At 43.5% G+C, this 72,089-nt stretch overlaps 2 protein-coding genes and 1 pseudogene across 2 annotated transcripts; 2 read left to right on the top strand and 1 right to left on the bottom strand.

Moving 5' to 3' along the window:
* Positions 1–32,404: 32,404 nt before the first annotated feature.
* Positions 32,405–33,397, bottom strand: LOC121147216 (dnaJ homolog subfamily C member 17-like). The gene has a single exon (XM_040967016.1). The coding sequence runs from the start codon at positions 33,389–33,391 to the stop codon at positions 32,480–32,482; it is 912 nt and encodes a 303-aa protein (XP_040822950.1). The 5' UTR covers positions 33,392–33,397; the 3' UTR covers positions 32,405–32,479.
* Positions 33,398–42,264: 8,867 nt separating this feature from the next.
* LOC121147325 (pre-mRNA-splicing factor SYF1-like) lies at positions 42,265–57,939 on the top strand. Its single transcript, XM_040967146.1, is given in 5 exon segments — positions 42,265–42,592; positions 42,595–42,813; positions 42,816–43,712; positions 53,765–54,864; positions 57,733–57,939. Coding segments are annotated over 5 exon segments (2,751 nt in total).
* Positions 57,940–71,973: 14,034 nt separating this feature from the next.
* The window catches only part of LOC121147324, a 13,165-nt pseudogene continuing 13,049 nt past the window's right edge, over positions 71,974–72,089 (top strand).

The raw sequence follows: 72,089 nt of genomic DNA, 5'->3' as shown, positions 1-72,089 counted from the left end.
AAGAAGGTTCTTGATTTTCACTTCTTCAGCTACACGTTATACATTTAATAGCATGTTGTTTAACTTCTTGGTGTTTTTTCTCCCGGAAGTTGATTTTGTTGCTCTTCATTTAAGGGAAGGTATAGTAGTTGTGTAATGGAGACTGTCATATCTAGTAATATGTCATTTAACTTCATGACATTGTAAATTTCTATTCTTTCTATTGTTGATTTTGTATCATGAATTTTCATTTAAGGGAATATACAGTAGTTATGTAATGGAGACTAACAACCAGATGTGAGGATGCAGTGAGGTATGCATCTGTTTCCAGACAAAGATGGACTTACAGTGAAACTTTATATTATATTTTGACAATAGGATTCTGGACTCTCTGCCATTGTCCATTCCCGCAATGATGAACATATGACTGAGTATGAAGATCTATGTTAGTAATGATATAAAGGAACTGGAGGGGTTAGGGAATTGGGGAGGGGACAAGGGAATATGGAACTGTATTGTAAAATCATAGCAATAAAAATAAAATGTGAAAAAAAAACTGTACCTTGGGCACTGTAGCACTGCAGCACTTAGCTAAGAGGAACTGACACTGATGGAGGAATCTTGAGAGAATGCACTGTCTACCAAGCAGCCACTTAAAATCTCCTTTCAACCTACATAAAATGAGTAGGCATCACATTTCTCATGATGCAGACTGAGAGACATGGGCTTCCCAGTTTTCCGTGTTTCTTCCTCTATCTTTTCCCTAAGTTATAAGTGGAGAGACTATGGGGAGCTTGTGTGACGATGGACCTAATGCCTCAATACAGAGCTGGGAGCAGTCGGGGGCAGAGCAGCTGTAAAAACTGGGGTCACAACTCTGGTGTCTCAATGCCTGCTTGCCTGGCCATTTGAAGCAGTAGAAGATGGCAGAGAAGACACAAGCAGTGCTCTGAACTCATGTGGGGAATCAGGGGAAGTCTCTCCAAAGACCATGCGAGTCACTCCCAAAAAGATACTCCAGGTTAAATGTGGAGACTTGACCATTCCTTTTTGAGGAATGTTGTCAGGTGACAATGACAGTATCAATGACCTAATAGGTGGTTTGTGGCTAAGTTAGCTTAGACTGAGGTACTTGCCAAGGAATAGCCTCATTCTGGGCTCCTCTAGTTGTCTCCAGACTTGCCCCATCCAGAGCTTTGTCCCAAAGGGAAACTAAATCACAGAAAACAATGATACCTTCTCACCACTAGCTGCTGGTGTGCTGGAGGGGAGCTAATTGCAACACACCTAGACGTGGCAGCACACGTGAACCTGTAGTGCTTGCCTGTGTCAGCAGCCTGAGGCCAACAAATGAAGCAGACTTGAAGTTTTAATCAGTGGATGAAGATGAACTCGTTCAGCCAGGAAAGGAAAGTGTTTACTTTTGCTCTTCCATGAAGGCATTGGCTTGATGGCCAGGTCCATGGTCCTTCCCCAAGATCAGCGAATATCCTCATGAGGGGTGACTTCGTGTTGCATGTGAAATGGATTCCAATGAAATGGCTGGAGCTGTCAATTCAAGTACTCCACACTAGATCTGGTCTGAGCAGCATGGCTTCAAGGCCTACATAACCTTGCAGGCGAGGGGTACTCTGGATTTCGGACTAGTACCTTCAGCTGGCATTTGGGATGTAACTGGGACTCCTTAACTCAGGGCAGCACTAACAATGCCAGACTACTCAAAGATGTGGGAGGCTTGTGTTGTAGGAATGTTGGCCCTTCTAGAATTACCTATTTGGAATGATTTTGGCAACTTTAAAATGCATCCTTGAATCCTGACAGCGTTCTCCACTTCTCCAGGTTGAACTTGTTCTCTCAGGTATGACAGGCCGTAAATGCTCATGCCTAGGTCTGCTGGTGACCTCTGTTCTGTGAGGGTCAGGAATGACTGAGGAATGACAGCTGCAAGTTCCCGCGTAGGAGGTAGTGTTTGAGATGGATGTGGCTGACTTGGAGGTGGCGTCCCCAGGTTGCCTTTAGACAATGTGATGAAAGTGACTTTGCACTGCGTGATGGAATAAATGTATAGTGCAACAATCTTCAAGGCTTAATGGCCTTCTGTGTTTGACAAGGTAAAGGTCAAGGTTTAAGCACCTGGGAAGCCTGTATAAATGTTCACCAAACTGAACTCCTTTTCAACATCCTGATCCATATTCCAGCCCAAAGAATTTGTCTCTGAACCAACATTTAAAAGCAGGTGATTCTTAGTGTTGGAAGAGCTACCCAGCTCAAGTTAATATTTGAATGTTCATGTGGCAAGTCCACACGCACAGCAGTCGAGCTATGGTGGGGATCAAGTTAATCATGCAGGATGTGTGGGTCATGGATCCTTAGCAGAAACAGCAGTGTGTTCCCTGTGGGATAGGGAGAGTCCATCTGCATTGAGCTCTGCAGCATACTGCCCAATGTTTCAGGAGCATGAGAAGGTCTGCCTTGCAAGTGTTGTGGCTTAGCATGTACATACTGTAGCTGAATGGAAAGAATCTCAGCCTGGAATGAGCTGAGCATGGACTGTCCTACACAGACTTCTGTAGAAACTAGTGACCAGATACTCAAAAGAGCAGATTAGATCACTAGCTGTTCTTCAGGGTTGGTTTCAGATGCTAAGGCATCCGGTAACTGTAGGAGATCAGTAACGTCCCTGTGTCCTACCAGGAGTCCATTGGTCTGAGTGTCACATCTTCCTGTATGAACGGAGGAATGTATATATGAGGGTGGGTTGGTCAGGGCAGACAGAAGTGAACTGCAAGGGGAGAAATGGCTGGAATTTTCTACGAGAGAACAGCAATGAACTGAGTAAGTTCTTTTTCTGAGGAAGCATGGGCAGCTTTATCTCTGGAGCATCTGTGTAAATTGCTTTTGTGGAGACCTTTAGGGAACTGGAGTATAGAGCCCTGGATGGAGGTAGATTGCTGTGGAGAGGAAATGTCCAAGTGGTCCTTAATGAGGACCAAAAGCTAGAGTAATCCAGAGTGCTCTATGACCTAGAACTCCTGTGAAAGTAGGAGCTATAGTTCTTTCGGTGCGTTGACTGTCACAACACATGTATTTTTCTAATCCCAACATCATTGTCACCTGTCAAACAGGAAATCTACAAGGAATTAAAATGCATGTATCTGAAGCATCAGTTTGTTTCATGTACAGTTTTCAAACATGAGGGCTGTTGTTGGCCTTAGGGCTCATAGTCTTTTAGGCAAGATCATGTAAGCATGAAAGCCTGGGAGATAGAACAAGTTGAAGCTCACAATACTCCTGCACTCCAGCGTGGCCGAATTTGCTGGTAGAAGTCAAGCTTTGTTCTAGTAACAGTTCTACTGGGACTGTGATACTAGGGTAAAACCTAATGCCAATCCTCATGGTTGTCAGATGAATTCAGACAGAGGACAACCATACTAGAACTTCCTGGTTTATGACATTTTGGGGCTTTCCAGAAGCTGAAAAGTTAGACCATGAATTCACCATGTTCAGTTCTAGTCAAAATTGTTAGCTTCATTTTTCTCCTTTCTTGAGGCTCCAAGCTTGTGTTATCACATCGGCAGTGTAAAAGCCAACAACTTCTGAAAGGTGACATACAGCCAAGGTGCTAACTGGATTCAATTTAGTGACGTCTACTTACCATTCATGGAGGTCTATGTAGGGACTGTGTACTTTGAGGTTTTGTGGAAGGTTAATAATGGAAGTATAAGCTTTCTGGTAAAATAGATGGCTTTGTGTGCGTTGTCCTCCACAAGTTTAGTACTGCCAGGTTGGGCATTGCTAACATCTCAGTCAAAAGCACATTCTTGATCTCTTCCTGGACCATCGAATAAGCCATAGTGGGAAGTATCTTGCCATAATTCTAGTGATAGGACTAACTTTGGCCTCTTCAGTTGTATTTGTGGTGCTTACTTGAATTCTCTAAAGAAAATGGAGGACCTCAATAAGATTTGAAGTAGGAGACTTGCGGTGGGGTGGGGAAAGGAACTCGAGTAGAAGTTACGACTTGGACTTGGCAAAGTAGCTGTAATGTTGGCATCCATTTTTTAGCAGAGCAGGGACCCTGAGTGCTCAAGTGGAATCTGATAGCCCAAGATTCATGAGACTCGATGGAAAATTTAAATTCTGCTTTCATACTAGCCCTGTTAGATTGCAATCAACCCAGCTAGAATGGATTTTTTGTGACTTTTTTGCAGTTCAGTGGCTGTGAGTACAACCTAATCTGCACGGGTTGTAAGATCAGTGAGCTAGTTTTCACCTGTTGATAACCCCAATTTGGGGTAGTGTGCATCTTGTATTTCTCAAGTTTCTGTTAAAATTGGTTGACAGTGTGGAAGGGCAACATCAGAGGAGATCACATGTAATACTTAAAATCGATACTCCTGGGTTCTATGGGTTTTGTGGCATGTGTACAGATTTCCCGTCAAGCCAACAAGAAGTGGCTGGGAAGTGTCCTGGCTATGTTAAGGATGGGACTTTGAGATGACTACATTAATGGCAATGTGATTTTGGTAACACTCCTTGTCCACAGATGAGAGCAGGTGACTGTCAAATACACCAAGTGAGAATGCCTTGGTTTGATCCAGTATTCTGAATACTTGAAGGGTCACATTCCTCGAAGATGCACTGGCCTAGTGCTACAAGCTGTTTGCAAGCATTGGAATGCACTTTGTATGCAGAACATTGGCTAGAAATGTAGAAACCCTAAGGGAAGGGTTAGTGATTGGGAGTCAGATAAGTGTCAACTAAGTGCAGACACTGCAATGGTTTGGCAAAGGCTTGCATGTAGCAATGTAGTTCCTTGGTATTCTGAAACTGTATTCCTGTACAAGCAGAGGGAAGCTGATGTAATGGCATGTTATGGCTGGCAGGAATCCTCATGAAGAGCTTCAACAGTTGGTAGTGCTCCTTTGATCTGAAATGGGACTCTTGGAGCCCCATTTCCCCCGTCTTACCTGATCTGGACTTGATTCTTGCTTAGTCATTGGCTGCCATGCAGTTATATTTAAATAGGAAATTCCAGTTGAGGATTACTGCTGTTCATATTTTCCATGGCTCAATTAGATATTGAACAAGTTATACAAGCCAGAGGGCAACCAGTTTGCACCATAAGTCAGGTGTGAAGCTTTCAAAAGGCTGCTACACTAATTTCCACATTGGTACTAAAATGAACAACCAAGGTCCTTGAATTGAAATGACTGCACAATGGGAGTGGTCTATAATCTTGCTACATTCTGTATACCAAATAGGTAATAGTCTTGCATGCTGCTGATCACATCCCAAGTGGTTTTGGGCCACGAAGAAACGTTTTGGTCTTAGTCAAATATAAGTACACTTCCTTTTGGTATCACTATTGCCTTCAATATAATCCTCTGTCCTATTGTGGTGAACATCTACCCAGGAAAGCACAAACCCAGGCCCGTAACAGCTATTCTAGGCTCCTTACATGAAGGGGTTTCTCTGGGTAGGAGAGGTTCTCTGCTTTCTTTTGGCATGTGGAAGGGAGAGTCCATTCTGGTTCTACTCAAAAGCAAGTCTTCAACCACTTGTTTGCTTCAAAATGATAAACTCTGAAACTTGGAGCATGGGCCTTCAGCTGAGCAGGAAGGAGAAGGTACAAGGCATCCTACCCAGAACAGGCAGTAGTAGTACACGGATGCTGGCTGGAAGTGTCTGTAAGAGCTTTATAACTAAATAGAATGGCCTAAGCTTTCCTGGAAAGATCCAGATACACTTAGCATATTAAAATTCCAGATGATGAAATCCATTGCTCAGAGTGAGTATAAAGGGCTCCAGACGCTATATGCCAATACACCGTTAAGAAAACTGCTTATACCCTCCATTGTGTCTTGATCCTCCAGAGACATGGTCCCTGTGTAATGGTCTATATAAAGGACCTGTTATCCTTGCTCCTGGTATTAACCCCTGTTGGAAAGCACCTTCTTCTGTTGGGAGTGACTTAGTTCTTGATGAATAGCTGGGGTAGAAGTAGAAGCTGTCTACTATTGTCTTTCCTTTTTTCTCTGATCCAACATCTTCAAGACAAAGAATATAAACTACTCTGGTCCTGATTAGAATGGAAACTTCATGAGCAGAAGTGGATGTTCTTGGGTGACAGCTGCCATGTCTATAAACATGAATGATCCCTCTCCCAGAAAATGGAGTTGGAAAGCACTACTTCCTGGTCTGATCTGTCTGCAAGTTTGAGTCGGCATGGAGCTAAGCTGTGGCTGTGTCCCTAAGCTGTAGAATGTAAGATGGATGTCAGTTGTCCTGTGGTTTGGGAAAGAACTTGGTAATAAACATCTGTATGGTATGGTGTGCAGCTGCTACTTCTAAGCCTGTAATTGCTGGGAGAACAATTTGTGCCAATCAATAGCTTCTTTAAAACCTGAGTGTGAATTTCTGTGTAAAATTAGTGGAGATCAATTAACAGTGGTCTTCAGAAACTCGTTAAATTTTTGACTAAATAACTTGGTTCTCACCGCTTACCTTAAGTGAAAACCAAGGCTCTAAACTCGATTGCTAAGGGTGCTTAAAGACATGGTGGACATTTCATTACTCAGCTAACTTGTAAAAAAAAAACCTAAGAGCTTGACAGGTTAAGGGTTTCTGAATCCAACTGACCAGTAGCATCAACTTAGGAATAATTGCCTTAAGATCTACTGACTGCATCATCATTATCTTCTGAAATCCTGCCGTATGACTTCTAGGGCTGGGCCAACAGGTTAGGACAGCAGAAAAGGAACACCTGTACCTGAGCCCATCTTCCATAACACCTCACAAATCACCCTCTTCATTTGCTCATCCTCCTGCTCCCAACCAGGAATTAACCAGTTTTGAGGCGCTGCCATCTACTTTGTGCCTGGGTGACAACCTCCTGCCTCTTGAGTGAAATTCTTTCTACAGCAAATTGATCTGATCAATTATGTATACTATATTGTCCAGCTGTAAGAGAACTTTAGTGTTCTGAAAGAGTTGAATTTTGAGGTCACTGATCTGTTCAGTGGATTTGACACTGGGTGCAGAGAGATGTTACACAGGCTGAGGGTGGACGACAGTTAATGGGAGAGTCTACAGACAGCACATTCCTGATGGGTTAGATAACTTGACAGCATCAGAACATGGCCACAGCTAGAACTGACAGTCACTTAGATCTCTAGAACCCTACATGGAGAACACCTGGACACCTCTCCACAAAAGATGGTAAAGCTGGCCAGTCAGTATGAGGCTCAAGATGTTCACAGGGTGTAAGCATCACTTGAACAGGGTGGGTCTGCAGCACAGGTTTCCAGGAAGTCTTCATCTTTGTTGCCTGAATTCTTCAGAGTTGGCCTCGTGGTTTTTTCAAACAATAAAAGGGATAAACCTCACAATAACTTAAAATCATAATGAAGCTTCATCCTACCACCTCATGGCTGCATTCCCCACCCATCCACCCTGGTTCCCCTTCTTCCCTCTAGTTCTTACAATAGCATCCTTTTTCACTTGACAGTAATGGATTATTAACATAAGGAAACTTGTTTCTTAGGTCATATTGGTGTACGATCTAAGTGAATCACTTGCATAGCTTACAGTAGGTTGAGTAGAAGCCCACCTTTCATGTGCTATATCCCACTGTTTGCTGGTCAGGAATTGAGCAAGTGTAATGTGACATGGTGAGACTCCATTAGTACAAACTCATGGTTTTGATGATGAAACACGCTTTTGAGATTAATTAATAGATGCAAAGTTTCCCCTTGATTTTAAAAGGCAGTGAGTCTATGTAACAACAGTTTCAGATAGTTTGGTATCCAAAATGTGGGAACAGGAGCCTAGAAGTACTTCTAACTGTAGTACTTGCAGTAATACTGTTGCTTAGGAAGCTTTAGAATTCTGTGAACCATATGTCCTGCCTGGACCACAGTGTCATTTGTCGGGACAAAAACGACATCCTGGGATGGGAGGGCAGCTTGAGTGGGAATCCTTTCTCCTTGATCATATTGCTCCCTTTCTCGCATTCTCTCAGGCAGTGCTTGAAGTGAGTATTTTAGATACATGTTCAACTACTTCTGCATTTGTCTTGGAAGTACAGAAAGAACAGTGGGCTATGCAACACTACCTACTCCAATGCAAGGTATTTACTTAGACTTTTAAATTTTGAAGTCAGATATACAGAGGAGGAGAGTCCAGGGAAGATCTATAAGGTATTTTTGTTGATGCTTTTCTAGCCCCTGCCACCCATGCTTCTTGGGAGTTACTACGTTCACTCCTGTTACACTTGCCATCTTCCTGTTGGCCAGGCTGGGCGTTTGTAGGTAGGATAACAAATGGGGGAGACATATTGGCCTTGAGTTTGGGGTGTACTCTCCTACAAACCTAAGCTGAGTTGTGGCTGGGTAAGCTATAGTGTCTGGACTTCATTCCTTTTGTATGAGCAATTGCAGTGGATAAGGTGATCATATTTTGACTTGAGCAGGTCTCTTGGTCATGTTTGCAGACTTTATTAAAAGGCAACAATCTGGTGCTAAGAATTTTAGACAGCATCTTGCACCTAGGCCAAGGTATTAGTTGGAGTTGTATTGGTAAGTGATGTATGCAACCTAATAGTTTTCCTGGCTCTGGGAGTTACATGTCCTCTGTTGGAGACATGAGGACACATGAGAAGGACACAAGACCTAACCTCCACCTGAGAAGGGTTTAGTTCAAGCCATCTTAAGTTTATTCAATGTACATCGAACAACCTGGGTGAAACAGTGACTCTTGGTTCCAAAAGGTCCTTACTCAGTTTGGCAAAGATGTATAAAAAGAGGTAAATCAAGCCTTGGAGTTGAGCTCACTGTGCTGATCCTATCTGAACACTGGTACTGACTATAGTGGTTCTGCAAAGGCCGGGCACTTGCAGGATGTGCAGACTTGATGAGTCAGAACCAGTGGGTGTGGAGCTGCTTTGAGAAGATGCCATAATCTTGCTCTTTGACTTGATGTGAACCATGCAACAGGTTCGATAAACTGACTTCTTGTATGCTTGTATGGTTTGGTGGATTTCATTCTTCATACCACTGAGGTCCTGATGCTGAACACCAGGAACAGAATCTTGGCATGTGATCTAATGGATATCTTTGTGGTAAGCATTCACATGGATTGACTTCTCAGTTTTCTTTTTGCTCAGTGTTCAAATGGCTCTGATCAAATGTCATGTTTGATGCCACATTCTTCATCTCTGACGAAGCTACTTGACCTACTCAGGTTTACTACCTTGGTTGGTAGATGGATTTAGATATGATCCATACATCTAAGGCTGGCTGGCTGCTAGGACTCCAGTCTGACTTCAAGTGTAAGGCATCAGTTACTTTGAGCTTCCAGTTCATGTGGGAATAAAGTGTGGGCCTATAGAACATTTACCACATTGGTGCTTGTGTAACTGCTGGCCTAATTGTCCTTTGTAACTTGCCAGAATTCAAGTAAAGCTGTAGCATGCTGCTTAGCCTGGAAAGCATGTAGCAGATAAAAGGCTTGTGTCCTGCTTCATGCACTCATAGGCTAAAGACCTTGACTAGAGGGGTTGGGGGTGAGGTGGCTGAGGAGCCCTGAGGAGTGGTAGAATTGATAACACTGCTCCTCTTTCACCTGTTATGAACCTTCCAGTGGGCCTTGAATAAGGTTGGCTTTCTGTGTACTTGCAAGAGCCTTGGAATATGTTGCTCAAGGTAGATGAAGAATTTTTGGAGCAAAGTATAAGGAACAGCATAACAGCTTTAGGGACATGCACTTGAAGATCATCTCTAGAGAAGCAGTCTGTGCCTTATGCTGAGCTGGACCTAGTTCCCAATATGTGGGACCACAAGACCTGTAGGTAGTTGTGCACTTGAGGCTCGTTTGCACTGAAAGTTGTGAACTCCTAGTGGAGGTTGGGGGGAGTTGTTTGGGCCCTAGGCAATTTCTGTCCTTGGCATTTTGGCTTTTCAAAAGTGGATTCAGAACCTAATGGTTTTCACTTAGTTGACCAAGTATGTGTACTCAGCTACTCCTGCTGGTCTGAAAACTGAAGTTCAAAACTCATACTGCATCAAGAGGATATAGGCGAGTAGACAAACCAGGTTTCTCCAAATATTACATGGATCATGACTAGAGTAACATGTCAGTGTTGCATTTCCTTAATGCTTGTGCATGACAGCTCCTTAATGGCTGGAGGTCAGCCATCTTGGGCCTGAGGTTTGAGCAGCTGTAAACATCCTAAATAGCATAGGAGGGCTGAAGTTCCCAGTGTTGTTGCCAAAGACCCAGATCAGCAGAAATCTCCTCACCAGAGTTGCTTTATGTAGAAACTACCCCGTAATTGTTCTCATTTTGGTGGTTTTAGAACATAGTGGTATGGCTGAGCAAATCGCTTGGTGAAACAAAGACTCACATCCAAGAAACTAGACCTCAATTTGGTCTACCAAAGGTGTTTAAATGTGAAAGGAAACAGGAACAAGGTCAAGGTCTGCACTTCAATGCCGTGGTATGGTGGTTCTCCTAAGATTTGGGTGAGAGGCAAACATGGTTGTAAAATGCCTAAATCTAAAATTAAGATGAAGGATATAACATCTAAAACCTTGACACTACTTGTTTAACCACTAGTTAACTGACATTCCTGCTGTGACTCAAGAAGGGAGTCTGAAGGCAGAAAGGACAGTGTAATAGCCAACATTTGACCCTTTAGTGGGTAATTGGGTCTAGCTCTGAGGATCCATATGTGGGACAACTTGGAAAAATGGCTTGCATGGATTCACAAGGGACAAGCCACCTGTTCATTGCCTTTCTGCCTGAACGCTGTTACTGGGCACTAATAGCAATGGGTGAGGAGCATCTTGGACCAAGGCAAGCTGGTAGGGTGGCAGAATACAGGCCATCAGGTACTAGCATGTGGCAGTATAATAGTGACAATGGCTTGAGCAAACACAAAACAGAAGCTGAGTGTTGCTGAAGTCTACCTTACACACTAGGCTAGACTGTGCCCCAGGTCATTCATACTGTCTTATTTTGGCTAGTCATCCTTGACCAAGACACTTAAAATAATGCAAAATATTCAGATAGCTGCCACTGTGGTTGGCATCTTCTCTGTTCCAGGGTTTATTCTAGTGTTCATTGACAGTATACCCAGCAGAGTGATCTCAGAACAAATGCCATGGAAGGATTGCAGCATTTAGATTTCTTTTCCTTTTTGTTCTGGTTGCCATACATGAACTACCAATTTGGCAGCAAGTTGTACACCAGTGAATCCCACAAGGTTATCCATACCTCTTGGGAACAATTCACAAGAGAAAACTAAGTGAATTGCTTCCTTAGGCTATCTTAGTAAATAACTCCCTCCTGCCTTCTAGTCTACTGGCATGAAAATGCTAGCTTATGTATTGTATCTTTACATTCTCTGGAATCCATTCTGTATGGACCATAGTAATCCATGAAGTGTGGAGCTTCCATTGTCCAATCGTAGATGGGCTGAGGCTACAGGATAAGACTGCTACCAATTTGTAATCCTCACCTGGACCTGATCTCTAACTCTTGATACTGCAATGGTATTCTTGATTATTCAGAGAACTGCTTCCCTTGTACTATACCTAAAACTATATATTAGAGTTAAGTGTTGGCATGAGATAGGCTAGATGACAGCCCCAGCAAGATAAAAGTGCTAGAATCCTTTTAAAGCCATCCATAGATCCTTTCAAGCTATCCAGAGAGGAAGAAACTGATAGCGAAAACTATCAAAACCTAGGGACTCGAGTTGGGCCTGTTGTCTAATCTCTGACCAATAATCTGAATCTACAGTGCATCTGTGTAGGCTATGGAGTGAGCTTGTTGCCCATCTTTCCAAGTCTCCCATGCCACTTCAGAAAGTGCTCTTCAGGAGTTGATAGAGATATTTGCATGATGCTTTAATTGTTAATTGCCAGCCTGTGGTTGAGGATTTTGTCCTTGGCAGATAAGGTAGGACTGAATTCCTAGAGTTATAATGGTGAAGCTGAAGGGGATGACTTAGGAGTTCCAAAGCATTTTTCAAGCATTCAGAACTTTCTTGGGCCAAGAAAAAGATGGTGGCATAACCTCAGGGCGGCATCTGATGGTCAAGGTAAGTCTATAGAGGAAACGGAGGGTTCTAGCATCTGAAAATAAAGACCCAGCTATGTGGGAACTTGTTTTGAGACAGGCGCTATGTCAGATATGGTGAGGGTTCAGTGGCTTCATAGGAGTTTGAAGTGTTGGGTGACATCTCTAGAAATAATCAACTTGGGATGAGCACTCGAGGGTCTGTAGGCAACTAAAGCTTTATGCACTGGTGGAATACTGGGGAGGGGAAGGAGCCGGGAATATGCTTTATAGCAGAGTCATACAAATGGTGAATGTAGCATGATGATTGCCAGAAGACAGTGGAGGTGGTATATCAAGTATCTAAAATTTGAGCAAGTAATACATAAGTTCTACCTGTAGTTATAACCACCGTGGGAAAGCCCTTTGAGGATCTTCCAAGGACTGTGCCAGAGACTCCAATGCTAAGTGCTAATAAATCACATTGAAAGCTGTTAGACCCCTCACCTATGAGGTAGTGTTCTAAAATTTTAGAGCACCCACAGCCTCTGATTGATTGAAAAGTCTGGAGCTAGAAGGGTGAAAATGGCAAGACATGTCCTTAAACAGTGAAGTAAACCAGATGCTACAGAATCTGGAGGTAGCAGGATATTCATGAGGCCCAAGTACGAGGGTTCAGTTTCATCTCCCTTAGCCATGGCCTTGGGAGATTTGAGAAACTATCCATAAGCAAGTGGAAAGAAACTGTTGAAGGCAGAATAAGTTTGCAGGAAGTTGAGCAGTGTGATTACAGGCAGCACAGTGCTACAAGGTTAAGTAGGAACTGATCACAACTGGGTTTCTCCAATCACTTCATGAATGGACTTCCCTGGTTTCCAGGAGCGAGTGGCATACAAATCTCCATGGCTCTTGCAGACCTGTGTGTGTGTAGATGAAATAAGTCCAATCACCCTAGAGGAGTGCTCTAAAACCGCAGGTGCAGCTCAAGGGAAGCTGGGGATTTAAAGGTAAGGAGAAAGTTATGTTTTAGTGGCTATTGTCTTCTATGTATCATTCCTTCTCAATTTTTCTTCTGGAAATGGAATTCTTTCACCACTCATGGTTTTACGTATAAGTGACTTACCAGAAATGGCCTGCTAGAAGCTTATATTACACCCTGTTAGCAAGTCTCGACAAAAGCAATGGAAGACGGACAGTGTTGAGTATGCCTAGTTGCCTAAGAATTTTTCAGAAATTCCATTTTTCAAAAGCTGTAGCATCTGTGGGTGTTGGTACCCGATATTCAGCCCCATAAGCCTCTTTGTTCAGGGGTCCTGCCCTATTTGGAACTTGCAGAAACCTGTTTGGGGCTTTCAATGTAAGGAGAAAGCTAGTGAGTCCTACCTAGGAACAGAACTACAATAGTGACAGGCTTCTACTAGAGATGTGTGGAGATAATGATTCCAGGTTTCTTCCATAAGTACAGACTCAGACTACTGTTGTGTAATAGGTGAATCAACTGCATCTACATGCAATAGTCACAGAATGGATGCTTTTGAATGTAGGTCATCCAAAGTCAGGTTTAAGAATTTGGGAGACAAGTCTTTAGAAGGAAGGTGAGCAGCTGAGGTGTGATGTAGTCTGCTCAGGAATCCTTGGGCAACCCAGGGGGATTTGTACAGCTGACATGACCCCTCAGTGTACTAGGCTGAGTAGGGGGCTTTGGGTTCTGAAGCTAACCTGAAATTGAGGGATTCTTCAACTGAGGTAAACCCTGGAGGCACTCGGATCTGTCCATGTCTGGGGCATCCCCAGTAGCTAGAACAGTAAAGCATGCCTGGCACAGTGAATGCTCTACTGCAGTAGCCACTGCATCAACAAAATGTCATGATGTGAAGATAATCTAAATGTGTACCTTCAGGAAAGTAGGAAGGTGTGGTCTGGTGCTTGGGCCCTTGAGTTGGGTTGAGGATAAATGATTTGTCGGGTCATAACAATGCTTCAATGTGGACAAGTTGAGTTACGTGACAGAGGAGCCCTTACTTGACAATTGTAGAAAAGCAGTTTGGATGTATAACTCCATTCTCTTGGAAGGTCTTTGAGAAGACTGACGATATTGGTGTTTAGGTTGCTCAGCATAGAAGTCCTGTCTTGGTGAAATGGCCTTGCTTTTAGGGTTCCCAGTGCAGAACATCACTTAGGCTTCTCCATCCCACACCCTTTGAGGTATCTCTGCAATTTTTCTCCTGTGGCAACCAGAGCTCTGAGAAGTTTCAGAACATAAATGCCTAAATGAGGTTCCCCAAAGATTGCCCTGTTTGAGGCACAGTATGGATCTTAAACTAGGATTGAAGGTGATCAGCTGACTGCTTAATACCAGCTTTCCTACATGTTGACCATTTTTGCTATCTACTTGCATGCCCGAATTCAGTGTAAAACTTGAACTGGTTATGTGCCTTGATACTTGGCTGGAGAAGCTGCTGACTACACAATAAAATTGCTGTGTAATGCGGGAATGTTGCAGAAAAGCTAATAGACCACCTCTTTAGCACACAGAGATCTTGCAACAGTATTTTGAGCTTTTCCTGCATGTTGCCACAGATTATTGAACTATGGAGTTGTTAGTTTGGAAAACCCCATAGCATAAGTGACCTCAAACAAGCCAGAAATGCATTTTTGTTTTACTTTGTGTTTGTTTTAGCCAAGTAATCAATTGCCTTCTTAAATCATTCCTGTAACCAGATTTCCACAGGCCAGGTGGCCCAAGAGGGAAAGAGTTGAATCTCAATGTAGGATCTCTTCAGACTTTCCATGATACAAATTTACAAGCATAAGAGATCAATCTTCTCTTCCTCCTGTATTCCATTCACTACGTATCCCCAAGTAGATAAAATGCAATCGTCATTCACTTCACCTTTGGAAGACTTTCCTATACTAGCCATATTGTGTATTACACACTAGAAAGAACTAACATAAAATTATACATAAATGATGGAATCCTAACAGAACAGAGGCATGTTGTATTGTATTACGATGGGACTCATTTTAAAAATCTTTCCATAAATTTTGGAGGTATAGGGATTCCTTTTATGCCCTGTTTTCCCCTCCTGTCACATCCACAAGGTCAACATTCCACTGCAGTGTGCCGTGTCATTGTAGTATAGACAAAAGTAGAAAATGCAGTATCATGCTGTCAACGTATACTCAGCTTTCACAGGGATCCTTTTATTTGGGAATAGATGCATGCTACAATGTATTTTGACTTGCAGTATGGACCGCAGTGTTTCTTTGTACAATTCATGTAGAACATATGCATATAATTGTTCACCTATGCATATAGTATGAAAGTTGTCTTAAACCAGTCCCCAAAAGACTAACATTTTATTTCACTGAGCAAAATTATCTCTGGGATCATTTTGTTGCAAAGGGTGTAGAATTTCATTAATGGCTGAGAAGTATTCCATGGAGCAGATGTGTCAATTCTTTTTGCTGTATGACTCCTCTGACATACCGCAAACAGGCAATTCCATAGACAAAGCAGGAGGGAGGCTTCTAGCAACAGGGATGAAGGGGCAACAAGTCAATGCTTCCTGGGTGTGGAGTTTCATTTGGCGATGATCACGTGTCAAACTTAGAAGCAGGAGGTGTTTGTACAGCAAGGCGAGTATATAAATGCCGCTCAACGTTTTTCAAATGGGTTACTTTTACATTATGTGAACCAGTCACTGTAGCCAAGTCACTCTGCTTTCCAAGTAAAATGAGTCCTTGGAAAGAGTGCAATCACATTGACTTCATGCTGTCAGATCAAGTTAAGCCCCACACTGCTGTTCCACAATTGGCTAAGCTGAAAAGGCCTTGCAATGCTGGGTTCTCAAAATCAAAGACTAGGACACTAGAATTGTTTGCATTTTTCTGGCGATTTCATTTGTGAGCCCAAATTGAGGACAGACTCTACTCAGCTTAATATATTCCCAGAGATGTTCTATGAATTGTGCTTAAAATAAAGGCAGTATACCTGATGCTGAAAATTGATCTCTAGTGATTTTTACCATTAAGAAGTCAAGATTCTGGTCTGAACCCAAGTGGTGGGAGTCTGGGAGGAGGCCTAGGGACCTGTCATTGGGACGCCTGACCTAGTGGTTCAGGCTTTGATGCTTTCCTTGGAACTGTTTATTCACACTTGAGATGGTCTCCCCAACCTGGGTGGTGTGGGTCTAGGTCTCCCTTGCCTTGGGACACTCAGTTGGGATACCCTGGCTTTTCACAACCCAAGCAAGCCTGTTGCTGTTATAGTAAGTGCCCTAGATGACACCTGGCAACCAGAATCTCATCATGGCTTTGGCTTTTTACCGTTTGCCTTTGAGCGCTTAATATAAACCACCTGCATCAATTCTTCCAAGAAGGACTTGTCAGGGTCTGGTTTTTTTATGTGTTTGAGTCACAATCATCATGGATAGGATTCTCAATTGTACAAAATCATCTTTAGGCTGAGTATGAGGTGAACAAAAAACATCCATGAACTTCATGCTTACACGTGGGTCCTGTGCCCAAGATAATATGTGATTCACAAACTTGAAATGCATCCAAACTGGAGCATCCTGGCCCGCAACATCACAGGGAGGGAGGATGGTGCCTTCACCCGTTCTCCCTTTTCCCTCCATCTCTGTAAGGGTGGTCAGAGAAGGGGGATGGTCAGGGTTAGGGAAATGGAAGGGGAAGGGGAAAGGGTGCTGGACATGCTCCATGCAGCTGAGCTAAGCCATAAACCACAGGCTTCTGAAAAAGGTCAGGTATATTAAACAACAAACAATACTACACACCACTGTTGCCCACACCACAAGTTAAGTAACGAACGTGCCAACAGGCCTCCCAGACCATGGAGATGTTAAGGATAAACCTCAGGTGACTTTCAGAAATCTTTTTTTTTTTTTTTTGCTTGAACCAAGATATTTTTTGCTGTTAAGTCTTGGAACAAATCTCACATCTAACAAGAGATCTCACTTGCTTTCATGTTGACAAGAGGTCTAAGTGGAGGATAGTGTTATAACTTCTAAAGTGAAGTGTCTTGCAGTGACCTGAACTCGAGCTGACCCCAGAGGATCCTTAGCCTGTGAGGCCTCATGGTAATGATCACTCCCTGATGACTGTCTGGGGTTCCCTGATCAAGATTAGCTGTAGACAAAGCAAGCTGCACTTGCATGGTTCTGGGCTGCCTGACCTGTTCCTCAAAGAGGGTAAGGGCCTCATGTTGGTGATGGCTGCCAGAGTCCTAATAAGCTCAGCATGCTCTGGATCCTTGACTATCCTCCCTGTCTCTACCTGTGCGTACAATCCCTCTGGAGTTTTAACCATAGATACTCCATGTCTGGGAAGATGTTGCATCATCAGACCTGTGGGGTTCCAGACAATTGAATCACCAGGGACAGATCTGGTCCTGCTCGAGTGAAGGAATATAGATCTATGAGAATTCATCCATTGAGGTCCCATGTTGGGCGCCATTTGTGACTGGTGAAACTTGATGGATTCTTTCCTATAGCTTTGCATAGAAATAGAGGCCAGGAAGCAAATGCAGGTGTGCCAGAGCCTAAAGCGTAAATAAAGTATCCTGTCAGAAAGCGAGAGGGTTATGTGCTCAAGTGACACTGCTGTTCAGGACTTTTAAGGCTTCTCTGTTGCAGTTGGTTGTCTACTCAAGAAGTGGGATTGGCTTACAGCTTTGTATTTCTGCAGAGTCAAGTGGGATCTTCATTAGTAGTTTTGTGACTTTTCTGCTTATGGCAATAGCACATAGGCAGCAACTGGTAATCACTCAGGTGCTTGTTGCAAATGCTCTTGCATTGCTGGTCCTACAATTGTATAAGCCTTTGGAAGCTTGATTGCCAAGGCCTAGATTTGACTTTGATTATAAAATGGTATGTTTCAGAGAAAATGGGCTACAGGAGAACATTGTCCCAAAGGGAATTTAGTCTAGCAGGTTTAAAATTGCAATAAAGTTTCCAAAGAGTTTGAGGTGCAGTAATAGATTTGGACTCACAGTTGATTGACAACAAAGTTTTGATGTCAGACAGAAATCAAATTATATTATCTTGCCATGGCATATCCACTGGCACTGTCAGTCAACCACACTTCAGGGTATGTAAATGATAATTTGCTTCTCAAGCAAAATTCCAGTGGCTAAAGAACTAGTTTCACAGAACCAGGATGGACTGCAACACCCATTGGTTCCAGTGGAAGTTGGGGCTGAAAACAGAACCAACCCAGCGATCACAAGCACCAACTGATCAGGGCAATGGACTGTGCTGGGCCCTGTACTTGCTAGTACATTCAAGAATTTGGTCTGAGAACACCTCAGACAATGTCTTTGGAGATCTCACCAATTGAAATGCTGGACTTAGAACCCTAACCAAGAAAAGAGAAGACAGAACAGGTCAATCAACCATGTCAGCTATATCTTGGCAGAGAAATATGGGGCAAACAGAGACTCTATGATGGACTATGTCAATCAATGGATTCTTCAAAGACCTCATCGTGCTTGGAGTGGCAAGATTGGCAGCAATTCATAACTGTTGAACTACTTGAGCAAGAACCTTGGCGCATACCCTACATCCGGGACCTGGGGAGGGTGGAAAACTGGGTGGGTCTTCTCCCTTAATACCCTCCTTTAAACATGAAGGAAACAACATGGAAATAATAGTCTTATCCACTTTCCTATAGCCCTTGAACCCGTTACCCTAATTAACTATGCAAAGATTATAAAAAATATAATAACTAGTTTCAAACTTGAACTGTTCCCAGAAGTGTTACAATATGCTTAGAGGCAAATTAATCCTATTACCAGATGTGGGTTTGACCATCAAAGCCTGATTCCTGGTACCAGCAGTGATAAATTGGTACCCTTATTGCCAAGTTCCATGTGTTGCAGGTCTCGAATGTGTCTTTGGGCAAGCTGGTCTAACTTATGCCTGGGGAGGCAGATGTAATCACTTAACCTTTTGTGTATTGACAACTTGAAATTCATACCCTCATTGTTAAGGTCATTGTTGATAGCATCCTTGGCAACTTAGGATGCTTCCTGTATCCTACCTTGACAAAGGAGCTATTACCTGAGTGTGAACTCAGTTGTCATGAAGCCAACAACTGCCAAAATACTAACTATAGTCTTGTTGATCTTCATCACACAAACCAAATTCAACTATGGTCAAACCTAGATCTGAGACTGAGTATAAACACCTGGTTGGTACAAGTTTCCTAAATTGTAGCAACACTACTAATACTCTGGACATGTGTAGGTATTGACACATTTCTGCCTCAAGCATGTAATGACTGCTTTGGGTAAAATCCTTAGCCTATTTTTTGAGGGACAGGTTTGGCTTTGTTGTAATTATTTAGGGTATCTGAACTGGCACATTGAGACCCACAGAGCCCAGGGATTAGCATGCATTATCCAGCTCAAACAGGAGTTAAAGTTTAATATGAACAAATTGACTTCTGACAACTGTGGAGGATAGATTTGAAAAATGAGGTCAAGAACACAGGATGGCATGAAGCAACTTCAGTCTCACAATGTGTCCTAGGAGTCACTTGAAGATTCAAGAGAACTACTTCTCATACACGTCAAAGTGTGGCTGTAAACCTTGGAACACTCACTACCTTTTTAAACTATGACTTTTAATCAGTTATCGTAACTAGCATTGGGTTAGTTGAGAGAGGGAATGCTGCATTGTTTAAGAAAATGGCCATTAATCTGGCATAAATTTTGAAGCTATCTTAATATCTATTTCCCCTGGGAGTTTAAAGGTGTAGTTGAAAGTATTATGTCTGGAAAAAAGCCTTCATAGGCATACAAAACAAGGTGCAGTTCTAAAAGGCTTCTCTTAAAACCAACTTAGACCTGTGAGGGAGCAAATGAAATGTAATTGCCACTCCTAGTGACTTAAAAGAAGATTTTTTTCAAATTCAAGAGGCTAAAAATGAAGTTCTAGGAGTCTACTATCATGCAACTTCCAGAAATAAAGAAGGCACAAATTGTTAACCCTTCCCATTTTGTGTGTTTTGGTAAAGAATAAATGATCAATCTTTGTAGGGTAGTTTCCCAGGTCTCTGTCAGCCTAGAACCAGGGAATCCCCAGTCCACAGGGGTAAGTCTGATATTTTTTTTGGTGGGGGGGAGGTCAAGTTTCCTTGACCTTAAAATTTGATTCTGGGTGTTGTGCTACTGCATGAGGGAGAATATCATTGATAGAGACAGTGAACTGTGATTAAGAAATGAGTTCACCTGTTGAACAGCACAAATAGCATAGTGGAGAATGAGCCAGAATTCAGGATTTTCATGGAAATCTCAAATCTGAGGTGCTATCATGGAGCGAAGGCATAGTTTGAGTACCTGCTTTGAAAGAGTCCTAATGTTGGAAAACCAGAAGTTCGAGGTGTTGGCTGTATCAAAGCCAGGATCACGACCATAGACTAGGATGGTCATCTTCCTGCACATACACATGCCTGTGCTCAAGAATTTCATATACAAGCTCATCACTAAATTCATACTAGATCTGTAGAAGTTGAACCTAGTTCTGCTCTTCTTGTGTATCCTATGAGACTCGGGTGACATGGCTGCTGAGATGTTAAGCTACAGGATGATGAAAGAGGATGGAGTCTGGGTGATCGTTAAGTTCTGGGGCAGGACTAATATCAAGTGAAAGAGGAAACTGAAGGATGGATAATGTGGCATCACATTACCTGGCTGCTCTTAGTAAAAGCCAGCCCAACCTCCTGACCAGTTACCCCCAGAACACAGCTCATGGAAAGTAAGACTTAGATCACTCTTGTTATTCCTGCTGATTTGGAAAGTTTCCCCTAAGGATGCTCTAAAAACTACCTAATACTAGAACTTGGGGCATCCCAAATGCATTTGGTATTCATGAAAATTAACTGCTTGGGTGATGTTTTTGTATAACCAGCTGATATCTGTTTAAGGGTTGCCTTTGCTGGGGCCTCAGTCCTTGGATTAATGCTTTGATGTGGGTTTCTATGCTTGTGGTTGCTTGAACATTGCAGAGCACCAGAGTGGAAGTGCTTGGATGCTCTGGAAGCAGGAAAGACAAACTCATGACAATGAGTTATCTATCCCTCATAAGCTGTTGCCTTTATAGACTGGAGGTTGCCTTTCTACCATATAGGAAATTTGACTGGCATCAGTGACACAATTTTGAGGGCTCAATTTCAGCCTGATGGGTGGATATCTGTAGGCAACAGTTGGAAGACACTAAAACTGTCAATTAGTGCTATAGGCTTGGATGTCTTCAGTCTAACTATGGCTAATATTATTTGAGTGGTGATGAAAATAAGCTGAAAACCCTTGATTGGTTTTGTGTGTACATAGCATGTGAGCCAGTCTAGGGTATCCATTAACCCTTTTCTAGACTGCCTTCTCTGGTCTATTCTTTATCTAGTATACTTACTCATATAGCCAAACTGTTTGCTGCCCAGTGATCACTATTACCTTGTTTTGAAATCTTGCCTTTCTTGAGGGATGAATCTGGAGATTTCCAACACCTCCTGTGTATGCACCTGGAGGATATGTCAGACAACAGTCAGAATGTGGCATTGAAAGTTGGCCTTAGCAAGTATTTGTGGACATGTTTCTTTCTGGATTCCAAAGTGGTCTGATAAGAGGCTTCCAAATTCCTGAAAAACTGGGCCACTAGAAGTAGATCTGCTTTCAGTGTCAGAATTTCTGATGAAGTAATTTATCTGTAAAAGTTTCTATTTAGGCAAGATGCGGAAATGTACTAACCTAGGCTGGGCAATAGTGTCATTGGTGGATGCTGTATTGAGGTACAGAAAATGAAGTTCAGCTGGCATGTTGCTTGGGGTTGGCGATGGTTAAGCATTCTTGTGAATTGGTACATAAGTTAAACTTAGTTTCTTGAAATCAGTTAAAAAAAAAGGTACCTACTATCCTAGTTATGTTGTCATAGAAATTGGTAAATTATATCAAAGATCTTATGTCCTACAGCAATGCAGCAAAAATCAACTTTCAGACACAAGAAATGCTAATAATAGATCCTAAGACTGAAAGTCCTTGGAAACCGTATGAATGGGGTTGGTCAGACTGATTGCCTTCCTACTCCTGGGTCAGGGCGCCCATCTGCATTCAGAGTAGCAATGTCACTATAGACATTGCAGATCCTTGGTGATGACCGCAGATAACGGGTGATGGAGGACATGGACTGCATCTACCACAGTGGGGACTTGAATGAACTTCAGAGAACATGTGGCTTGCTGCTGTTGCACATCATGGAGGGGCATGTTGTTGTGACATTATCTATACAACAAAGCTATATTAAACACCTATCCCTAAAACTTGATGTCAATATTAGGCAAATCTTGACATTTAAGAGCTCCTTTCTGTCTATCAGCTCTTTTCTGTCTATCAACTTTATCAGAATCATGGTGTTGTGATCTAACTGTTGGAGAATTGGGTGTTGTGTTAAAGTGTCATATTTCTTTGAAGAATTTGCTAGCAGGGATCTCAAGTACAAAAGAGTTGCTTATAATTTTGCGGTATAAACAGGAAAAACTATTCTAAGCAATTCAAGTGTGCTAAACAATCAGCATTGGAGTTTATGGAACTGGTATATAATCACTTCTCTATCTACTCTGGAGAGACAAACTGAATATATGTAACAATTCAGTTTAAAACTGGAAGTGGGAACTTTCAACTTTAAGGAGTTTCCCATGATTCAACTCATTGGCTTAAGACTTCTAAAAGTTTACATGTTATATTTCCTTAATCTGAGTTTGCATACCAAAAGTTCTGTTAGCTAAGATGAAAGACGCTCCTTCCTATTAAGGTATATACAATGGTATTATCTTCCCTGAAGGTGGAACTAAGCATATTTATGACCGGGAGATAGTCCAGGGCAATGATCTCTCCATCACTATTTGCTTAACTTCTGGCAGTGATGTCCCATCCCTCCTTTTACTGTTGGCCATTGGAATGCTATCCCATGCAGTAAGTTTCAATTGACTTTCTTTGTATGCATGAGGAAGGAATAGTGATCTCAGGAAGAAGGATAGTCTGTATCCTTATGTATGAAGGATCACAAGATCCTGCGCATTATGTTAAGAATGGTGTTAAATTCATAAATACTATTCATGATACAGTTCCATAGGCTCTGGGATTTTGCTTTCCATCTTCCCATTTCCATCTCTGCACAGATTTCTCTATATTACAATAATATGGACTATAGTCCTTCAGCAAGCCACATGTCACTTAAGTCTATCATGGCATTGTAGGAATAGATAATGGTAGAAAGTCCAGCATCCTTCTGTCAAGATAAAGTTTCATTGGGAATACATCTCTTATTCAGGAGTAGAGATGCATACTGTACTGTGTCTTCGCTTCCCAGTATTTTAGGCTCCACTATACAGTTACATGTGGACATATGTATATATGCTTATCAATGTCAATCATGTATTTCACATGCAGGCTGCCTCACATCAGAACATCTGTTAGTTGTCTGTTGGATTGGGCTTATGTCACTGGGCAAAATGCTTCCAGTTGGGACCGTCTTGTTGCAAATCAGTTTTATTCTTCATCACTGTGTAGTACTCCATAAAATAGCTTCTATCTTTATCATGTATTTCGAAGTCCTTGAGAGACAATGTTGAGGCTTTTTTAACCTCTCAATAAGTAATTGTCTAGAGATGGTAAAGGGTTCCAGGTTGCTGTATTTCAGCTTCTTATCCTTGGGAGGTTTTGAATTGTCACCATCGACAACTCTCCATTTCAACTTTCATGATATTATTCATGGGTAGGGCACTTGGCATTCACTTCTGGCCCCCAGGGATGAGCTAGGGAGTCCCAGGAGTTATCTGTAGACTCATCATCTGCAGCCATTACTAACCAGGCACCAGTTCTATGTTTTCAGTTACTAACTTCCTATTCTACACACTTGCACTTCCCTGGTTCAGACATCAAATCTGCTGCCACCTCCTGATATGGCTCTTTGTACACAAATGGCTCAATGTCATTTGCATATGATGCTGCCTCATACAACTGCTATAATGCATGTAGCTCTGCTGTTTTGTAATAGGCTTTGTATCAGCACCAGAGTATGTCATACAGGATCCTGCCTCTGGGCCAACTGACTAGCTTTAACAACTTCCTTATGTTCTATCAGCATGGTAGGGAAGGGATGCTGCCACTCCCCACAAGGACATGCTCTTGGACAAGGGAGCAAGCTCTGGCCCTTGGAGCCAAACTGGAGGTGACTTACCTCTGCTGGTGGAGTTGGGTTATATCAGTAGCTATATACACTTACGACTTTGTACTATGTTGTCATTTTATCAAGTAGATGATTTGACTTTGTTCAGGGAATCATGGCAAATTGTGCTTGCTTTATCGAAGTTCATTTCCACACCACTGCCTGGTAGCGGCTTGTCCTGATGCCTGCAGGCCACTAACCTGAGGGTATAGAGGCTCCTTGCCCACTTTTGTAATGTCATGTTGCCTTCATTCTCAGAACAAGGGACATTCAGGCTTTCAAAGATCTGGGTGAAACTGGATAGTACTTGGGCCACATTCTGTCCATCACAAATTGGATGATTTTAAGTATCCTGGAATTCTGCTTCATAGCACCTCCAGCCTCTTTGTACATTCTCTCATTCAGCTGCAGTTTGAGAAGTTTCTGTGTAGCCCTATAAGAACAGTTCATGCAGCATAGTTCCTCTTGAGCCACAGAAGATACTGTCTTATCTATTTTTTTGGATGTTCTCGTTTTCTAGTTAATAAATGGATTACTAGTACTGTCTCAACAGCTGAGAGTTTACTTTTCCTTGTGCTTCTGAGGCAACTGAGGACCAGCCTGTGTCTCCTTAGTTTTCTCTCCAATGACCTTATAGGGTTAAAGCTGTGCTATTGAATAATACAGTGGGAATGTAGGCCTCTGCTCAAACACAAGGACAGCAGGATACTGAAAACAAATGAACATGAAAAACACAGCTAATGATTGAAACTTGGTATCAGAGCAATGGAAGGGAAAGATAACTGATCCAGGAGCCACAACACCTGGAAGACTTGCAAAGACAATCTAGCATTGCAGTTCAAGAGTTATGCACTAACTTCCAGAGGGTGGCTTATTTTTCAAGACTGAAGAGAAGTTCTCAGGAAAAAGTAAGTGTACCAACCTGAATAAATTGCCATGATTTTCTGCAATTGAAGTGTGTACTCAGTCTGTTTGACAGCTTTAATTTTAATACAAGCAGGGCCACTTTGACTTACCCGCCCTATGATTTTTGACGGCATTGATTACCTTTCTTAAATTCCTCATGCCACAGGAAAATACTAGAGAACAAGAGCTACACTGACCCATGCCTTTGCCTTTAATGGATTGTTAATTCCATTCCAAAAGTTGATATTCCGAGTGTCTTCCAAAATGAAATTCATACTCATGAATTTCTTGGGCATAGGGAAAAACACATTAACTAAAGGGATATACAGAAGGATGACTCCACTTCCTATACTTTCTTCTGAGTTGTGTAACTGACAGGGAATGGTGCATTAAGCCTTGTAGGCTCAGCCTAATGTGGATGACAAAATGACAAAGTCAAGTGAATTACAGGTGACTAGGCAAAGTGTCGTGTAGCCTGCAGAAGATGGCCCCTCTTCAGCTCTCCTTGGAACTCGCATGGAACTTGCTGGTCAGGCCTGACAGTTTTTTTTTCTCATACAGTAACATTTGCATAAAATGTCATTTACATACCAAGTGTTCATATGGTGCCTTCAAATACCAATGCAAGCAAAATTGAGCTTATCTTTTTAAAAACTAATTTTATAGGAAGACACCCTAAAAATTTGGAACTGTTGGTTACTCACCCCTTTAGCACATTCCTGAAACTAACTTGAGCAAAGTTGAAACTAGAAGCCACAAACAAAATCGGTGGGACTTGAAATGCATGGAAAAGTCGCTGAATGAGTCATCACCTGCCTCACTGGATTTCCATTAACAAATCTGTGAGAAAAAGCTGTGAGTTGAACACAGAGCTTGATGTGGGACATGGGTTTATCAATCTTATCTACTAGGTCAAACACCTGCCCGTGAATTTGACTCATGTTTGAGAGTTGTTGGTTTTCCACAGAAGCTGGAACTTAAGACACTGGCTCATCGTACTTGTGATTAATCTACTGTGAAATTGACCTCCTTGGTGGTTAGTCTATAGGTGACCACATGTTACACTTAGAACTGAAGCGAGTTATCTTAAGTGAACAACCTTAAGTACAATCCCATGTTTCCAGACTTTTTAAAATACACACCATTGTACTTGAGCAAGCATAAACCATCTAGTTTTGTCTTATGGAGGATGCACCAATGCAGTAAAATGAACTGGGGGACCATTTTTTTAGTATCTCCTCTACCATTTTTGTTCTGTGGCTATCCTTCCTGGCATCCCTGTAGAAAGACAGTTCTTGGACTGTCAGTCATGGACTTTGCTGGAGTCCAGCTCCAGCCGAGTTCGGAGCTCGGGAAGGGTGCGTGGAGTCAGCGATAAAGAAAGACACAGACACTTGGTATGTTCTCACAACAGCTCAAGAAAAAACTGTCCTTTTTATTTACTCAAACCCCTCTCAAGCTTCTGCACAAGCAACTATTTTATTTTTACTTCAAGACTAAGGGGGCATGTACAGACATTTGGTCACTCGGTCTACACTTCAAGGCGAAGCAGGTGCCCCTAAAGATAATTCTGCAAAATACTGTATTCATATTCTTCAAAGCAAGCTATTATTCTTCAACAGTAGCCATGGAGCAACAGCCAGGACTCCAAGGCCAAGGCACATGTGATTATCTGCTAATCAGTAGTACATTCCTGCCAGATTTCTACTTCTACAATTTACCCTTCATTTAATGGGAAAATAGGTTACAAGGGAAGAAACCTAAAATCCAAAACAGAAATTTCAAATATAAAATCCTCAAACTAAAAACTCCATAACCCCATAAACAATGAGACAAAATCAAAAGCATTTTTCTTTAATAAAAGCATCCTTAATTCCTCTAGCTAAAAATTATAAAAGCAGCTAAAACAATCACATTTCCTACACTCCTAAAAATTGCAAAGACAACCTAGCCTTTGAGATAATAATAACTATATTTTTTGCCATAGCAGTTTCAGCTCTCACTCCCATCACTTGCATTACTTTGTAAAATACTTATTAAGCCATTTCCCAGAAGGCATGCTATATGTCTGGGCCCGATTTCAGAGCAATGGGTAGGTACAGAATAAGATGTCCCGAAATGGCATGAGTTTAATTGTACTCCTGTGGGCAGTTAAAAGCCCACTCACCAAGACATTATCAATAGCATTAACTCAAGCTCATGTTGGTGATAAAAGCCATCCCACAGGGACAAACAATGCCTCAATAGATTACAAAATTCTTAATGGAGTGCTTGAGTGTCCAAGCAAAAAGGTGGTGAAACTGTGTCAAGGTGGTCAGAGAGAAATCCGTTGGGCCCTGCCAAACAACTGGAAGCTCCCCCGCGCCCTGCCAAGCAGGGGAGCTGTTCTCTTCACACCTTTGTGCCATCCACACCTACTGCACGGACCCCAGCAGGACTTCCTGAATTAGAGAGACAAACTTTAGTTTGGGACAATTTTTATACCTGGATTGAATGTAACAAATTTGCTACATACTAACTATACTAGTTGGGAAATCATCCCAGAATGTAAGATTAGCTGTCTAGTCTGCAGAGCTAGGAAAAATAGCTGGAAACAAGGTTAAGTGCTAGCATGGGCTAGTGGCCTAAGAATATCATCCAGCTCTTTGGGGGACTACGGGTTACTATCTTGCACATGTTTGGAGTATCTTCAGATGGTAGCTCTTGTCTGGCATGTTTAGGTTCACTTTAGAACTTGCAGCATGGGCCCGGCACAGTGGCACAGTGGTTAAGGTCCTTGCCTTGCACGCCCGGGATCCCATATGGATGCCGGTTCTAATCCCGGCGGCCCCACTTCCCATCCAGCTCCCTGCCTGTGGCCTGGGAAAGCAGTCGAGGACGGCCCAAGGCTTTGAGACCCTGCACCCACGTGGGAGACCCGGAAGAGGCTCCTGGCTTTGGATCGGCATAGCATCGTCCCTTGCACTCGCTTGGGGAGTGAATCATCGGATGGAAGATCTTCCTCTCTGTCTCTCCTCTCTGTATATCTGCCTTTCCAATAAAAATAAAATAAATCTTTAAAAAAATTTCAGTTCAGGAACTATCATTTTGGAGGGATCACAGATACTGAAGTTATTAGAAACAATTGTCACATTTCAAGACTAAGTATTTGAAAAGTGACTAGCTTTTGACCTGTTTGATCTTTAAAAACAGCTGGCCTCTGCCATGGTACAGACCAAGGATAGCAATGACCTTCAGGGTCTTCGCTCTAGCAGGTTTGTTTTCCAAGCTCATGTAGAGCCTTCCCAGCTTTGGTTACATGCATGCCACGTAGAGAGAACACACAGGGTAATGCCTTATGTAGGACTTCAAGATGTTCTGAGATACTTCCCAGTCCTGTAAGTACAGATGCCCATGGCTTGGCACATGTGCAATACATACATATCACTGTTCTGATCAAACACCCAGCTCATCTGATTGGGCTCATAGGTTCCCAACTGTTTGGCAGGGGAGTTACAGTGGTTGGCCTTCTGGAACAGCTGACATTGTGCAAGTAACTGATCATGTGTTAAATGGTTTCAAGTTGTGCTCCATACTAGATGAGTAATCACTTAACAGGTCATTTTGATCTGTTGTTCTGTACTGGAAAACGATGTCACTGAAATCATCCTTATTAGGATGGATCATGAAAACTTCAGTCAAAAGTAGCCTCAAGCCTTTTTGTGAGGCCAATCCATTTTTTACCTGTTATAGGGTCATATTAAAAGCCTCTCCAGGGAAGGGCAGGATAGCTAATATCCTAATGCTTAAGCCGGCTTCTCTAGTTACCTATTTCCTACACTTAGGTCATGCTGTAGACCCTCAGGTGCTGGCCCACATCAATCTACTCCTAGGAAAATAGATAGGATCCAAAGTTCTTATATGCTTATGACACAATAAGATTCAAATGGTGTTTGTTCTGAATGCTCATGCTCAAGGAAGTGTCTATAAGAGCTGTGTCCTGAAAGCACTTCAAATGTGACTGAAGGAGCAAAGTGTTGGCTATTTACAGGTAGAGTGGTGATGTAGAAGATTGATATGGGAATAGTGACTTCTTAGATGATAGCCTCCTAAACAGTGAAATCCTTTTTTTTTTTTTTTTTTTTTTTTTTGGCGTATGGTAAAGTTAGGGTAGGCTGTGATGTTTAGGAAATTCTCAGCAAAGTAGAAAGGCTCACTCTTGTCCCAAATCCAGAGTGGTATCAGACCCATCAAGGTCTCCTTATACCCCAACCTCCTAGAAGGGGATCTTGATCTTCAACTGCAATCTTCTATGGAATGGTCCATAGATGAGTAAAAGAGCAAGAGGCAGAATGACACAACAATGAAGCAGGAGAGCAGGGACCCTGTATGGTAGCCAGCCTGTAAGCTGTCCCTGACTTCTGCTTCCTGGTATTTATGCCTGTGCTAACCCTTCCCCCTTCAGTATATGACTATATCCTAAACGAATAGCTTGGCAGGCAATGGGTTTCTCACTTCTGAGATGAATTAAAGAAACCATCCTCTAACCAGTTTGGCTAGAATACAGAAACCACACATTACAAGTTCATGGACAGAGGGGCTCAGGTGCACAGAGGGCCTTTATGCCTTGCCTTGACAACAGGCTAGGAGGAGCTCAAGTTTGCTGGCAACTGCAGCTTGGAAGTTACTGCCATTTGACAGCTGGCATGTGAGTCCACTTGGACATAGCACTTTACCATGCAGGCCCTAAACTGAAGACATAACCCTCATCTTAAGCAAGAATAGAAATTGATAAGGAAACAAGTAACAGAGAAACACTGCTTGAGCTGCAACTTTGTTACTTTTAGAGATGAGATGGAAATCGGCCATCTCAGGAAGCTAAGTCTGAGAAACTTCTCACTGAGATCTCATTTCACTTGATGGTAGACCTTCAGTCCTGAAACCAGTTTGGTTTGATCCATGTGGAAATGTTGAGCAATTTCATCTTCTGTTAGCTCTTGTGGGAGGCCTGGTGACAGACTTAACACCTCAATCTTTAGCAAGCTTGCTTCCCTGATAAAGTTCAAGCCAAACTTTTTCTGGGGCAGTATTTGTGGCTTCAATGACCTATGATCTTAGTTTCTCTACAAAGTTAAGTGTATTCAAACAAAAGGAAATAGTTCAAAAAGCTGAGACTGTCTCCATTACAGATGGTGGTGCCCTGGCAAGGTGTTTAATCACACTTCCCCACAGGCTTTGCATTCTGGTCTGGCATTAAGGATGGTGGGTGGGCATCAGCTGCTGTTAGGGTTAAGTGCAGCTCCTCTGTGGAGGAATCACCTGTTGAAAGTGGATCAAAAATTCGAGTTTCTGGAGCACCTGTCACACAGGTATGTGCAAGCCTGCCCTTAGGCTGGTTTATTCAATCTTAAAATTCAGGTAAAGCACCAGCATGTTACCCGATGGCCTGACTTGTACATGATGTGGGCAGTACGACACACCCCTGTGTGAAGAATGTGGGGGCCTAAAAAGATGTAAGAGCAGGCCTTGAGGGACAGGTTGCTCAAATAGTCCAAATGAATAGTGAACACATGAACAGGGAATCTTTGCACTTTGCTCAATACTATAAGGTTTTGTTACACAGCCAAAAATGACACTTGTGCAGCAGGAAATGTGTGTATTGCCCTGTTCTACTGCAGAAAATGGTCTCATGAAGGTTGCTCTGAGTCAGCAAAAGAGGGATCTTAGTACCTGCATGCAGGATCCATAGGCGATACTGTGTTCTGCATGCATACAGCTGCTTTCTATTCTTGAAGACTTGTAATTCCTTGAAGCCTGGCATAGAGAATACCATTAATAACTCAAGGAGTTTCTCTTATTCTTGGCTTTCTGTGCAGGCATTCCAAATTTGAGATTGAGTCTGCCTTGTTCTGAAACTACTTGATTCAATGGGAGTGGTCTGTAGGTAGGGTTGGCATTTACGGCTCCTTTCTCTAAGAAGGTAATCTATTAGAGCTGTATGGAATCTAGGACAAGGTGTAGTTTCAACTCTGAAGCTCTGAACTTTCTCTTTTTTTAAAAGACTTATTTATTTATTGGAAAGTCAGATATACAGAGAGGAGGAGAGACAGAGAGGAAGATCTTCTGTCCGATGATTCACTCCCCAAGTGAGCACAATGGCTGATGCTATGCCAATCCGAAGCCAGGATCCAGGAACTTCTTCCGGGTCTCCCACGTGGGTGCAGGGTCCCAAGGCTTTGGGCCGTCCTCAACTGCTTTCCCAGGCCACAAGCAGGGAGCTGGATGGGAAGTGGAGCTGCCGGGATTAGAACCAGCACCCATATGGGATCCTGGCACGTGTTCAAGGTGAGGACCTTAGCCACTAGGCCACGCTGCCAGGCCCTGATGCTCTGAACTTTCATAACATTCAGGATTTGTGTCACTGATCCTGGCTAGTCAACGTGGTATTGTTACTCACCTACTTCATTAGCTACTCCAAACCGGCTGTGCAAACTAAATGTCACACATGTAGCTTCAGTGGGAGGTAAAACAAACATAGGTCTCCTGGGGACTTCCTGGAAATAGTATCTGGCTGGAACATAAGCCATGTGTTATGTAAGATGTTTATAGTTGTTGTCTGGAGAGTAGAGCCATCTTGTGTCTACTGAGGTAAGATCATATGAGCAACACAACACAATATGGAAAGCACCTGGTACTCTAACATTACAACAGGACTACTAGTGGTGACTTCTAAACCAGATTACTGTATAGAGAATTCCCATGTTGGTGTTTCTGCAAATGTCAAAGAAAACTGCAATTTCAAACATGGCATCAATTCATTTATTTATAAAAATGTTTCTATGAGACTTACAAGGAAAGGGGGGAACAAAAAATCCCCTGCTTCAGTGCCATGCCATGCCTGTCACAGTGAAGACTGGTCACTTGCACAAAAGCAAACAGCACAGACCCAAATGTTTTACTCTTGAATTAAGAGAAATTTCCCTATGTTAAAATGGCCTCAAGCCATTACCCAATTTCAACTCATCAGTTGCTTAATCACTTGAGTGAACACTAATTTCTGAAGGATCGTAGTTACATTTCACACTGACACCCCATAGAACAGACTCTGAAAAATGATCTGGTTGCAAGTATTGGCCTTGGGTAGGTGATTCTAGAAGCATTAGGGAAATAAAATGGGGAAGGCAGCTGTAGTGGGAAGTGGAATTGGGAGGGTAGGTGAGGTGAGGTTTTTTTTTTTTTTTTAACAAACAGAAGTTTATTGCAGCGGCTTCAGGAAAGGGCTGTGGGTTAGAGGTCTTGAGTGGAAGCTACGTAGGCAGTCCTTCTATGTCCTCCTGTTGCATCTGAGCAATCAGCTGCTGCCGCTCTGCGGCCTGACGCATGCGCATCATGACCAGGCTCTCATAGTCCCTCTCCGACAGCACCGAGTCCTTTGGCAGTCCTGAGTGGCCAGGGCCCACTTCAACTGGCTGTCCCTCCAACCAGGAGATCTTCAGCGGGTTATCAAGCAGGCCCACTTCATTCTGCACAGCCAGCTCCGCGGCCTTGACAGTTGCAAACTCCACCACGGCTGTGCCTGGCCTCTTACTGGAAAGCACCAGGTTGAGAACTTGACCATACTTTTGCAAAAGCTGCAGGAGAATGTCTCTGGAGTAGCCGCCATGGGACTCGTCCTCCTTGTTGCACTTCCATCTCAGCTTCAGTTTGGGGGTTCCTTGGGCTTCACCACCTTCAGCCTTTCCTCTCAGCTTCTGCTCCCGCTCCTGGCGCAGCCGCTCCTGGATCAGCCTCTGCTCCTCTTCTAGCAGTCGGGAGCCTTCTTCACGGAGGCGTTCAATCTCTTGTTCGAGTGTCCTGGTCCTACGGCTCTTGTTCTCCTCCTCAGCGCGCTGGGCCTGTGCCTGCCGCTCCCGGGCCTCCAGGTCAAGCTTCATTTGCTTCCTTTTCTCATCAAGCTCCTGGGTCCTCTCGGCTTTCCGCTTCCTGGCTGTCCTGACCTTGTCATAGGCGGCCCTAGCTGCGGTATCGGTCAGTACTTCCAAGGCCTGGGAGAGCTGGTGGAAGAGTTCAGCTGCTTTAGGATTGTTGGGATTTTTGTCTGGGTGGCAGGAGAGGGCCTTTTGCCGGTATGCCTTCTTCACCTCTTTGTCCGCAGCCTTCTCCTCAATGCCTAGTAGCGCGTACAGGTCCATCTGTAACAGCTCCTTGGTGACCGCCATAGTTCCAGCCCTCTCTTGACTTGTAGGAGTAGACGCGTGTGCAAGACCTGCCGGATGAACAAAAGAACCCAATTTTACTGAGCACTCAGATGGAACAACACTGAAGACTATGTGTAGACTGTCACGGGTCAACCCAATTATTCCTGCCTTTCTTGCTTGACACTGCAGTGTATCTTCATCTTCCTAGCATGCCAGTCTCAAGAATATTTACTTGTTCAATTGCATGTCAAGGTGAGGTACTCCTCAGGTAAGAGTAACACTCCAGGATTGAAATGTGTACCCCCAAGTTTGCAACACATGCTCACTTAAATTGCCCACATTGTTAGAGCTCACAGGGAAGCTACAAGCAAGCTGTGGGCAAATGCATCATGACTGGTCTTGTTACTTGGAAATTATTATTGGTACTTTTTTAAAATGAGAACTCTCCAAGTATCTTGTTACTTGGAACAGGATGACAGCACTGGAAACAGACTACAGAAGGGTTCAGATTTAGGAGGTACAGCAAGCAAGGCGGGATGGGAGGGTATCTTGTCTGCATGAAGGCAGCCATTCTCAAAAGTGAATGGATGCACTGATGGAGCTGTGGAGGGAATGATTAGCTCATGTTTTTTGAACAAGTGACTAGTCACAGTAATTACACCTTTCGTTACACTGATAGTCTCTTCAGTAGAAAGTCTAAGTCCTTACTGACAGGATCTTTTGCAGTTTGTTTCTACACCCCATTTCACCATTGTAAGTAACACAGCAATGGAAATACAATTGTAAACACTTTGAACAAAGTAAAATTGTTACCCCAAATTACACAATGCAATGCATCTTTAGTACATGGTGCTTTGAAGGCTATACTTCCGTGTTAGGCAAATGCAAGGCAGAATTCTGAGAAATGGTTTAGACAAAATGAACACGAGACTATCGGGGCCTAACTCTGGGTTTTGAGATTGCCATACACTGTGGGCAGTTATGAGTTACTCTACTTCTGGTTATGCTTTAGCCATTTCTGCTTTTAAAAAAACCTAGTTACTGGTATACCTGGGTTTTATGCAGAATTTGTACCTTACATTAGCTTTCATCTCCAGAAATTATTTTTCAAAGTAGTTTTCCCTTCTGATTCTCTGAAGTAACAGAATGTGTGTAGAAAATGTGGTCTCCTAGTCTCAAAAGCTAAATTATTACCTGTGTGAAAGAATTACTTCAGGTGGAGGAAGCTCTAGGTTGTAAACATAAGCTGAGTTTAGTATAAGTGAAATGTTCATTTTGCCCTGTGAGCTTCACAGAAACAAGGTCCAGCTTCTTTGTTGGGGTTCCATGCATAGCTGTCCTATTGAGGGTTGTCACTTAGGACATTTTGAATTGTCCTATTAGTTTTTACCCAACATCTGAAGGTAAATCACTTGAATTCAAAGGAGCTAAAAACTTGATCAGTTTAAGTTGTCTCTGAATCCTGAGTGAAAATTGACTTTCAGCTAAAATGGAATTTCATTAGTTTAGGTTCTACAGGGACAAGATTTTGGGTATAAGTAATAGACTGGGGAAGTGATTCCAAGGGCACATGACTGATGGCATGACAAGGAGCTTCTGATTGTAGAGAGTGGTCACTGTTTTCTGCTGCCTTACCAGTGCAAAACTCCTAAGTGATGACATGTTTTTAGCTCTGAACCCCTCCTGCATGTCCTGATAGAAATTGCTGCCTGGGATGCCTAGGTCAGAATTCACAGGCTAGGTATGTTTACATGGTACTTGGCATAAGCTACATGCATAAGTATTGAGATTTCTAGAAAGCTGACAGAGGCAGTCAAGTAAGCATGCACACCTAAAAAGAAAAATTGATGCCCTTCTCCTTTGGAGCTATTGTTCCTGGGACTGGGCAAGATGAGAGTTCTTGAGTAGAATTGGGTCATATCAAACAAATGCCAAGATAGGATTGCACACATAAGACCTACCGGTTGTCATTTTGAAGTCCCACATTCAGTTATCTTAAAAGCATTGGGTTGAGTTAAAGGCCTGATTTTGTAAATTCCTATTTTGAATTTTTGAATTTTACATAATTCTGTAGAATCTGGGATTCACTCCCTCCTAACTCCCACTCCCACCCCACACACACCAAACTGATTTGTTTTAAGATGGAGCTGGCTGGCAATTGCAAGACTGCAGCATTAACTTCCAAGGCAATTGCAGAATTTATTAGGGGAATTAGAGCACGTCAGGGATTCCTGAAAAGAATCTAAGTACTTGGGTGTCTAACAAAAAGCAGACTGAGGAATTCGAGGGTAGACTTGGCTTTATTGTTAGCAACATATTGATCTTTCAGTGGTTCAGTAGCCTGAATGTTTACCATTGCCTCAGGATGCTGAAGCCTGTAGGGAAAGGGATGAAACCTGGCCAAGTTGAGAGTGGTCATGGGACTCTAGTCAATGTTCCAATAACAAATGGTGACCTTTAAATACCTGAAAGGAGGCTGGAGGAGCACTCTACAAAGTTGAAGAGGATGTTAGCTGGAATGCTTGCTTGGCAGTGAAGGTTTAGATGTTTAGGTGTGGTTAGTCATGGAGTGAAAGCTGCTGAAGAGAAGTTCCATGTTGGACAGCAATGCAGTTGCCTTACCCTTGCTGTTGCTTCGCAGTTGGAACTCTCACACTGTATTACTTCTGCAGCCCCAGCTATGTGAAAAAATAGAGCTTCTGTGGGTGCATGAAGATGTTTCAAAAGAGGTTAAATCCCAGTTTGGGGCATAGATCCAGATAGGCTGAATCAGCCAGGGTTGAAGCAGTGTCTCAAGGACTCCCAGCCACTACATGTACAAATCCACAGGTAGTCACTTCTGACTAAAATCAGCAGGACTCACAGCAAACATGTCTTGATTTGCTCCCTTCATTGCCAGTGACCTGCCCTTCCCACCTCTGTGGAGCTCCTATTGCTGTTGGGGTGTCAGTTTTCTGCAGTCTACTCCTCCATCTACTTGCCAGGTGTCATTCCCACCGGCCTGCCCACTCTGTTACCCAGTATCATGCCCGCTCAGCTTCTCCAGTAATCCTTCTCCATCCATTTTAATGTGTCCTCACCTTCTACCACCTTGATTGAGGCAGTAACATTTTCTACAACAAAGCTTGTATTAAATTATTCCACTATGCAACTACAAAAATGACTGCTGGTATGTTACAGAAGAAGGATCTAGAAATGATAAAAAAAAAAAACAACATTGGACTCAAGCTGGTAAGAATTCAGTGACGTAAATAATTCTCATGGCATCCTACAAAGCATTACTCACAAAATATTAAACTGCTTTTCATCAGCATTTTCAACATCAAAACCAATTTTCAATTGACTAAAATTAGGAATGCTGGGTAGCGAATTTAGAAATCTTTCACTTAAAGGTATCCAAGAAAGATGAGGTATGTAGGGGGAAAAACTTCAAGCAGTTAAAGGCTGTGGTGTAGGAAATTGGACGAGGAAATAACTTATCCTGTGACTTTTTATACTCAAAACTTCTGTGGAAGAGATACTCTGAAAAACATTTGATTTGCTTGTGAAAATGATGGCTTTACAGTTAACAAAGAGGTGTTAAGAAGGCACCACTATTTTCCAACTGTATGGCCTCTCCCGTTGGATTTCTTCCCAGTTCTTGTGTAACCATAAAGTATTCCTTAATGGAAGGTAAAGCTTGTGATGACCAAGAATTGAAAGTATGATAAAATCAAACGAGAGGCAGGGTGGCAAGTATCATGACCTTAGATAAAATATTTGATCTGTTTCCTTGTTAGAAATGAGGCAAATGTAAAAGACTAATGAAAGAATGGTAGAATGTACATGGAGAGAGCAATGTGACATTCAGAGGTGAATATGGGCAGCCTACCCTAAATTCCCTAATACCAGAAATAGGTATTGGTACTTTCATAGTGACTTGACCCAGCTCTTCATCCCTAGAGGTCTTAATGTTCAGGGACTCTGATTGGTAGATTGGGTCGTTTACCTTGGGAATGTATCACTTTTGATTGATAAGATCAACAGACCTTCTCACGGGTAGTTATAAAAAGCTCACTGGACCATAAGTAACCTCGCAAAAAATTTGCTCCTTTAAATCATGCAAAAATCCAGACCAGAAATCACATGACGATACCTTTCTGTGACATACCAATGCTTCTGTATGTATAATTTTGGCAAAGCAATTTCATGTTGTCTGAGATGTCAGGTAATCCAGCCAAGGCGTTAAGTGCCAGTCAAAATCCTATCTGATACTATCCTCTTGCTTTCCATTGAGTAAGTATCAAAGATGATAGCTCCAAGAAATACTTCCACCAAGCGAGCTAAATGAATCTGAAGATGACCTGCTATGAAACCACAGCTGAAGCTTTGTGATACTAGAGTATTATATATAAACTGATTAGGTTGCAGTTCACTGTAATTTCCTATTGAGCTTTATTCTCTATAGAATAAGCCAGACATTGCTGTGAGCTCTAGTTGTACCTCTGTGCTGCAGAACCCTGCAGAATACTCTGTGCTACAGGACACTGTCTTGGTACCATTTATCCAATATTTATGCTGCACTTTACTTTGCCCAGAACTCAATTTTCAAAATATATTAAAAAGTGTCTTTTTTTTAAAGTAGTTTAGTTAACACTAGAGCGATGCCATTTGGGGTAGATAACGGGACAGGACTGTACCTGATCAGAGTTCTATGTTCCAAGCAATCTATAATGCATAAGCCCTGAAATTCTATACATTGTCCTCAGAGTAAGACACCCTTAGCACCAGCGATGGGAAAGCAGTGTGGAGGGCATTTCTTAATTGTTTCTGTGGTTTTCATTTTAGCTGCCTTACTTATTCTGGCTTAGGTGCTGTTTACCAAGCCCCTCCTTGAATCTTAACTCTTGGAAAAGCAGATGTTCTGAGGTGTGGTCCAGAGTCTCCAGATACTGGAACAGAGGATAATGTGGATTTGGTGTTTAATACTTGAGTGTAAAGTTTAATACTTGTGTAAAACATCCTTATTGTGGGAGTGAGCCTACAATCAGTTTTGAGACATGGCATCAAAATGAGGGGCCTAATTGGATTGTGTGTTGCTATAAGGCAGAAACTTGCTGAGAACTGGATGAAGCTCTGGCAGGGATGGTGACCTAAATGTGTACTGGGCAGAGAGCCTTAAATTGCAGCAACAAAACATGGAAGTTTGTTTTGCTTGGTGGGCGAACAGTCTTTGACTTCTTATCCAATGGAGTCCTTGTCTTGGAAGTGGACATCCTTAGAGTGGTTGCCATGACATACCAGTACTACACCAATGAATTAGATTCTGTACTGCATGATATCAGAATGAAACATTGTGGCCACCTTATGCATCAGAAGCATCTAGAACATTGTACACAACAGGGTCCACAAAAGATTCAATTGCACTAACATTTAAGGAGGAGGATAGATCCACCTTGCCTAGTGTACCTCTACTGAGTTCTGATAAGCTGCTTGAAGAATTCCTGACTACCAGCTGTCCTGAGCATTAGGGCATATTAATGTGTAGTTCCCTAGGTTTAAGCTAAAGGGAAATTATGTTAATCTGGTCATGTGGCCTGCTGGTATTGCATCCCAAATAAATTTTCCAACTTGATATCACTGAATTGTGCTGGATAAGTTGCAGAGTGCTAACAGAATAGCCACTTGCATGTGCAGAAGGATGCAGGGGTATGCCCTCAAGCTTTCTTCAATATTTTGCAAGTTCTTCTGCTATTTAACTAAAGCAAGCTATAATAAATGATGTGAGATTTATGACTAGATTAGAAGCCTTAAGTGTGTTGCAGAGTAGGCAACTATCAACCCACGGTATACTTTCATCTTAACTTGACAGCAAATGGATCAAGCTGACAGTCATTCTTAGAGTGGAAGCTATAAATGGTATGTTATTTGAGGATGATAGAGATTCACAAGGCTTAGGGCTGTTACACTAGGTTTTGTGTGACAGACATTGACCAGGTCCTCTAAAATTCATGTACAAGTTGCCAGGAAAATCTTAGCCTGCATTTGGGTCTAGCTTTCTGATTTCAATCTGCTACAGCATCTGATTTCCCAATCCACAAGGCATAGTAAAGGATGAGTGTACCACAGCAATAGATATGCAATGAAAATTTAGGAAGGTGATGAGAGATTGACAATTTTGTTTCTAGGAGTACTTCTGCAATCAACAGTTGAACTATGAAGATACCTAGAAAAGTTGGTCTCGCAAGGCAAAATCTAGAATTCCCATCAAGAAAATGGTAATGGATGCCCTATATGCACCTTAAGAATTTATCTGATAAAAGAAGTATAGACTAGAAAAGCAAATATGCTGTTTGTTGAAACAGTCTTGGGAATCAGCCTCACTTGGCATCGATACTGCACTTAAAAGCCAAGTATCTGGCACTTGTGAAACTTCTGTCCAAAAATTTGAATAGCATAGAGGTTCTAAGTGAACTGGAAGGAACATTGGTGTAACATAGGATTAGCTTCCTGCCATTGTTAATACATTTGCCCTAGCATGTCAGGAGGGTAAAGAGCATCCAACACAGGTAAGAATTCTGGTCTCCCTTGTCAGTCTAGGTTCCTCTGGCTCTTAGTATTCAGATGCTTAATGAACTTACTCCTGAGGCCTAGAGTAAGGGGAGCATGAACATAAAGCTTCAAGGAAGTGATGACTTCATCTTCATCCAGCAGAGAAATAGCTAGTGTACAGATGGTAACACAGCCAGAGGAGTCTAAGATGACTGGCCCTAAGCAAGAATGAGGTGATAACTTGGAAAATCGTAGACTTGGGAAAATGAGATCAGATATGCAAGGGCAGACCAACACCTCAGACATCGCCCCATACTGAGGTTACAATAACCTCCGTGATGCGGTCATTCAGGAAATAGAGCTTGTTGCCAGCTTTGGCACGTGTGGTTATTTTCCATCTGAATGGATTCACGTGGGATGTTCGGCATGTGCAACTGAAGTTTTCAGCTGAGTGCTACAGTTTGGAATATATGATCCTGAATATGCTGATGAAATGTTTAAAGACTGGAGAGGGGTGGGGTTGAAAAGAAAGGCGTTTGAGGGAAACTGAAAAGGAAGTTGGCATCTGTAACAGCAATTGGGCCCAGAAACTTGAATCTGGCCCTGTGGAAGATAAAAGGTCTTGGGTAGACAGAGGTCCAGGCTGAAGTGCAATTGTTGTATGGTCAAATCAGGCAGATGGCGTGTGAAGAACCCCCATCACCCATTATAGGCATCTTAAATGTCTTAAATGGGATTTGCTTCACCTCAATATCACACTTGGGTATCTGCTGGAAATGGAGCAAGGAAACTGGCCAGTAATGATCAATCCTAAGCACTTGTGAGGAACTTGAAGTTCTGTGCTCAAGGTAGACAAAGTGATGTTTTGCTTAAATGTTTGAGCTCATCCCTGTGGGAGATACTTTGAACGCCAGAATTGACAAGGCATGTGAGTTCACCAGACAGCACCGTTATTGGATGGTCTGATTCCCTTAGGCATTGGGTGGTCCTGAGTGTCTCCTCTCCACACAGTTGTCTAGAGCATGTAAGCTGACACTGAGCCCAGAGCTTTGGACAGAGACGGCAGCACCAAGTCATAAGAAATTTCCATCTTGAGCAATGTTGGCCTATTTGAGGCCTCCATGGAAATGGCAGTTTTGATGACTTTGGGAAAAACTTAATAGTGACTAAATACAGTCTTAAAAATATGGGGGTGTATATCTCTGGTTGTAGGCAGTGTTGGGAAGAAAATAAAGAATATTACCTGAAACCAGCTGACCCAAAAGCAAGGTTTTAGCAGAAGACCACAATGGATGGGCAGAAGGGGGCAATAGACTATCGGCTCCTGTTGTCAGAGAGTCTACACTGACAAGTGAATTAAATGTAAAGTATTTGTGAAATTCCTGTGCTTGAATATCATGGTAACTTTCCCAAAAACACGTTTGTAGAGGGAGAGAAAACCACTTTACTCTAGCTCCTCAAAAAGCAGATATGGAGACTGTGGTTGCAGCTTTTCCATGGTGGATTGGTTCTGGTTGGTGTTTGTGACTGTCACATGGTGTGATCTAATATAGCTTCTTTGCACCAAGAAAAATCTAGCCAGTTGGCTGTAGCCTACCTGCCTAAGAGTACTGACCATAACCACAAGGTTTTCCTCCTTGCATGAACACTGTCACACAGAATTAAGGCCATCAGGTGAGTTGCATCTGTCATAGTATTCCTGGGCTGTGTCTGTCCAGAGTGGACCCTTGGACATGCCAGTGGCTTGTACAGCTAAACGAAGCTAAAACCCATTCCTTTGAGACTTTAGACTTCATCATGTGGCTGTCACAGCTTAACTTGCTGTGCTTCACACCTTGCTTAGGCCCTGTGTGCCATTCAGTTTGTGATCATGTATTTAGTAGGTGCATCATTTAACCTTTTGCATCCCTTTAAGATACAATGTGAGGAAACATACTTAGGCACTGCTAAGTAATGTTTTACTTGAAAATATCTGTTCCTGGCCTTGATAATTGCCCTTTCTGTATTCGTGATGTTTTTGAATAATATCAGGCCTCAGCCTATGAGCTTATTTTTCTCATCAACTTGCTTCAGTCTTAAATTTTTCTACCTTGTTTCATCAAATATCATGCTGAGAGAATGCTATATAGAAGTTATTAAAATGAAATGCCATTTACTTTGCCCTAGCAACTCCTTTTTTCAAGGAAACCATTTCCGTTGATTGTACACATGATCCTTCTGACAGAATCAATGTACACAGTACTTCACCAAAAATAGTTCAACATGAAGTAAAGATTTGCTGCACAACATGTAGCGGCCCGTGTTCCAGCGTAGACTTCAGAAATACTTCATGGTGAGAGAGTGGCGCAAACGCGTGGCTCTGCATGAAGGCTGTCCTGAAGGCTGTGCAGACAGTGCACCCCTTCCATGCCACAGGCAAGACCCCCACAATGTGGGCTGAGTTTGACAAATTTTATGAAGACAACAGGCAGCTGGACGATGCCCGTGTCATCCTGGTGAAGGCCATGAAGGTGAACTTCAAGCAGATGGACTACCTGGCAAGCGTGGGGTGCCAGTGTGGGGTGCTGGGGCTGTGGCACGAGAACTAAGAGGAGGCACTGTGGTTTCTAAGGAAGGCCATGGCACTGCCTGCCTGCCCGGCTGACTACTTCAACAGCTCAGAGCCCTTGCAGACACGTGTGTACAAGTCCCTAATCTGTGGCCTATGTTTGCCAACCTGGAGGAGAGCCTTGGCACCACACAGTCCACCAAGGTGGCATATGACTGCATTCTGGACCTGAGAATTGCCATGCCCCTCACCGTTATCCACTATGCCATATGACTGGAGCCACGCAAGTATTTCGAAGACAGCTTCAAGGTCTATGAGTGTGGCATCTTGCTGTTTGAGTGGCCCAACGTGTCTGACATCTGGAGTCCTACCTGGCCAAGGCCATCGCTTGCTTTGGGGGCAGTAACCTGGAGCTGGCCCAGGGCCTCTTTGAACAGGCACTGGATGGCTGCCCTCCCAAATGCTGCAAGACCCTGGACCTGCTATATGCACAGCTGAAGGAGGAGTGGTGCATGGCCCGGCACACCATGGCTGTGTATGAGTGTGCCACCCTTACTGTGGAACCTGCACAGCAGTACAACATATTCCACCTCTACATCCAAAGGGAGGCCAAGCTCTACAGGGTCACGCATACCTGCAGCATCTACCAGAAGACCATCACGGTGCTGTCAGACGAGCATGCCCAGGAGATGTGCCTGCAGTTTGTGGAGATGGAGTGCAAGATTGGGCAGATAGACTGGGCCCGCGCCATCTACAACTTCTGCTCACAGATCTGTGACCCAAGTACAACCAGTGCTTTCTGAACAACATGGAAGGAGTTCAAGGCATGTCACAACAACGAGGACACAATCCACGAGATGCTGTGGGTCCGTCGCAGTGTTCAGGTCAGCTACAACATGCAGGTCAACGTCATGGCCTCCCACATGCTCAAGGTATCAGGCAGTGCTACTGGCGAGGTGTCTGACCTGGCCCTGGGGCAGAATGGCATGGACTACATGGGGCTGCTGGAACAGAGAGCCAAGCAGCTGGTGACCCAGGCTGAGCAAGACCAGCCCCCAAGAGCCCAGAGCAAGATCTTGTTTGTGAGGAGCTATGGTGACTATGAGGAGTTGGTCGAGATGGGCAAGCAGGGCAACCCTGAGGAGATCCAGCTAGGTGAAGATGAAGAGATGGACCTGGAGCCCAGTGAGGTGCCGCTGCAGCAGCAGAGTGTCCCAGTGGCCATGTTCAGGAGGCTGAAGGAAAACTACACCACAAATCTGCGTCGGAGCCAGCAGAGCTGGTTCAAGTACTTGGGTCCCTACTGCCTGGATGGAGTTCCAGTTCCACATTCAACCCAGGCCAGACCTGCCACTTGTGGGCACTTGTGCACTGAATCAGTAGGTGGGGGCGCCCTCCCATCCCTTTCTCTGAAATGAGCCAATGAGTGCTTGTATGAATAAAATAACCTTTTCCAGTGTCACATAGTGACAAACATGCTTACCTTGGATTCAGTTTCTTGGCAGTATTTCTATCTCCAAAATGGGCAGGGCACGGGGCTTGGGTGGAGAGAGCTTCCAGCTGCATGGCAGCTGCTGGAAGTACCAGGTTGGACTTAATGCTTGGGGCACTGGCCATGGCCACTGCTGACATGGCAGTGAGCCAGTCCTGGCCTTTAGGTGGTCTGCACACCAAGTGGCACCAGGGTTGAACTAGGCTTCAATGCCCATTGACATGTGAGAAACTCGATGGGATGTGGGACACACTGGACAAGTCTGCTGTAGGTACTGGCAAGCACGGGAACCAGGGCAGAGGGTTCTGGCTTGGCGGGGGTTATTGCACATTGCTCTGACTAGGCTGTAGCTCCCACTGGTTTGTGTGAAGGCCAAACGTGTGGTGGCCAGGATCAGGCTGGGCACCAAAATCCATTGGTTTGTGTAGAAGGCAGGGCTGGAAATGGAACTGACCCAGCAATTCCAACCAGCAGCATATGTAGCAGCTGACTGGGACAACGATCTGTGCCAGACCCCATACTGGCAAGCACACATAAGAATCTGGTCTGGAATCATCTCAGACAAAGTTTCTCTGGGGTTCACCCCACTCAAACTGAACTTAGAACCATGACCAGGAAGAGATTTGCACATTCCATGGTCTGACTATGGAGTTCATGTGTCCAAGCTGAGGCTCTTCAGTGGCTCAGATGGAGAAGTGGACAGCATGTCCAGGTGCTCATGAAGGATATGGTAGTACATTGGAGCCTACTTAGAATACCTGGTGCCAGAACAGAGGATAGAACTGGATCAATTACCCTAGCCAAGTGTTGGCAGTGAAAATCTGGGCAAGTGGAGGTGCTAAGGTGGACTCTGCCTGCCAGTGAATTCTTTTTTTTTTTTTAAAGACAATTATATTATGTAAAACAGTAGGAGACCTATTCGAAGAAAACTACAAACTACCCAAAAAGAAATTGAACAAGACCTCAAAAGATGGAATAACATCCCGTGCTCCTGGATAGGTAAAATCAGTATCATTATAATGTCTATACTACCAAAAGCAATATATATTTTCAACGCAATTCCAATCAAGTTGCCCAAAACATCCTTCACAGAACTGGACACAATGATTCAAAAGTTCATCTGGAAACACAAAAAACCACGGATAGCTAGAAACATCCTAAAGAACAAGAAGTTAGCAGGGGGAATCACAGTTCCGGATCTCTGGAAATACTATAGAGCAGTGGTTATCAAAACAGCCTGGTACTGGCACAAAGATTGAGAGGAGATCAATGGAACAGAATAGAAACACCACAAGGGAACCCACACAAATACAGCCAAATAATCTTTGACAAAATAACCAACGACAGTCCAAGCAAATGGGAAGGCCTCTTCAGTAAATATTGTTGGGACAACTGGCTGATTGCCTGCAGAAACAAAAAGATAGACCCGCATCTATCGCCATACACTAAAATCCAATCTAAATGGATAAAAGACCTAAACCTACATCCAGAAACCTTCAAACTCATGGAAGAAAATGTAGGAAATACCCTGCAAGACCTAGGAGTAGGTCCTGACTTTCTAAGAAGGACACCAAAAGCAATAGCAGTTGAGAACAGAATAAACAAATGGGACCTCATCAAACTAAGAAGCTTCTGTACAGCAAGGGAAACAATTAGCAAAGTAAAAAAAAAAAAAAAAAAAACGGGCAGGACCAGTCAGGATCCCTTCTTGCCTTACCAGCAGGTACTGTATGCACACTGCAAAGCAGGACACAAAGTAGCATTTCTGTCGTTTCATTATGTTGACTTAAGTAGCATTTCTGTGGTTTCATTATGTTGACTTAAGTGCTGTCAGAAAACCAACCCCAGAGGCTGGCCATGTTTTTCCCAAAGTTACACGAGCATTTCCCTTTAAGCTGATGGCATCATCTTGTTAGAGGCCACACCAAGGTGGCAGTTCTGTTTCTGAGGGACCCAAGGGCCTGCAGCCAGAGCACACAGAGGACAATGGAAAGGGCCAAAAAAGAATTAGGAGACTTCTGCCATTTTAATATTCCTTGGAAGTTTAGTTTTTGCTAGAAAAGGTAGCTTCCTCATCTTTCTGATGGTGACAAGAGGGACTTAAAGGGCGCTTTGAGACCCCTTCCAGTCAGTCACTGGGACTTGGAAGTGGCCAGAATCACCAGGAATCACTGACCATTCTAGAAAGTGGAATCACCCCACGCCACCTGCCGGTGACTCAGCTGCTCTGCACCTGGGTGTGCACCATCTACCCACCTTAGTGAGCCCAGGCTGAGCTCCCATGGGAGTCAGCATTCATTACCTAATCTCTCCACATTGTACTTAGAAAACCAAATATCCTCTTTCATTAATACTAGGACAGTACTGGGTAGTCAAAGGGAGCATGAATGAGATTTGTACAAATGGTACAAACCTCACCACAAATGGTGCTGTTGATAAGTAGGGGAAACATAGCATTGAAGTCTTGAACCCAGTTGAGATTAACTGTGGCTCAGCGAATCCTGTCACCTCAATTTACACCCACATCACAGTGGGTGTTTTTAGACTCTCATTGACTTCAGTGAAAATCGTGTCAGTATATGACATTTTCGTGAATGTGGGGAGTTGTTTTTATGTTAAATGGGCTTCAATGCCCATTGACATGTACGAGAGCTAAATGGGATGTGGGACAGACCAGCAAGCTTTGGAACCAGGGTAGGGGAAGGCCTGGTGGGGATTATGGGGAGTTGTCCCAACTAGGTTTGCGTGAGGACCAAGTATGAAGTGGGTAGGATCAAGCTGGACTACAACACCTGTTGGTTCACGAGGAAGGCAGGGCTGGAAACAACAGACCCAGCAATAGCAACGACCAGCATGTGCAAAACCTGATCGGTGCAATGGACGGTGTTGGACCCTGTACTAGCAAACTCACACAAGAATCAGGTCTGGTATCATCTCAGATGAAATTTCTTTGGAGATCCCTCCAACTGAATTGCTGATCTCAGAACCCCAACCATGAAGAGACTATGTCAGCCAGTGGACTCTGAATAGGTTTCATCACGATTGGAATGGAGAGATTGCCAGCAATCCAGAACTGTTGAACTATCAAAACTGCTTGAGCAGGACCCTCAGAGCATGCCCCACATTGGGGACCTGGCATGGGTGGGAGGGTGGGTGGGGCTTTTCCCTTTGTTTCTCCGCTGACCCCAGATACAGGGAAAAATGATAATATTAGTGTAGAAACAATGGTATTACCCACTTTCACCCTGTAGCCCTTGACCATTGTGACTAAGTAAGATTATTAAACAATAATTTTAAAATATTTTCCTGGATACTTCCAAAAGAGAATTATTTTAAACATTTTAAATCATTCTTATTTGAGATGGAGGCAGATATACAGAGAGAGGCGAGAAAGAGAGGGGGCCGGGGTCCCTCCACGTGCTGGTATCCTCTCCAGATGGCGGTAAGGTCAGAGCTGAGCCAATCAGAAGTCAGGAGCCAGGAACCACTTTCAGTTGTCCCTTGTGGTGCCCATGTAGGATGCTGGCACTGCAGGCTAAGGATTGGCTTGATAAGCCACCGCGTGAGCCCTAAGATGAAATTCTTTCAAGCTGCTTCTAGAAAGGGAGTCTGTACATTGTAACTGATGACAACACATACTGTGAAATCCAGTGCCAGGCAAAAGGTGAAGCAAAATAAAGCATTCTGTCTCTCTGGGCACTGTAATTGTTTCTCAGGGACACCTGTCACACTCCGTCAGTAGGGAGTGACCGCTGGACCTGAATAATTTCCTTTGTGGAAAGCAAGCAAGTCTGTGTGGTCATTTTCACTTTACAGGAGATGGGAGGCAGACCATTTAGACCATGCAAATAAAGCAAATGGAAGGACACAGACCTGGGGCGCAGGAATGGGGCTGGGTTATTCAGCACACTGTGGAGATGAGGTCTATCAGGCTGTGAAATAGTAAATGAGGCAGAGGAATCCAGACCACTGCTGAGATGAAATTGATCAGGATGTCACCCGAACTTACCTGGTGTCTTCGTGTCCCTGTCTGTGACAGCAGTTCTCGGGGTTGAAGTCAGTCAGCTCGGCCCAGAGTTCACCAGGTGTGATGCAGTGGTGGTCTTTGTTCAAGGAATCACCAGAGACAGGCTGGTCAGGAATCTCCCGTACAGTCATCACAAGTTCAAGGTTTATAAAGGCTTTCGGAAAGGGAGGGTAGCAGGGTGGTTTCAGATAATCCCTTCACACAGTCATGACACTGATTGGCTAAAAGGCACGCCTACTCCTGTTGACCTTCCAATCATGTCAGAGGTCACGTTTCATATTCAGGGTTGGAAGTTAAGCCTTAGGGGAGATAAACTCCAGGTCCTGCCTACCAGCTAGCAGGCAGAGAGGCCTGGGGTGTTTCCCCACAGCTGCGCTAACCCTCACTCCACTCTCAGGAGTGTAGACTGCTTTTCTCCCCACACCCACGCTAAGCTGAGTTAGTGCATTTGGAGTGGGATCACATTCTGTCTGTATATGACATGTTGTAACACGGACATTTCAGTGTTGATTCTACTGATCCTGGAACATGGTACATTTCTCCATCTTTTAGTGTGTCTTTAAATGTTGAATAATGATTGGGTCTTCCACACCCTTGTTTGGGTTTTATTCCAATGTATTTAAGGTGGTTCTCCCTGTCTTAAATGGGAATGATCACAGAGCGGCCCACTCTTTCCTCGGGCCTTGATTTTTATTGCGAAGTCTGGATTTGTTGTTTTAAAAATATTTATTTTAGTTGCAATCAGATGTAGAAAAAAAAGCTTTTTTCAGACTTGCTAATTTTTAAAAGATCTATTTTTACTGAATAGTGAGGTTTTGTTACTTTTTGATAGATTTATTTTTATTGCAAAGTCAAGATTTATTTTATTTTTATTGTATTTCAAAATTTTCTAGTTTTAAAAAGATGTATTTTTATTGCAAAGTCAGATACACAAAGAAAGAAAAAGCTTATTAGGGAGTTTGCTCTCTTTTATTATTTTTATGGAAATTTACTATATTTAAATTGGTTTTTATTGCAAAGTCAAGATTTGCTGTTTTAAAGACATTTATTTTCATTTCAATCGCTTATGGAAAAACAAGCTTTTTCAGATTGGTTACTTTTTAAAAGATTTATTTTTATTTCAGTCAAGATTTATTTTATTTTTCTTGTATTTCATAATTTTTTTATTTTTTAAAAGATGGATTTTTATTGCAAAGTCAGAAAAAAGCTCATTTTCAAGTTTATTATGTTTTAAAAGAGTTATTTTCTTTTTTCAAAGTTTGATCTTTTTGAAAAGTTTTGTTGGATGGGAAGTGGAGCCGCCACCGGGATTCGAACCCGCAACACTTACTTTTTGGTTGAGGACTTGTGCCGCGAGGCTGCCATGCCAGACCCACTTTTAAATTATGATTGATTGTTTAAATTATGATTAATTTTAAATTATGAGTATTCTAAATTATTATTTTGTGTTATTTTTTCTTTTTTAATTTTGTGGTTTTAAAATTTTTTTAATTAATTACATTGCATGTGTGACACAGTGTTATAGGTACTGGGATTCCCCCCACCCCTCCCCAATCCCTCTCCCCATGGTGGATTCCTCCACCTTGTTGCATTACCACAGTTCAAATTCAGTTGAGATTCTTTCATTGCAAGCATATACCAAGCATAGAGTCCAGCATCTTATTGTCCAGATAAATTCCACGGCTTGTTGGGGAGACCATCTCTGGTTTGAAGGTAGAGCCGGCAGAGTATCATCTCGGTCCATTAAAAGTCCCAACATAACATCAGCAACAATTTATAACATTGTGGAATTAAATGACATAGTATTGAGTAACCAATATATTAAAAATAAAAAAAGTAAGTTCTTAACCACATCCTGTGAATTCTTCATTGACATTTCAATTTTAGTTTATATACAACCGGGCTCTATACACCTTAAAATGGCTATAGATTACTATTCAGTTGTCTCGTGTGTATTTTCATTATAGTATTTAGTATTTTATAGCGTTGAAACATAATTTTGCCTAATGAGGCTTTTTTTCGGGTAGTCTAGACTGGCTTATAACTCTCACATGTCAACAGTTTAGATGCAGAACAGTTTTAGGAGGGGTGTGCAGAGAAATCTATACCCTAGTGAGGAGTATCTAAGCTTTGTGTCCCACCCAGTGAGTTATAAGTGCATCCCCGCTGACCGTTTCCTGTCTGATTCCAAGCTTTCCTTGTTGTTCTCTATCTATTCTAGATTTTTTATTTGTTTGTTTGCTTGTTTTGAGGAATTTCCGGAGCGACCCTGATGGTCATTGCCAGACAGGGTGGGGACCCAAAGCTGGAACCAAGCGAGGACCAGAGAAAGCTCCCCTCCCTAGTCCCGAAGGAAGTTTACTGTTCTGTTTCTGCAGGCTGCTCAGGGCTCCTGGCTGTTGTTCTGATGCCCCTGGATCCTGTGAGGAAGGATTTGGATTTCTTCCATTCATGTGGTAGATCCAAAAGAGGGTGGATGACCTCAGAGTTCTTGGCCTCTGAAGGCACTCCAATTCCCCGTGGTCTCCTTGGTGGTTGGGATATAGTCCTTGGTTCCCGTACTGATGGTCCTTGGTGAGGATCCTGGAGTCTCCAGGGTCGGGATACAGACTCCTCCTGTCCCCCTGCTCCACTCTTGGGTACCCGCCCCCTGCTCTGTGCATATGACCTCCTGTTAAGAGGTTGTCAGGATCGCTCTTGATTCCCGCTACATGTATGTCTTTGTAGTTTCACTACTGTCTAATGGTGATTCGTGCCTGTTGTCTGAGTTACCAGTTACGATCCTGGTAGGTTATATGTCATGTCTTCTTCACACATTCTAGGGAGATGGAAGTGTTAGAGTGTGGGTAAAATGTTATTGTTGGGCAGTGTGAGGTTCCTTTGTGTAGAGAAAACTGCTACTTTGCCAGGCCAGGAGGCGCCTGGACTTTGAGAGGATTCCACTTTAGTGATAAATCTGTTCTTTGCTGTCCTGCAACTGTGTGAACCCAGGTGCAGGAGAGGCAAGGGCACAATTCTCCGGCCCCAGGAACAGGAGGAAGATAAGGGTGTGAGAATGGGATGAGCCATAAAGATAGTGGGTATGGGAAGGGAACAGGCTCCCTGTGCCTGAAGGCCATAAAAATGAACATGTCTAAGGTTGTTATTTTTGATGTATTTCCCAGCCCAAAAGGGCCCATATAAACTTCTGTCTTGGGCTGTTCAGTCCGACTGCCCAGCTTGGCTGGCCTGTGTGCCCCAAGTGCGGTCTGGCCCCAGCATGCTGCTGCAATAAACTCTGTTTGCTGTTTGCATTACCAGTGAGACTCTTGTCGTTCTCTGGGGGTTGACTAGCTCACACCCTGACGTCCGGGGGCTTTAGCCCGGACTCTAACGCAAGATTTCTCTGCTCTCCCGCCCCATTACAGAATAACATAGGATATTAAAAGTATGTTAGGTTTTACAGTTCGTTGATGTAGATCATATAGCAATCTGACTCACATTTGATTGTTGGTACAATGGTTACTTCACAATATCTTATTGCATGTGAGATGGGCTGTTTGAGGTTGAGGTAATATTACATTTTACAGGTACTGTTTTTCATATTGACATCATTTCATCTTAAATCAAGGCAAACATGTGGTTTCTAACCTTTTGGGATTGGCTCATTTCCTTTAGCATTATGGTTTCCAGTTGGGCCCAATTTTGTGTTATTTTTAAATTATGATTAATTTTGTGTTCATTTTGTATTCTTTTTTAAATGATGATTGATTTTTTAAATATTGTGTTATTTTTAATTATTATTTTTAAAAATTTTGTGTTATCCGGAATGCTCCGGAATGTTCCCCTTATGACCCTGTGGCTCAGAATCCCGTGGTGTTCCGACCTACGACCCTATGGAGACCCCAAGAGCAGGTCTGACCCCAACTGTTTGTCCTTATAATTTAACATGAAATGAGCTCTCTGTTCTGATGTTTAAAGTTTAAATTATAATTTAAAATTTAAATTAGTTGTCTGTTCTTGGGTTTAAAATTTAAATTACATCTTTGTGCTTCTGTTTAAAATTTAAATTATGATTTAAAATTTAAATCAGCTCTTGGTTCTTATAATTTAAAATTTAAATTCCCATTTTAAATTTAAATTAGCTCTTTGTTCTTGGGTTTAAAATTATCAACGGATAGGCTGATTGATCGGCCGGTTGATCGGGGTGATCAATCATTGGAGAGGCTGACAGATCAATGCACAGGTAGACTGATCAATGGACAGATGGATCCATGGGAATGCATCAATTGATCAATGGATGGATAGATATTGATACATAGATTGGTTTATTCATAGATGGATCAATCAATGGATGGATTGATCATTAATGTTGATCTGTTTTAATTTCCTTTCATTAATTGACCTGATTATCAATTTATTGATTTCCTTATCAATTTCTTTATTTCCTTCTGTTCATCAACCTGATGATGGATTTATTTTTTGGTTTATTGGTTTCGTTGCTATTTCCTTCTGTGAATAATTGAGCCGATCATCAATTTATTGATTCTGTTCATTGACCTCATCATAGATTTATTGGATTTATTGATTGGCTTTTCAATTCCCTTGTTTATTTTCCTTCCATTAACTAACTGACCTGATGATCGATTTATTGATGATCTTGTGGATCGATTTCCTTATTGACATCCCTGTGACTCCAGTTGGCCGATCCACAGACGGATCCCTGTGTAATAATCTGTTGATCGCCTCAGGCTCGAACCTCCTTCTGCTGATTGACCCGTCAATTGACCCATAGCTTTGTATTGATCGACCCACCAATCCTGGATGGATGCAATTGATCTGCTTGTTATCTGATTGGCTGCCAACGACTGGCCTGTTCATCGATCTGCTGGCTGGTTTCCAATTGATCTGCTGATTGCTTTTTATCAAGATGTTGGTTGATCTGATGATTTATTTTATTGATCTGATCGATTTTTATCGTTATGTTGATTGATTTTTTACTGATCGACTGACTTATTGATTTTTATTAACATGTTCATTGATTTTGTTGATCTACTGATTGAATTGATTGAATTATTGTTCTGCCGATTTTTATCCAGATGTTGATTGACTTTTTATGTCTGGTTGATTTTTCTGATTCCAGTTCCTTCTATGAAGCAGCCTGTTCAGCTATTTATTGATTGGCTCATTGATGATTCTTAAATTGATTATTGATTATTAACATGTTCATTGATTGAATTGATATTCATTGACGTGCTCATTGATTTTTTATTGATCTGATTTTTATTAATTTGTTGATTGATTTTTATTGATCTGATTGCTTATCAAGGTTGATTTATTTTCCTATTGATCTATTTGAAATTCATTAACATGTTCATTGATTATTTTATTGATCAGATTGATTGATGTTTGTCAATCTGATTGTTTTTTATCAAAATGCTCATTGAGTTTTTTATTGATCTGCTCATTGAATTGATTGATCTGCTGGTTTTTGTTGAACTAATCTTATTAAGATTAATTCTTATTAAGATTAACTAATTCTTATTAAGATGTCGATTGTTTTATTGATCTATTGATTTATTAATACATTGATTAACTTTTTTATTGATCTGATCGGCTTCCTTGAGACTCAACTTCCTTCTGTCAACTGGCGTGTTAAGCTGCTTATGGATCTGCTGATTGATTATCATTAAGATATTGATCAATTTTTTATTGGTCGGCTTATTTATTATGAAGACATCGACTTTTTTTATTGATCGACTCTTTGATCTTTATTCAGATGTTTATTGACTTTTTTATTGCTCTCTCCCGGTGCAGGCGCCCTGTTCAGGCCCCAAGAGCCGCCATCCTTCCTGTCCCCGTCCCCGCCATCGCCCCGCTGGGCCCTTGCACTGCCTGGCCTGTGGCTCCTGTACGTGGCGGCGTCTCTGGCGCTCAGCCTGGCGCTCAGCACATCGTGGCGCGTCTGGGAGCTCCACAGCCATAAGGTGCCTGTCATCTCCTTCGGCCTCTGGGAGGCCGTGTACTGGCTCCGGGTGCCCGTGGGTGTTGCCGCGGGCAACAACTCCATCAATAACATCACGACAGGAAATGAGTCCAGCAGTGTGGACAGCACGGCCATGGAGGCCATGGAGGGCGTTGCCGTGGGCAACATACCTGGTAGTGACATCACAACAGGAAACACATCCCGTGGTGTGGACCGCATGGCACAGGCTCTCACGGCGGCCCCAGCCCCAGCGACTCCGGCCCTGACAACCACAGCCCGGCCTGTCCCCGTGCCTACAACCTACGTGGCCCTGCACTCGCCCCTGGAGCGCTCGGGGTGGACGGTGCCGGCCGAGCTGGCGCTGGGCCGCGAACTGGTGGTGCTGGGCTGCACGCTGCACGCTGCCGGCCTGGCCTTCCACACAGCTGCGCTCGCTGTCGCTTGGGCTGCGCGCCCTCGTCGCCCCGGCGACCACCCACCCCTGAGACAAGATCGGCATACGCTCGGCAACGGCTCATCCCGGCAACAAAATCATCGCCTTGGCAACGGCTCACCCAGGCAACCATATGATCACCTTGGCAACCACTCACCTCAGCAACCACAGGATCCCCTTGGCAACTGTCCTCGGTGTCCCCAAGCCAACGACCCGCCCCGCCACCCCCAGCGCGCCCGGCCCCACACGTTCCCGGGCTTCGTGCGCCTGTACCGCGCGCTGGGCGCTGCGTGCGTGGTGGGGGGCGCGGCGTGCGTGGCGAGCGCGGTGACATGGAACGCGCACGCCGACCTGACGGGCCGCACGACGCTGCGCCCACCGCCCGGCTTCCCCGCGTGTCTCCCCCCAGCCTGTCCGCTGCGCCACGTGCGCTTCACCCATGTCCTCCCGCTAGGCCTCGCCGTGGCCACCGCCGACCTCGCTGCCATCGCCGCTATGGTGCTCGCTGACGCACGCCCCACACCGCAACGGCCCCGGCGACCCCACAGCCCGCGGCCGAGCCAGGCGTGAACGGGATTCTGGGACTCAGGGCCTGTTCTCGATCGGTTATCGGCTATTATCAATCAATTATTGGTTATTAATCAATTATCGGCTATTGTCTATCAATTATCGGTCATGGCTGCCTGTTAGCAATAGGTCATTGCTTATTATCAATTCATTATCGGTTATTATAAATCAATTATCCGTTTTATTAAGCAATCATTCGTTTTGTCAATTATTGGTTATTAATAAATTATCAGTTATCAATCAATTAATGGTTGTTGCTGCCTGGTATCAATCAGTTATTGCTTATTATCAGTCAGTTATCAGTTTAATCAATTATTGGTTCTTATCAATCATTTGTATTTATCAATCAATTATTGGTTGTGAATCAGTTATCGGTTATTATCAATTATCAGTTACTGTCGATCAATTGTCGGTTATTATCAATCAATTATTTGTTATTATCAGTCAACTATTGGTTAGTAATCAATTGACAATCTATCGATCAATTATTGGTCATTGCTGCCTGTTATCAATTGTTGATTATTATCAGTCAATGATTGGTTATTGGTTCGTGTCATGACTTTACACTCGGTACATGTTGTCAATCAATTATTGGCTTTGGGGACTCAGTTCCTATTATCAATTAATGGTTTTTGGTTATTGCTTCTCATGATTTTAGACTCAGGATTGTTATGAATCAATTATTGGCTATTGGTTACTGTTATTAATTATTGGTTATTGGTTCTTGTCTGAGGGTTTTAGACTTGGTACCTGTTATCAATCAATTCTCGGTTATTGTTTATTGGTTCTTATGATTTTAGACTCAGAACCTTTTGCCAATTAATTATTGGTTATTATCAATCAAATATCGTTTATTGGTTCTCTTCTCGATTTTGGACTCAGGACCTGTTATCAATCAATTATCCATTATTGGTTATTGCTTCTCCTTAGTATCAATGAATTATTGGTTATTATCAATTATTGGTTATTGAGACTCAGGACCTGTTATCAATCAATTATCCGTTATTGATTTCTGATGGTTATTCGTTATTGCTTCTCATGATTTTGGACTCCGGGCCTATTATCAATCAATCAATTACTGGCTGTAGGTTATCAATCAATTGTGGGTTGTTGATTCTCGGTCGTTCCATACGCATTGATTATTGGTTATTGTTTCTTATCTCACCAAACCTTCTCATCATTTTGGACTCTGGACTCATTGTTGATCAATTATTGGTGACTGATCGCTTGTGAATCACCCAATATTCACGTAATTTTGAACTCTTTATTGATCAATTAGTGGCGACTGATCACTTGTGAATCACCCAATATTCCCATAATTTTCGACTCAACTCTTTATTGATTGGATATAAGTGACTGATCATTAAAATCACCAAACCTTCTCATGATTTTGGACTCTCATTATTGATCTACTATTGGTTCCTTATGATGGGTTGCTGGTTATCATCTACTGATTATTGATTATGGATGATCTTCCTTCTGTCGCCAAGCTCAGTGTTTCTCATAGCTCGATGATCGCTTATTGATGATCAGTTATTGGTTATTGGTTATATGGCATTGATTATGATCTGTGATGGATGATTCATTTGCTTCCTGATCACTTGAATCCTCGGGGCATCGATTGGACCATGACTATTAATGATTATTGGTCCCATCTCTCCCACAATCGAGAGTAAATCAATCCTCGGATATTCCCGATCCCCAAGTCTTTGGGAACCGTGATGGGTCAGTTATTGGCGATTGGTGAGCAGTCATCACTCCTTATCAGTTATTGATCCATTATCAGTTATTGATAATCAGTTCCCGCTGACAGATCACGACAACAAATCACACAATCATGATCATTTCCGATGATCGGTGATGGATCGGTTCTTGGTGATGGATCAGCCCTCATGTCGGACATGTCGATTATTGGTTATTGACAATCAGCTCAGACAATCAATCATGAACAACAATGAATCCCCCCGTGCCGGAGTCCAGCTCCAGCTGAGTTCGGAACTCAAGAAGGGTGTGTGGATGAGGCGTAAAGAGGAAAGAAATGGACCACTACGATTTCATGATCATAACGGACAATGCAGGAAAGCTGTCTGCTTTATTTATACAGAAACATTCAAACTCTGACTCAGACTTTGTACGTCATGGCCAAGTGGGTGTTTCTAAGGATAATTCTGCCATTTGTTTTACCTAAAAACAATACAAGCTCCTGCTATTATTCTACAACTTAATCTTGTATCACAAAGAAAAGGAGAACCTAAAGATCAAGGAAAAAATGAAACCCTAAATATAGGTCCCTTGATTAGCATAAGGTCAATGGGGAAAGCCAAGACAGTACGAATAATAGAATGCCCTTTTGCAAGACATTATTACTGACATTAACCTCCAAGCTCACATTGAGTAAAAAACCCAACTCCATAGTAGCAAACAATGCCTGAATGGATTATAATTCTTCTGCAGGGTGGTCCGGTGTCCATGCAAAGGAAGGTGGAGCTGCATTCAGGTATCTGTAGAAACACCGGTTGGGCCCTGCCATGAGGCAGGAAGTTCCTTGTGGCCCTGCCTGCAATGGAACAATACTCTTCACACCTTCGTGTCCCTCAACATCCCCAACACCCGTGACGATTTCCAACTGACTCTCTGTTATTGATCAGTTATTGGCTGTGGATGAAGCAAAGCATCGTCATTTCTGATCCTCGTTACCTGTGATTTCTGCTGATGGATCGATCATTGGTTATTGATGACTGGTTCTTGGTGATGGATCAGCCCTTACGTCCCTTACATCACTGGGGGATTCGATTATAGGTTAGTGATGATCTGTTCTTGGTGATGGATTGGTCTTCACGTCAGTTTGATCGGTTATCATTTATTGACGATCGGTTCTTGGTGACTGATAGGCCTTTACGTCGGTTTGATCAGTTATCGGTTATTGATCATTGGTTCCAGCCTTTCCCCATTCGATCTGACGCTGCAACAATCGGCAATGATCAATCAAGCTCTGGCCCCGCGTAGCTCATCAAGTCACAATCGGCGAGCAATTGATCTAATGACAGCCAGTGAATTATTGATGATTTCTGACGATCCGCAAAGGACCGACTGCCAAGTATTGATGATGTCAGGCCTGGCTGTCAATGTTATTGATGATTTCTGCTCATCGGTGAAGAACCAATGGCCAATTATCAGTTCTTCAGTATCTGACAGGCTGTGATGGAAGGTTATTGATGAGTTATCAATCCTGGATCACCAACAAATGGCAGCCACCCATCGATTATTTCTAACTCTCACCTTGTCTGATATCAATTGGTTATTGATCCATTATTAGGTGATTATCACCTCTGCTTCTTATCACTTATTGACCCGTTATCGGTTATTGATCTGTTCTAACGTGATTATCAGTTCTTGCTCTTTGTCGGTTATTGATGCATTATTAGATTCGTTATTTATGACTGAGGACCTGGGATTGGCAGTGAGGGGTCAGTTATCAGTTATTGATGATCATTTCTTCCTCCTTATTGGTTATTGATCTGTTACCAGTTATTGATCTGTTACCAGTTATTGATCCATTATTAGGTGATTGATGATTAAATCTTGCTCCTTATCAGTTATTGATCCAGCATTAGATTCGTGAGGCCTTGCTCTCTCCTAGGTCCCACCCACGCCTAGGTCCTGCCCTCCCGCACACAGGCCCCACCCACCCCAAGATTTGGTTTTTCCCCCCTGATTTATTAAGGCACATCATTTGTAGTGATTAGAGTCACTGTGATCTTGATTTACATATGACAATTTTTTTTTTGCCCACACATGTGCTGCTTGACTTGGCTTTCTAGAGAAAGCGAAATAATAAAGCCGCTGAGTATCCAGAGGCTTCTGCTTTCTAGCACACACTTTGTGCATCGCAGCCACACCCCCGAACTTCCTCACTGATTTCCTTGCTTTCACAGCATAATGTGGAGTGAGAAAGCCAGAATGAGGCTTGGGAAGACAGGCCCAAGGCCTGGGAAGACAGTCAGTGGCATGGGCTGAGGGGTTCTAATCTTTGACTCCAACACCAGTGTCTGCTCAAAGAGTACTTTGTTTTTCTGAATTTCCTTAGGACACACTGTCATCTTCCATGTTAGCACCAACAGCTAGAGGGGGAGTTGACTCAGCTGCTTCTCATGGATGCTCTCAGCTGTTTCTCCAAATACATCTGTAATAGATCAGCATATTTTTTCTACAAGTAAAAAAAAAAAAGCAGAGAGATGTCTGATTAATGCAGGAGGCCTGGAGAGAAAGAGAGAGAGAGACAGAGAGAGAGAGAGAAATGCATGTATAATTCAGGAGGCCTGGAAAAAATCACCCAGGGACACCTGGGTTTTAGGTTCTGGAAGCCCTGACTCACCTGCAGGCTACATGGGGTCAATTGCGGGGCAGAAGTAGCCCTAGGCTTTTAATTGGTCAGCATCTCCGACAAAGGCGGGGCTATGAGTATATAAAAAAGATGCTGGGAGTGGGCTGTTGGGTGCTTTGTTGGTGCAGGCGGCTGTGGGTCGCTTGGGCTTTGGGAGCAGCATCCCAAGTGTTCTAGGCAAATTGTTTGGTAGAAGATTCTTAGCTAATGCGGGGTGGGGATGGAAGGGCTCCTGGAAGACTTCAAGGAAGATTTTGAGTAGATTATAGAACTGAAAGATGAACAAACAAAACCACTAGCAAGCTAAGCAGAGAGATCAAAGAACTTGAAGATGGGGAAGCTAATCTTTCCTGCAGGCAGAAAAAGTCCTTAGAGAAAGTGGTGAAAGCTTCTTGAAGTCCCGCTCTGCCTCAAGGCATGAAAAGCGCACTAGGCCTTGTTCTCTACAAGGAATTCTTAAAACCTAAGCTGTGATCCTGTCTCCCTACGTAGCTTGTCTTCACATCTCCTCAAGGGTTTGCTTGATGTTCTAACCTCTAGTGTTAGGATAGCTAAGTACTCCCAGGAACTCTCTCAACTAAGGAATTATTTCTAATGCAGATGTAAGTCTACAAGTCTTGCCTCCAGCCTAAGGTTCAGGAGCAGTTTGACTTCTGTTTCTTACTCAGAATTAAACCCAGCTGGCAAGAGTGGCTAAAGCAGGCTATCAAGCACTCCCTAGCTTCAGGTTTAGCCAGGAGCTTAAGTCCTGACAGGAGACGCAGGAAATGGTAATCACACTTGAGCTACATTCTCTGGGAGGGAGAGGCCTTCTTCCAGACACTGAGAAGCAAAAGCCTGAGTCGCCTGCTGTGTTCACATCAGGGGCTCGGTGCTCACAGCAGCCACTGGATGACGGGAAAGGCTGTTGGCGGCAGCTCACCTTCCACCTACTGGTGGGGAGTTCCAGGGGCCGGGGTCTTCAATTTGACTTGCCTGAAAATGGGTTCCTAATATCCGGCAAAGCTACGGTGATCGGGGGAACCTTTGGTTAGCGGTGATGGCAAATGTAGCAGTGTGGAAGGCTCCCTTGGGCTTGATGGGAAGAGTGATCAGCTGCCTTCCTCACAGGGAAAGGGGGATGAAGTGGACAGAACAGGGCTTGCTGTAACTGACAGTGATGGCTCACAGGTGTCCTGTAACATGTATTGGGACTGCTGACCTTGTAGGCTAACCATAGCAGCGGCCTAAAAATTAGACTGTACCCCAACACCCCTAACTGCCTCAATGTGCTCAAGTGTATAAGACCAGCACTTTTCCTTGCCATCTCCATTCCAGGGCAGCCCATCTGTGGGAAATGGGACAGCATGGTTCCTTGCCTGCATGTAGAGGCTCTAAACAAGGAGTGTGGTTCTCGACTGGTAATCAACGTGAATTGCTTGCCTGTGGGACCTTTGAAGCTGTGTCTCACAAGCAATAGTGCTAGTAAAATGGCTACAGTAGGTGGAGGGGGGTGGTCAGCCAGAGAAGCACCCACAGGTGAAGCTGGGATGTGGCCGTGCTTGGCCTCACTTCTCCATGGCTGATAAAAAGCAGCTTCAGCTGATTGCCCAGAGTCCTCATCCACACTCGGGTCTCTTGGCAGCAGAATCTTTCCACTTTGCCAGAACCTGGCATGTTAGTGACCTCGCTGCACTCGGTGTTCAAAGGGTGGTAGTTTGGTGTATGGTATGGAAGCTTCTTAGCAAGCAATCCTACTACTGTAAACCTTAGACATTGCAGTGCCATGTAAATACGCAACTTTGAGTCTAGAAGCACACCAATAGACCAGAACTCAGTTGAATGTTGCCACCTAATGAAGGGTGCAGTTAACTACCAGATATGGACCCAAGTAGACCATCTACAGTGTGAGCTTTCATCTGGTCTCTGGCTAAATTGTAGTTTCCTGGACAGTAAAGTTAAGCCACAACTACAGAAAATGGGCTGAATCCTGTAGCTTCCTGAGCAATGAATCTGAGCAGGATTCCTCCTGTAAGTCAGGTGGCCACATTGCCAATTGATGCACTAGGATTTAAATAGCTGAATGTTGTCCTGGCCGTGTTGTCTGTTCTCAGGCCACTGGGCTCGCAGTTAGCTTGAATCTTGGTTTATTTCCTGTCTACAGTGGCTTGAAAGTCAAAGCATACTGTCTGTGGAGAGCTTTAACAAACTGCTGAGCTCTGAGTTCAGTTCTTCTGCTTGTCTGCCTAGAGCCTCTCAAGGAAGCTGAATAAATGCCTACCAAACTGCATGTAGCTATTGACAGTGGAAATGGGCTTCAAATTAGTCCCAAAGTGTAGGGACAAGGAAGTGGAGTCTGCAGTTCTAGAGAGCACGACCAGGTAAACCTCACTCTGAAAACCCCTTGACTTGCAGAGGGATCCAGAGTCTCATGTCAGATTTGAGGGTGGCTTTACGTCACCCTGAAGTCTTAACGGCTTCTTGCTGTACAGCAAATATAGTGGTCCACTGTAGGTACAGAAGATGTGTGCCAGGAGGGTGGGCCCTTTGTCCCTGTTTCAAAGGGCTAGGAAACATGAGGCATGGAGGCAGTAAACTGCCTAGTAGGCCTGTTACTTCAGCTTATTGCAAAGATGCTAGCCCAATTAGCATGATCAGCTCCTGATGAGGGAAATGCCCATCGTGACGTCATGACACTCCAAAACACGGAAACCCACATCTGGGCCTGATTTGGTACTGTGACGCTTCTGCTGGATTGAGCTGTGTGGCTTCCATGACACTGGAGGAGTGTCATAGATCTGGGTCTCAGGTGGGACTACAGTGGAATTTAGAACAAGGTCTCAACAGGGAATGTGAACTTTCATTACTTGAGTCTTCACCCAGTGAAGCAAAGTTGCTCATGAGAGCTGCTCTCTGGCAGGTGGTGTCTTACAAGGATTTCTCTTGTAAATGAGCCATAAGTTTGGTGACTTAATCTTAGCTGTACAAAGTAAAACGCACAAGGATTCTTGCCAAAGCATGACAGATGGCTTGGGTTTCTGGCAGGTGGATGTTATTGAATTCAAGTGCCGGGCCCTTCTAGGGAGTCTTAAGAACTAAGGGTGAATGTAGTGGCCAGAGGTTACCAAATCTAAGGAATTCCCTGTGAACAAGTGACTCTGGCTGGTAGCCAACAACTCAACCCTGTTTCTTGGTCTGAGGGGTTGAAGATGGTAGTGAGCACACTGCAGAAAGAATCCTTATACTCCAGGGCCTCATGATGACCGACTAGACCTAGATGTGTTTGAAGGTATTAAAGTGTCGACGGCAACACTCAGCTTGCACAGCCACCAGGAGCAGAGCAAGGAGTGCTGGCTGGGAACTGAGACTGTCCTATCCTTGTTCCTTGAGGGGAATGCTCAAAGCCCTGTTGGTGTACAAGTCGGCTATGCTAACCTCTTCACTAGGGTTCCTCCTTGTGTCTAAACCTTGGTGTGTCTTGGGCACACTTCTGCTTAGTGAAGTCAGAGGCTTGAGCACTGCAGGAAATGGAAAAATCTTTCCTACATGGAGGTTTGTTAATCGGTGTCATTGTGAGCTTGTAGGCAAGGTGTCAAGCCCTAAGTGGGAAAGAAGATGCCTGGAAAATACCTCAGTGTGGCTTTTGGCTTACGAAACTACTTCAGGCTTTGAAGCCCTTGCTTAGGATGCCTAAAGAGTCAAAAAAAAAAAAACCAGCAACTGAAAGGACCCTTCATACATCTCCTGTCCTCACAGTTGGAGTTGAAACTCCTATGTTCAGCTGGGCAGTTCTGGGACTTTAAAACTTAAGTCTTTATCCTTTTGATAGTTTATCCCATAGGCCTTGGGACAAACGTCACAACACCTGCCACAGTGTTCTGGAAAGCTGCTGCAGCCAAGCTTTAGACTGAATTGGCACTCACCCTGGAAGCCATGCTAAGGTGTAGTCCACAAGCACACACCATGTAGCGATTAGGAGACAAGTGAAAGCTCGTCAGCCCAATGTGTGTTGACTTGCATGCAATGTAGGTGCTAGGGTGGTCAAGTTTTGATACACAAGTACATCGCCTGATAGCACATCTCCATGTCCCTTAAGTAGCTATTGATCATGTTTGCATGGCTGTAAACAAACCTGGGGTTCCTATCCCCTAATGTGTTGGACATGGTCTGATGGTCTGAAACCACTGTACTTGGCTGCACTATTCCTGTCCAGTCGAGTAAAACTTGGAAGGATACTCCAGAACTGGAATATAAACTACTTAGGCTACAGATTGCCTTGCTAAAGGAATTCTCCTGTGGTAAACACTGGTACCACCGCCAATGTGTATCTCACACCTCGTGTGGCTCCACTACTTGGTTACTACAAGTGAGCCACCTGTCCAAGTCCTGCTCCTCCATACCTGAGGCTTCTAAGATGAAACTTGGATTTTTGTCACTTAGATCTCTGGTTTTCGGGACAAAGTATAACTTGCTGTTCCCTAAGTAACTCAAGTTATGGATCACAATGATTGGGTAGTGATGCCCTTGACTAGTTTCTCAACCTATGTTTCAACCTTTCTGCTCCTTTTAGTATGCAGGAAGTGCCATTGCTCCTGCTTCTGAAAGTGAGTTTGTAATACCCTCATTAGCTATGTGCTCTGTTAGCATTAAAAACCAGCAAGGATTTTGACCCTTCCAAGTATGGCTTACTAAGACTTGAAGTTGTGTGCACATACTGGCCAATGCAAATGTTAAGCATCTGCATCAAGAATGTGGGAACGTAGTGGGTCTACACCTGCTTACTGCGACCTGTGTAAGTAGATAGAACATGCACTGTATCTGGAAAGACCTGAGCTGGCCCCTCTTGGAGGCAACAAATGCCTGTAGATGAAGCCTCTGGTATCCAATACAACGAATGTGACATGTAGCCTTTGGCCTGCATCATATCCAGCAAGGTTGAAGGTCGTGAAATCAGGAACCAGGGCTCAAACTGTAGTGCTACAAGCTTGTGGTTCATGTCAGCAGTCATTTAGAACCATAACTTGCTCGGAGGCTGCAGACCCATTTACCTACTTGAACGTTCAGAATCCATTAACGTTTCCTACTAGCTCTGGAGCATCCAGACAAGTGGGTGACATAGCCTTGGAAGCCAACCAGAATCCTCAAGTCCAGTGGTGCCTTAAAAGACACCTTAACCAGGAAGCCTCCTATAGATGAGGATGGGGAAGGAAACAGCTTGGTTAATTAACCCTCAGGATTGTACTGTAAGCAAGAGGTAGAGGAACTTGCATGAACCTGAATCTGCAGAGGCAAACTGCCTTTGTGGAGTTGTCCCAAATCTGAAAAGCTAATGGCGTGAAACATGTATGTCCTACAACTATGTCTATTGAAATATTTTGCCACTGGCAGAAAGACCTAGGAGGTTAAACTTGATGCTAGCCAGCAGAAGGCCCAGAGCTGGGTAACCAGCAGAGCTGTTCTCAGGTATGTTAATGGTTATGGTGACCATGGAGATGAGGTAGTTCTATGGGCATATGCAACATCTCCCTGAGGAATGTCCATTAATGGTAGGGACAAACTGACGACTTCAGATGGTATGCAGGGAGCAGTCCTTGTGGAACCAAGTTAACAGGAGGTCAAGAATCTATAACTGTCTTCTGTATTGGCCACCCTTTGAGGGGATGGTGTTGAACAATGACTTAAGTCTAGGAGTATCACGAGGGATTCATAGCTAAGATCATGTCTTTAGTGAGGGCATTACTTGGCTAGTAAGTGTTACTACAAAACAATGACCTGACGTCCCGTGAATGACTCTCACCATCACTTAGTGTCACTCACATTACAGCCTGTCTGAACTGGCTGCTAAACCACTGGACTACCATGGCTTATAGACCTGAAACCTAAAAAACCTAATGGTTGTAGAAGCTTGGATTCTCACCTAACATGGCTTCCCTTTCGAGCTCAAGTGACTTCCTTGCCTAGACTGTGACAAGCGATGACTTTCCTAATAGTGGAGGAGTAGGAAGAATCTGATTTGGCTTTAAGTTCGCCTCACTGACACAGGTTAAGTGGCCCACAGTTTGTGTGGGAAGATGTCTTGGGATCATCAGTTTAGTGTGATCCCTTTGTCAGAAACCAGCAGTTAAGTTCACGGAGCAGTTTCTTAAACTGCCACAAACACTGCCACAGATACCCAAAGGCTAAGTTCTGCCAAGTGCCTACTGTTGGGCTCATCCTGAGTCTGCCTACTGGCAGAACCTGCTGACGTGCACAGATCTGCAAGAGCATCTTGAATTACTTTTGGTCAATCTCAAGACGAGCTTCCAGTGGCTTGCCCAAGTAAAGCTTTGGCCACCATTCCCACAATGCAGTTGCTTAAATTAACCTTAGGCATCCTTCATAGTCCTGAGCTAATGTAACATGATTTCAGGAAGGCCCAAAACACCCAGATGTGTGACGTGATGGTGATGAGTCAAGGGTGGTTAACGTGAGTATAAGCTGTTGAAATAAACCAGTCCCAGTTCTTGTGTGCCTACTTCTGGCAATAGTGTCACTTCAGATACTCATGACAGATTTGATGCATAGATCATTAGTCTGCTGTACTCCAACCATCTGTTGCACGGTGTCACTACAGTGGACAGTGGAGTGACTGATCACCTACATTTGTCATGTCATGGAGTCAGAACAGGTGAGATTCAAATGTCAAGTCATGACCATGACGTGGGGTCCTTCCTTGTCATCCAGAGACAGAAGTACATGGTTACATGCTACAGGACTGCTCTTGACAAGGTGCTATACCAATTACCTGATCCTTCAACTACATTAGTAGCTAGCAGGTCTCTAGTTCTGGACAGGTCCTTATGAAAAGCTTCATCTTCTCACAGTAACCTATAGTTTCTTAGTAATAGTAGCCCACCCATCTTCACAGCTTGTAGCCATTGCCTGTTTCAGAATGTTTTGCTACTGGAGCTCTGAAGATGAGGATCTTGTACCTGGCCAGCAGGTGACCAGGGTTCCCAGTGAGCTTGACTGCAGGCCTGTTGTTCCCAAGCCATATTAATATGGTGAGTGACATGAACATTCCCCATCTGTTTAAAGCTGTTACCAAAGAGCTGCTTGGCATAAAAGCCAGCTGTTGGTATCTGTGGGGTCAACACAAGACAGGGCTTAAAGATCTAGTTAAGGGATTGGTCTCCTGGAGTTGCTCAGCCTCTCCTGTATCTTACAGTTCATGAGCACTTGCAAGTGCATTGGCACTTGCCTACCTGCTCTTCAACAGGAAGGAACAAAGAGTATCAGAGTAAGGGGGTGAGGGTGGTCCAGCAACTAGCCAGTTGCTACTCATTAACTATATACTAATTACTTGTGCCATGCCCTTCGTCTTCTGTTTTCAACCTTAACTTTGCTACTTCATTGTAGTGATTCTGATCTTGTATTCCTGTGAAACTCATTGTTTGTGAACAGTCATAATGCCTCTGGGAGAAGTGGGGCCATGACCAACACTGTAAAATCACACAAAGTTGGACAGGGAATAGCATGCAAGAGTTCCTAAGCCTTTGCATGCTCCTGTTCTGCATGCTTTCCTGTACTAGAACAACTGAGGGCACCCCCTCCATAAGGTAGATAGGTCTGTCATTCAACAGAGGGAAAATGCTGAGTCTTGGGTTGGTTCATTAACATCTCAACCTGGGAATGACTTGATGTGTGAAGTCTTCTGTACAACTAAAATGTCCTTAGAATGAGTTCACTTGAGCTGGCTTTGGCGATGTCACATCTTAAGCTTCTGCATGTTACAGGCAATACAAACTCCTAAATAGCAAGATGTAGACATTAGAGGAGGAATCGTGCCATGCAGATATCTCCCCTAGCCATGGAATGTTCTTACAGGACAAAGGCGGCATCCTAAGTCTTTGCTCCAGAAGTACACAGCCCTGGCTGAAGATCACCTGTGGAAGAATGTTAATTTTAACCTGAACTTGGAGCAGAAAGTGCCTAATAGAACAAAACCTGCAGGGGTGAGGCAGACTGAAGGACAGAAAAAGAGCTGCCTCTATCGGTGTTGCCTGCCTGGTTGAGTACCTCCTAGATGGAGGTTGTCATCTTTCCCAAAGTACATTGGCTGAATTGGTACCATGTTTCCATTGTCCTCTGAAACACCAAAAATGTCATCAGCAGACAAAACTTCCAGTTTTAAACACTGGTTAATTTGAACTTTTCCCCAAATGAATGGGTCTCTTAGGTTTATCCAGTTTGCCCAATTCTACAGTGGGAGGATTGGAGATACAGCACAGCACACCCATGTGAGCATAGGGGATAAGTACCTGGTAGCAAAACAGCAGAGCAGATGGCAGTTCATGTGACATCCTCTTCTTGGCATGCAGCTGTAGTGAGCACCTACAGGTGCATTACCTTCAAATCATGGTATTTCCATTAGCTCAAGGGTGGTTATGCTAGTCTTCAAGATTCATGCATGCTGACCTCAGATAGCAGGGGGTGTCCTCACTGTTAACATAATAAGCTTGACAAATGTGGACAGAGGGCCTTAAGACATCAGCAGCATCCTATCGGTGCCTTGAAGAACCTCCCAAGCAGGTTTAAACCAGAAGCAGGGGAGCTTTAACCTATTAAAAGCACTGAAAGAAGCAGGACTATAGAACTGGAAGTGCTGTATATGGTTATGAATCTTAACAGCCCACCTGTGAGCACAAGTTAGTCTTGGAATTGAAACTAGAGCCATGAGATTCATGGGGTAGCAAAGTGGTCTGAGGAAGATCTGGAGGGATTGAGACACGACAAGCTTGGGAAACCAGTATTTGAGGGGAAAAGCTTGAATTCTTAGCATTCAGCCTTTAGGCCAGTAGCTCTTTCCATGGATTCTTCCTAAGATTTTTCTCTTGAAAGGCAAGAGACCGAAATCTTCAATCTGCTGGATTACTCCCTAAATGGCAGCAACAGCCAGAGCTGAGCCAACTTGGAGCTAGAAGCTGGGACCCTGAACCCACCTGGATATCCCAGAAGCAAAGACATGAACAATCTCCTGCTTCTCTGGGCCACAAACGGGCAGCTGGAGTAGAAACACAGCTGGGACATGAACAGACACTTGGGTAATATACCTGACAGGTGGAAGATTAAGCCTGTTGAGCCTCCATGTTGGCTCCAGGTTGCTGCTTGTGTCATTGAACTTAAGAACACAAGCAAGTGTGAGCAATGTGAAAGTTCCAACTTCTCTCTTGCATAAAAGGGCACAAACATCAGGTCTTCCACATAGTTTTGAGGGTGTGAAGTTTTGCACTCTACCCTCTCAATTTTTGCCATAACACAAATTATGAGCCTTTAAGTAAGCAGAAGGTCTTGTAGCTCTTGAAGGGGGATCCATGATGGGGTGACTAGCAGGAGAAGCAGCCTGTGGATTTTTGGGCAAAGATCTTGTAATTGCTTTGGAAGAGCTGCACTGGGACACTGATCTGATCAGTGCTTGAATATGATAGTGGAGAGAAGGTTATTATAATTCATTAACCTGCAGTCTTCTGGGTCTCTAACCTAGATGGTGGGGGGAAACTCCTGTAGCAATATACCTACCCTGTGGTCTCTGAGCTCCTATTGAAGTACTGCACTGTAACTTACACTTCGGTTCCAAGCTGGGCCTTCACACTTGCTGACATTACTCCTGGTCTAGTGCTCTGTAAGTACTTGTGAGCTAAGCCACTTGGAGCTGCATGCATGCCTGTGTAGGAAATGAAATCTAGAGGTGGTCTTGCAAAATTGCTGCTGGTTCCTGCACAGCAGGATCTAAGACTGAGAAACATGCATGGTAAAACATATCAAGGCCATGCCCATGAGTCTATGTTCTTTTACTTCCCATCAGTATTGTTGGTTGAAGACAAATGAAGACCAACTGACAGGGCCCTGTCCACATCTGAGAATGTCTGACTTGGGAAAGTGTGCTAACACTAAACACTGGACAATGTTTCTGACTTCTTTATGCTGACGAATCCACTGTGATCTTGACCTCAGAAGTGGATCAGTTGAAACTGATTTTTAATAATTGATGAATGTCTGAATGGTCTGGCAGATCTTAAGGAATGATAAAGTTATAACCAGTTTTCTAAATGTACTGTGGGTTGTAAACCTGAGAGATCCTACTATGTTCATGAATCTCAGAAGGGGTTCAGATGCTGGTTGAAGTCATTCCTACACCATCCTGCAAATGTACCCATGTCAGGCTTGGGTATCGACTTCCTTAGCTGCCTCTACATTTGGCATTCTGGGTTATAGACATGCCTATTTGTAGGCTGTCATTTCTGTATCTACATGGAGAGCACTGGTTGCTAGTTAATGAATGGCTATGTGATCTGTGTGTGTATGTTGATTAAATCCAGGCAGACAATGCTAGAACAGACCAACTTTGTTTCCAGACAGCTTTGGGAAGAAAACCTCAAGAACCAAAACACTTACCATCTGTGCTGAATTTGCCATCCAGAGCGCAGTTTTGGGGTTCCTCATAGAAATCCTCAGTATTAAAGCTGATTGGAAATGCTTCTAGGTGAAACTGCTTCTTGTTCCAGCCTCACATGAAGCCAACATTGTGTTCAGACATTTGTGAGCCAGTGAATGCCCTGAGCCAGTGTTGCTGTGACATACAAACCCCCAAATTCCTAATTACAACCTAGAACATTACCAAGGATGTATGTATTAGAAGAACCTTTTTATGGATTTTTTCTTAAATGCTTAAGCCACATTGTGGTTAAACAACTTGAGGGCAAGAGAATTGGTACTGCTCACACTAAACTCAATGAGGAGGTAGGCAGGGGATAAGAGGTCTCCTACAAGAATCTGGAAAGGCTGTGCCAAGACCAATATCCTGGGGAAATCGTGTTGGGGGCACTGACAATATCCTGCCCTAAGATGACGCCTGGACCCTACTTCCTCTTGGAGCCTTGGAGTAAGTGCCCTGTGATTGGCCCTTTACCACCTGAAGCTGATGGGATAGGATTGATATATAAGCCAGAGGTTTTGGGGAGGGGAGGGGCCGCTGTGTAATGGGTTTAACTGATGTAATAGTTTTAACGAAAGGTTTGAACAAAGCGCGTCTGAGACGCTCTCAAGTGTCAGGTGATTTCTTCCATGGGACGGGAGACCCCCGATAAAATCATGCTACATCAGTGTGTTGTGCTTGACAAAGCTCACTGGTATGTGTTGGAGCTTTAGGACTTCCTGTAGTAGTGTTGAGTGTTTATCAGGGGAAGCTTAATGGTTCCAGCCACTTCTGAGACTTAGTTTCACAAGTGACTTACTGTTACAGAATAAGAAACTAGCAGAAGCAACTGCTGAATGAAACATCAGTGTTGGTATTGTAAACACTTTCATGACCACTTGGGCAGCACAGAGTTAATGGGTTCTGGCAGCCTAGTCTGGCAAGTGCCAGACCCAAATAACCTGTTGGTAGTCCAGTTTTCCTGAGTGGGGTTGCTTACCATTGCAGTGGTTCTTGACTTTGACTACAAAGAGCATATGGATACTTGAATTTTGGATACTGGTGATAAGCCTCCTATTGAGCCTGGTCATGAGCAAACAGTACTAGATTGATTTGTCCTCCCAACTTAGCCATTTAAATCCTAAACTTAAAGGCCCCAGTTTCAGACACCAATGTTAAAACGTTAAGTTATTAGTGGTTAAACAAGAAGTGGTTGTATCAAGTTTATTGGCAACTCTCAAACTAGAGACTTGGGAGAGGGTACATGGAAGATGATGCTCCCTCTCTGCTTTCTGCTTCCTGTGTGGTCATCTGTACTAGCAGTTGTTGCTAGTTTCATCTCTGACCAGATGCCAGACTACTCCCCGATGCTGAATTACGAACTTCCAAAATAACTCCCTCACAAGCAGCTCTCCCAAGGAGCATCAGGAATAGCAGTAAAGAACCAAATGGGATTATCTGATTCAACAGATATGTAGACTTAAGGTTCATAGGAGGGTCAGTTATTAACCATGGCATTAAAAAAACTGAAGATTAGTCCTATTTCCTTGAACTTTGCAGTTATTTTTCAGGGCATCTGAATATGTTCAAATGAATTAATCCCTAGATTTACTCCAGAGCTTAGGTAGAGGGTCACTGCCCTTTAGTCAATATATTCCTCAGTGTTCTCGGGACTCACCTTGAGGAAGCACCAGTAGACTCGAATGGCTGTCACCGGCAGAGGGTGTGAGCCCAGGAAATGCAGGTACAGGGTCTAGATGTGGCAGTGTTGAGTGATGGGCAGGGCCTGCAGGGCGTGGTCGAAGGTGTGGAGGGTGCGTGATGCAGCCCTGGTCCATCAGGAGCTGGCAGTAATACAGCCACAGCCGGGGCATCTTGTGCCTGAACACATAAGCCCTCTCGTGACAGTTGTTGACATCCTCATAGGTGGGGTCTGTCACACAGCAGTGCTTCACCTGGGTCCTCTGCTCCTTCAGGTAGCATGACCAGAGCTTGTAGCTGCCAGGCAGCACATTGAGTGCCCGCTCATACAGCTGGTTTTGCCTGGGTTTGAAGGTACCATGTTTGAACTCAATGTAGTGGAGCCATGATCTGATGCAGTACTTGTTTTGCGTGATCTCCTCCTCAGAGGGAAGATCCTCTTCTGATGCTGATTTCCCCAGTTGCTGCATCTTGGGGTTCTAAGTGTGTGTCAACAGGTCCCGAGGTCACTGATCCTGATGCAATGGTGTTCTTCCATGGAGGAACCACCAGAAACAAGCTGGCTAGGAATGTCCTGTCTATTCAGCACAAGTTCAACTTCTATAAGGCTGATGAAAAGGGAGGGTAAGTGGATATTTT

Source organism: Ochotona curzoniae, unplaced genomic scaffold, assembly GCF_017591425.1.
Source record: "Ochotona curzoniae isolate NIBS_2020 unplaced genomic scaffold, NIBS_Ocur_1.0 scaffold_4506, whole genome shotgun sequence".
In the NCBI taxonomy this organism is placed as follows: Eukaryota; Metazoa; Chordata; class Mammalia; order Lagomorpha; family Ochotonidae; genus Ochotona; species Ochotona curzoniae.
The sequence above is the reverse complement of the archived record's forward strand: the minus strand, read 5'-3'. Positions and strand labels throughout refer to the sequence as shown.

Excerpts from the sequence above, each read along its gene's own strand:
- LOC121147216 (XM_040967016.1), bottom strand. The coding sequence starts at position 33,391 with ATGGCGGTCACCAAGGAGCTGTTACAGATGGACCTGTACGCGCTACTA.